At 40.0% G+C, this 51,452-nt stretch overlaps 2 protein-coding genes across 2 annotated transcripts; one reads left to right on the plus strand and one right to left on the minus strand.

Annotated features, from left to right (window-relative positions):
* The first annotated feature begins 2,486 nt into the window (after window positions 1-2,486).
* LOC110971664 (protein EFR3 homolog B-like) lies at window positions 2,487-24,440 on the plus strand. The gene is made up of 21 exons (XM_051941665.1): window positions 2,487-2,849; window positions 8,173-8,249; window positions 9,364-9,491; window positions 10,602-10,752; window positions 12,033-12,154; window positions 13,154-13,303; window positions 14,505-14,600; window positions 14,735-14,813; window positions 15,775-15,910; window positions 16,425-16,577; window positions 16,658-16,821; window positions 17,443-17,621; window positions 17,717-17,792; window positions 18,597-18,758; window positions 18,830-18,961; window positions 19,064-19,131; window positions 20,339-20,472; window positions 21,480-21,568; window positions 21,657-21,705; window positions 21,807-21,913; window positions 21,993-24,440. Exons 1-21 carry the CDS (start codon window positions 2,555-2,557, stop codon window positions 22,125-22,127), a joined length of 2,682 nt encoding a protein of 893 aa, XP_051797625.1. The 5' UTR covers window positions 2,487-2,554; the 3' UTR covers window positions 22,128-24,440.
* A 377-nt stretch (window positions 24,441-24,817) lies between these two features.
* On the minus strand, window positions 24,818-27,352 carry LOC110971662 (pro-opiomelanocortin-like). Its single transcript, XM_051941783.1, has 3 exons — window positions 27,197-27,352; window positions 25,972-26,092; window positions 24,818-25,560 (listed from the first exon to the last, which is right to left on the minus strand). Exons 2-3 carry the CDS (start codon window positions 26,086-26,088, stop codon window positions 25,075-25,077), a joined length of 603 nt encoding a protein of 200 aa, XP_051797743.1. The 5' UTR covers window positions 26,089-26,092; window positions 27,197-27,352; the 3' UTR covers window positions 24,818-25,074.
* Window positions 27,353-51,452: the final 24,100 nt, after the last annotated feature.

The following is a 51,452-nucleotide window of genomic DNA, read 5'->3' on the forward strand; positions in this document are numbered from 1 at the left end:
ACGGTTAGCTAATGTTAGCTAGCAACTTAGCTTAGAACAGACATAGGTGTTCTTATTGATTTTGGAGGGATTCAGCTGATCATGCGGTCTCCCACACTGCTTAATCCACACGCGGCACCTTTCTTCTTGTGTCTTTGGCTTGGGGAATGCAAAAGAATCAACATCACCCTCCAAGCTTTGCGGATAACAAGTGTAGGACTTGCAAGTACCGTACGCACACCGCTTCGCCATATTGTCTTCTGCTGAAAGCTTGACAGACCTCTCGTGCCTAGTTACAGTTGCTAAGGTAGGATTGGACAGTAGCCATTTGTGGGAGGGGCTTAGCGAAGGGTCAATTATTTGGCCACATGTAGCACTGTGAGTCGTGATCCTAGCTGGTTTGGTTTTCATGGGACACAGACCTGTAATCTCCATGTGCTTCTTTAGTCATTTGTTGCTGCAGTGTTTCCCAGATCTGTGTTGAAATCACCTCACAGAATGATTTGTTGACATCCCCAAACATTTCAATGATCCGATCTGTAAACAGGTCAATACCAGGCGCATGCCGTCTGTAAACACGACTAATATTAAGTCAAAAATAAACCTTAAAAAGCAGATTTACAGGTTTTATTAACATAAAACTGGTGCAAAAATTAAGATTTGTTCCTTTCAGCCTCAGATTTTACCCTCAAATGTCATTAAGTCATGTTCTAATTGTGTTTTAATGAAATATTATTACTGTAAATATACTGTAAAACACAAAATATGTAATATTCAATCAGTATTTATTATTTTTCTGGTTGTTTAGGTAAGAAAAATCCTAAAAATGAACATATAAAAGGTGATTTACAGATTTATTACAGGAAAAAACAGTAAATATGTCGTATTTCCCAGTCATTTTAATCATTTTCTGCTTGCTTTAGTGTTAAAAAAGTCAAAAAACTAAACAGAAAATGCAGATTTAAAGGTTTGTTTACAATAAACTGGTGCAAAAATGAAGATTTTGTTCATCCTGACATCAATTTTTACCCTTAAATATGATTAATTTACCTGTTAAATATTAAGACTGAATTGTACACAAACAGATTTACAGATCCGATCTCTGTGTTTTATGCTATTTTTATTATTGTTCTTATTTTACATAAAGGGAAGAACTGAAGGACAAGAAAAGTTAAGAAATTAGCTCTTTTTTTCTCATAAATTATCATAAAAATGCAGACAAACTGTATTTCTTTGAAGGATTTTTTTCTTAATTTATTGTATTTTCCACAGTGAAGCTTCAGTGACATCACCCAGCCACCAGGAGGCGCTAGATCCTCTGACTAAAGAGACATTGGATAACAGGAGTGACGTCAGAGCAGCCGATCGATGGTCAATAGAAGCGATTGATCGGCTGCCGTTACGTAATGAGCTGCTGGAGTCGGAGGGAAGTGGCGTCGAGGCAGCAGGTAGGAAACAAACTCCACTTTTAATCAGATTAACGACAGATTTACCCCAGAAAGACGCAGATTTAACCTCACAGCTGCAGTTCTACAGCTAAAAAACACAACTTTTACTGTTGATCTGCTGCTTGTGCTGCTGATTTTACTCTGAGTGTCACTTAATGTTTTTTTTTTTACAGTTCAAACCAAATAATTTGCATGATTTCAGTGTTTTATTCCTGGAATTCACACATAAATGTAAATATTAATGCATTAAATGTGGAGAATATCAGCTGCAGTGACCAAAAAACAATAAATTACTCCTGAAAGTGATTGTTTACATTTTTATGTTACAAAATGTTGATGATTTATGTAGAAAATAAAGTAATTGACATTTAAAAACAAGAATATGAACACAGAAAAATCTAGATCTTCATCAGAGGGAGTGAACAAAAGTTAGTTTAATGAAGTTTAGCTGATTTGTTGAAGAAAAAGAAAAACTACCTCAAAGAGATAGAAAATTAACACAAAGCAACCACAACGACATCCAAAATTAACACAAAAGAACCTCAAAGAGACACAAAATTAACACAAAACAACCACAGAGAGACACAAAACAACCACAGAGAGACACAAAACAACCTCAAAGAGACACAAAACAACCACAAAACAACCACAAAGAGACGCAAAACAACCACAGAGAGACGCAAAACAACCACAAAGAGACACAAAACAACCACAGAGAGACACAAAACAACCACAGAGAGACACAAAACAACCACAAAGACACACAAAATTGACACAGAGAGACACAAAACAACCTCAGAGACACAAAACAACCTCAAAGAGACACAAAACAACCACAAAGAGACACAAAATTGACACAAAACAACCACACAGAGACACAAAACAACCACAAAGAGACACAAAAGAACCACAAAGAGACACAAAACGACCACAAAGAGACACAAAACGACACAACCAGACTGTAACAGTTCTCTTTGTGGTTCTTTGAGGGTTAACCTTCAGGAATGTCTGGATTCAGGATCAGAGTTTTAACTTCCTTCTCTCCGTCTCACACTTTCACTTCTCCTCTCAGACTTGCTGCTCTTCCTCTTCCTCTTCCTCTTCCTCATCTTGTCGTTGCCACAGAGATGCCGGTGACTCTTCCCCGGTTTCCCAGCCTACCGCGGGGCGTCACCATGCCGACGCTGCTGGGCTCTCTGCCCCGAGGAATCAACCCTCCCAGTTTACCCCGAGGACTCACCATGCCTAGCCTGCCCAGCCTGCCCAGCCTGCCCAGTCTGCCCAGCCTGCCCCGGTTTCCCAGCATGCCGCGGGGCGTCACCGTGTCGTTGCCGAGGGCCATCGCCATGCCGACCGTCTCCCAGGCTCCTCGGCGGCTGCTGCAGGACTGCTGCTCAGTGTTTGACCACCAGACTGCTGGAGGTAAGAAACACCTAAAAACACCATGATGGCAGGGCAGACGGAAAGAAGACACACAAAGAGACGCAGAACTGACAAAAGATACACAAAACAATGAGAGAAATACACAAAACAATGAGAGAAATACACAAAACTATGAGAAAAATACACAAAACAATGAGAAAATACACAAAACAATGAGAAAATACACAAAACAACTAGAAAAATACACAAAAATAACAGAAAAATACACAAAATAATGAGAAAAATACACAAACCAACCAGAAAAATACAAAAACAACTCGAAAAATACACCAAAATACCAGAAAAATACACAAAACAATGAGAGAAATACACAAAACAGCCAGAAAAACCCAAAAAGCAACTAGAAAACTACACAAAACTACCACAATAAGACACAAAACAATCATGAAAAGACAAAAAAGTACAATAAAGAGAAAAAAGTTCCAGTGAAAGCCACAAAACCACCGACAAAAAACACAAACTGGTCACAAAAACACAAAAGAATACTACTAACAGACACAAAACAGCAGACAAATACACAAAAATACCACAAAGAGACGCCAAAGTACCAGAAAAATACACACAATGCTCACAAAAAGGCACAAAGTTACTACTAACACATGCAACACAACCTGAAAACAACCACACAAAACACAGACTGGGTAGGTTGTGTGTCTGTTGTGTAGATTGTGAGTCTGTTGTGTAGGTCGTGGGTCTGTTGTGTAGTTTGTGTGTCTGTTCTGTAGATTGTGGGACTGTTGTGTAGGTTGTGGGTCTGTTGTGTTGGTTGTGTGTCTGTTGTATAGGCTGTGTGTCTGTTGTGTAGGTTGTGTGTCTGTTGTGTTGCTGCAGGAAGTTTTCTGATGTATTTTTGTGGAACATAAATCCAGATTATAGAGCTGAGCTGCTGCACGTGGACCAGTAATACTACAAATACACACAAAATACACACTAGTACTACACTAACACTGATACTAGTACACACAATACACACTAATACAACACCAGCACTGATAGAAATACACAAAATACACACAAGTTCAAATATAACACTGTAATCAACACAGTAACACTACAGAAATACAACACCTTCACAGCTCTGTGGTAAATCTGGTTAATAAACTCTTCATCATGATGAGGATGATGGTGGTGGTGATGTCAGTGATGATGAATGAAAGGGGGTGGAGCCAGGCGCAGTGTGTGTGTGGAGGATTAAATCCAACATGTGTGTGATGGAGACGATCTGCAGCTGTCCTCATGTACGGTAAGAAATACTCACTTTAATAGATTCTGATCATAGTTTTAGTGTTTAAATGACGAAAATATATATAAAAATACAGATTTACAGGTTTTATTAATAAAAAAATCTGCTTTTAATCAACTTTGATCAGATTCTCCTCATTGTTTTATTGTGAAAATGACAAAAATGTGCATTAGAAACCACATTCACAGGTTTTTTTTGCCCAAAAATGGTGCAGAAAATAAGATTTTAACCTGATATTTCATTCATTTATGATTTAATTGCATTTTTATGGAGCTTTATTACTGGAAATGCACTGTAAAACATAGAATATGTGAGATTCAATCAAATTTTTATTTGTCTTGTTTCATTGAGAAAATAATCACAAAAGTTACATATAAAAACAGATTTATAGTTTTTATTTACATAAAACAGGTGTAGAGATATTTATTAATGCTTTTTAAATAAACTTGTGAATTAAATACACTGTAAAAAAAAGGAAACACATTGAATTAATCATTTTTATCTTTTAGTGGTTTTAGTGTCAAAAATCAACCTAAAAAAGCAGATTTACAGGTTTTATTTACCGTAAACTGTTGCAGAAATTAAGATTTGTTCCCTTTAACTTTAGATTTTATCCTCAGATTGCATTAATTTATGATTTCATTGGATTTGAATTGAATTTTATTCTTGGAAATGCACTGTAAATCATAAAATATTCTGACTTTTATATTCATTCCATTGAGAAAAATCACAATAGTTAACATGTAAAAAGATTTTATTTACGTAAAACAGGTGTAAAGATCTTCATTAATGCATTTTAAATGAACATGTGAATTAAAGGCACTGTAAAACAGGAATTTTTTTGAATTTGTCAACCATTTTAATATTTTTCTGGTAGTTTAAATGTTAAAAGAGTCAAATACAAAAATTAACATTTTTCGTCTTGGCATCAAATTTTCAAATGTCATTAACTTATCATTTAGTCACATTTAAATTCTCTTTTATTACTGGAAATGCACTGTAAAACATCAAATATGTGATATTCAATCCAACTTTGGTATTTTTTATTGTTGTTTCAATGAGAAAAATAACAAAAATAAAGAGAAAAACCAATTTATGCAGGTGTAGACAAATTTATTAAGATATATTCAATGACGTTGTGAAACAAATACACTGTAAAACAAGAAGTATGTTGTATTTCTCAGTCATTTTAGTCTTTTTCTAGTTGTTTTAGTGTTGAAAAAGTCAACAATAAACATGCAATTAAATTTCCAGGTTTTATTGAGATTAAACATGTTCAAAGATAAAAAATATGTTTAGGTATTTTTGTTTTACACTGTAAAACATCACTGTAAAAAAGTGTGGAATCAACAGGATTTTTCATTAATTTTATGTATATGACTGTTTTATAATTTCAAATAAATTTTAAATTTTTATATTTATATTTCAAACTTATTAAAAATACTGAAATAAATAAATAAATAAATAATAATAATGAAATAATAAAAAAATGCTGCTTCACCGGTTTATCAAAATTAAAGCATCTAAATAATCCAAGTTCACACGTGTTTTGGTTAAACAGTTTATATGTTAAATTTAAAAAGTACAGTCTAATAATTTAACTCCATATGTTTGTTATGTGAGAATTAAATTTAAAACTGACATGATTCAGATCTTGACTGTAGAAGTTTAAAATCTGAACTGATTTTATTTGATTTTGTATGATTTACAACCAAAAAAATGAACATTTTATTGTCACCAATCTAAATATGTTGTTTTTGTGTTTGCCAAGAACATTTTTAAAAGCTGAAGCTGATTTTCTTGAGAAGATTCCATAAATTGACCAATAATCATGGCAAAACGAGGCTTCATTATATTAATATAGAAAAAATAATTAAGTGTATGGTCAAAATGTGTCAGTTTTTATTCTTTATTAAACATTTCTCATTCATTTATGCATCAAATTTTTCATAGTAATGCTGCACTAGTGTGATTATAAGAACAATCAGCTTTTCCTATAAAGAATGTTAATCAACACATGTAAAGTGGCTGCAAATAAAACCTCAATTATCATAAAGTGACTAAAAACAGCAAATTAAACCACTGAAACCCATTAGAAGAAGCACAAACACTAAAAACATGAATACATTAAATAAAAAGCTTCCAGAGTTCCTGTTTCCTGCGACCTTGCAGTGGACTCTTTAAGCTCTCCTAACTAAAAACACAATATAAACACATTATGCAACAAACGCCGAAGGATTAGCGCTTAAGACGTAGCATTACTGCTGTTACATTGTTGTGTGTGTATGTTCCGGCTCACCTGTCTCTGTGGGGACCATCTGTATTAAGGAGACGTCTTCGCAAAGTGGCCATGCTCTGGTTCTGGTTCTGGCCCGGTTTTCACTTTGGGGACATTTTAGGGGTCACGTATAGTTTGAGAGTCCAGACTAGAGTGAGATTCAGGGTTGGAATTGAGGCTAAGATTAAGGACCTGGTAAATCATGAAGTCCACGAGGGTCCTCACAGCATGTGATAGACCAGCGTGTGTGTGTGTTTTGAGTTGGCCGTTGACCAGTTGTGAATCTCTCGTCCTCTTTAATCCCCCAAAACCCTATTACACCGAACATGGAGAGAGATGAAACATTAAAAAAAGATATTTAAAAAGTCCACAGACTCTCTGCTGCCCCCTGGTGGCTGCAGATTACCATATATGTGGACACATTATGCCAGTATTGAAAAATAATGTGATAAATTCAGTATTAAGTACATTTCTACACCACTATGTACTGCAATATCAGTTTTTCTATATCACTTTTTAAATTTCATTTAAAAAATTAAATACCTTATAGCTCAAGTCTGACTTTTTAATCACTTGTTTTTTGTTAGTAAGTCAAATGTCAAATCTGAAAATAATATTTAGTTTTTTTAAAAAGTTAAAACTGTAAATAAAAATCCAAATTGATTACATAAACAAAATTGAAGTCCAACATATGAGATTTTATCTTTCTAATTTTATAAGACAGTCCAAATCTGAAAATATTAGATAAATAAGCAAATTTAAAGTGAAAATTATGACAAGAGAAAAAGAATACAGACTTCAATTATTTATAGTTACAAGAATATTTTATTTTAAATCGAAGTGAAATCAACAACTTTATTTGTAAAAAAAAATCAGTTTAATAAAAAAAACATAGTTATGGTTTAACTTTTTTAAAAATATTTTTAAGTCACGTCTAAAAGCTGAAAATATCAAATAAATAGTCAATTTGTTTGTTAAAAGGTAAAACCTATGAGATCTAAAGGTAGTATTGTAATAATATTGACGGAAAGTAGAACTTCTCACTTTACATCTTGTAATTTTGTAATAATTTGTCTGTCCAGCGTTAAAAATGAATGTGTAAGATCAATTATGGGTTAAAAAGTTTACAGTTTTAATAATAAAAAATGAATAATGTCAACATAGTCATAAAATTAGTTCCATGTTCACCAGAATGTTTTAAATAAAGAGAATCAAAACAATAAATTAAAATTCTGAGATAAGTCAAACCTTTTAGTTTTAAAGCATTAAATTAAAAGTTATATTTCAGATTTTTTTATCCCAAAATTTTGTAAAATGCCAAATACATAAAAGGGTACATTTGGAATTTAAGGAAAAATGAAAGTTTGTGTCTCTGAAAAGTTTTGATTAAAATGTCAACCTTTAAATATTTAATCAAACAATGACATAAAAACAGCAGACTTTGAGGTGAAAGATAAATACAGGAAATTGAAAATCTTTGTCTCCAAACCTTGTATTTGTCAAATTTCAAAACTGAAAATATGAGAAAATAGCAAAAAGCTATGACATATGACTTACAAAATATGTAACAGAAAATGTAACTTTTTAATATCCATGTTAAATTACATTTTTTTTGGATTATTTTATATATAATGGTTGATTTTTGTTTTTGTGCTTCCACAGATTTGTCTCAGTAATAGAAACTTTTAACCATTTTGCATTTTCAGATTTTGTGAAACCTGGATTTGACGGACTTTAATTTGTAAATTTGAATGGACTTTATTAAGCTTCTGTTTCTTCAGGTCTTTGCGGCTGCTGCTGGGCATTGAGGCCTCGCTACAAGAGGCTGGTTGACAACATTTTCCCAGAAGACCCCGAGGTAAAAAGAAACACAAAATATTTTTAACTTTACTGCCTCACCTCTCCACCGGTAGACATTTTAGCCTTTACGTGTCTTGATTTTCTCATTTCGTGTGTCGATTTTCTCATTTTCTCATTTTGTGACTCCACATGCTCATTTTGAGTTTTGTTTGTTCTTGTTTTGTGTCTCATTTTCTCAATTTGTCTTGTTTTTTCTCATTTTGTATCTCGTTTTTTCCATTTTGTATTTAGATTTTTCTCATTTCTTATCTCGATTTCCTCATTTTGTGTCTTGTTTATTCTCATTTTGTGTCTTGATTTTCTCATTTTGTCATTTGTTTTCATTTCGTGTCTTGTTTGTTCTCATTTTGTGTCTTGATTTTCTCATTTTTGTGTCTTGATTTTCTCATTTTGTCATTTGTTCTCATTCTGTGTCTCAATTCTCTCATTTTGTCTTATTTTTTCTCATTTTTGTGTCTTGATTTTCTCATTTTGTCATTGTTCTCATTTTATGTCTCTATTCTCTCATTTTGTGTCTTATTTTTTCTCATTTTGTTTCTTGATTTTTCTCATTTTGTCTTATTTGTCTCATTCTCTATCAAATTTTTTCTTGATTTTTCTCTTTTTGTCTTGTCTTTTCTCATTTTGTGCGTTGCTTTTTTCTTGCTTTGTCTTTTTCTGATTTTGTGTCCTATTTTTTCAATTTACATCATTTTTTTCTTATTTTGTGTCTCCATTTATCTCCTTTCATGTCTTGATTTCTTCAGTTTGTCTTGTTTGTTCTCAATTTGTCTTGATTTTCTCATTTTGTGTCTCGATTTTCTGATTTTGTCATTTTTTCTCATTTTGTCTCAATTTTCTTACTTTGTCTTTTTTCTCATTTTGTGTTTTGCTTTTGTCTTGTTTTGTTTTTCTCATTTTGTGTCATGTTGTTTCTTATTTTGTTTCTCATTTTGTGTGTTGTTGTTTTTCATTTTGTGTCTTCTTTTGTCTCATTTTGTGTGTTGTTTTTCATTTTGTGTCTTGTTTTGTCTCATTTCGTGTTTTGATTTTTTTCGTTTTGTGTCTCGATTTTTCTTGTTTTGTGTCTCGATTTCAGTGGAAATAACAGAAGTATGTTGATGTGTGGTCAGGATGGGCTGGTGAAAGCCAACATGGAGAAGCTGACGTTCTTCGCTCTGTCGGCTCCGGAGAAACTCGACCGAATTGCTGCTTATCTGTCGGAGCGTCTGACCAGAGATTTGAACCGCCACCGCTATGGGTCAGTACACACAAATACTCTACACTGTACTACATACATATACCACATGTACTGAAACTTGTCTCAGATTAATTTAAACATTGCCTGCTAGGAAATAATATTTAACTTAATGTAAACAAACACTCATTGTGTCACATGGAAGTTCTGGTAACTTTTCTGAAAATATCCCAAAGTTTTAACTCCCTAAAATAATGTAAAAAGTGCCAAATGAAAATGTTGTGAAAAAGAAAATTAATTTAGGTTAGATTGCATGAAGTACACTGAATAATACAATATCCAGAATCTGAAGCATGGCCTCTTGGGAATGACTTTTAAAATTAATTAAAAACTCATATGTAACATCAGAAAGTTGATATTTTATTGTATATAAATAAATGTTACAATGGTTAGTTGATCAGCAGAAAATGAATCTTGAAATATGCCGTTTTTCTGCTTTTTATTACTCATACATGATACTGAAATTAGTAGTTTTTTAATATTTAACTAGAAAAGCACTCGGAGAGCGCATACCTCTGCCAGGCCATCTGTCTGTCTGTCTGTCTGTCTGTCTGTCTGTTAACAGCATAACTCAAAAAGTCATGGACGGATTTTCACCAAATTTTTGGTGAAATTTTGGTTACTTTTGATCTTCCGGACATTCTGTAAAAATTTGGTGAAAATCCGTCCATGACTTTTGAGTTATGCTGTTAACAGACAAACAGACAGACAAACAGACAAACTCCGGTGATTACATAACCTCCTGGCGGAGGTAATTACAGATTAATCAGAAAAGCAGATTAATCAAAAACAAATGTAATTTTTAGTTCCAGTCTTTGAATATATACAACCCCATTCAAATGAATGAGAAAGTGTCCTAAAACTTTTGACAGGGGGTGTATATTCATCATTTATCCATGTATTTGTAAATAGATCTTAGCATGAGTAATAGCTGTGGCTAAGTTAAAATATTTACAATCAGTGAATTTACTGTAAAATTAGAAGAGGCGAAATTTATGTTTCATCTTTCATTTACAAACACATAGAAAAAGTGGTGTAAAAAACTCTAAAATCCAGTTTAATTGTGTGTTAATACACAGCCCCGCATTGAGCAGCAGTGTGATTGTTTTTCAGGTATGTTTGCATTGCCATGGAGGCGTTGGAGCAGCTGCTGTTGGCTTGTCACTGCCAGAGTATAAACCTGCTGGTGGAGAGTTTCCTCGGTACACTGCGACTGCTGCTGGAGGCCGACAAACCACACCTCCACATCCTCGCAACCAACTCTGTATCCGACTTATTACATTACTTATTATCATGCTTTTGGAATCATTTTGTTGGCAAAAAAGAGAAAAAAAATGTGATTTTAATTTTGTTTCATTTCTAACTGTACCACAGGCGCTTCATTCGCCAGTTTACTGATGATAGTGTTTTGCCTCAGTAAAGTCATTACAGGAAGTTTTTTATTTGTTTAAACATATAACTATTAACATAAATATATTCAATACATCATCTGTGTATGTCTGTTGATCTAAGTGGAGTTTATGGTAGCGTTAATTGGTTTAAGTTAAAGGAAAACTGTAAATTTCACAGAATATACATTTTAATCGTGTGAGCTTTTGTTTAGGGAATTAGTCCAAAGTGAGGTCGGTAAAATGTCTTCCAACCTCTCTTTCATATATAACAAGTATAATGTTCAATCTGCATGTGAAACTACTTACCTTCTTTCACCATCAAAATGTCTTTTATCTTTGAGCAACGAGAGAAAATAGTTTTCCCCTCATTTTACTGACAGCATCCCTCAGAACCTGATTATACAGCTGAGAGCTAGTGGTTGCATTGAACAGTTATGTATGTAATCTTTAAGCTGCCATATTTCCATCTCCACATGTAAGATTTACGGTACATTTAACACATGGGGATTCTGGGTGTGGATCTCTGCTGGATGTGTTCATTCACAACCGTCTGCTCTTAGTCGTCTGTCAAGTTTCAAAGCTGAAGATATGAAATGAAGAGTTAAAAAAATCCCAAATTAAAGTCAAAATTACCTAGTAAAATTTATTCATTTGATTTACAAGCAAAGGGGTTCACATTAATGCATTAAAAAGTCAGATTTTGACTTCTTATCATAAAAACTAAAAGCCTTGAATAAAGTATGTGATAAAATGTCAGACTGTATATTTTATAATTTAGTGTTTGTCAAATCTGTAAAGTGACAATCTACATATAAATTGCAAAACATTACAGTTAAAAATTGATACTATGAGACAGGAAGTATAAAAAGTTAAGAATTTTAAGTGTGAAATGTAAAGTCCAAACTTTGAGTTAAAAAGGTAAAAGTCAGACCTGTGACCGTTTACATAAAGGTCAAAGAAATGAAATTACAAATCTGATGTGTTGTTATTACTGAAGATATGTTGAATATTCCATGTTATATGTGGTGTTAAGTTTTAAGTTAAGTTGTTGTCATTATTTAATGATGTTATAATTTGGTAGTTTATAAAGATGATGTTAACTTAAGCGTTTCTTGCTGTTTTATGATTTTACAATGTTTTCTGTCCTCTCTAGTTTGTGAAGTTTGCGAACATCGAGGAGGACACGCCGTCGTACCATCGCAGCTATGACTTCTTGGTGTCTCGCTTCAGTGAGATGTGTCACTCCGAACACGATGATCCTGACACCCAGAACAAGTCAGTTTCTATCGGTGTCTTTTCTTTTATAACAGCCGGTATGTTCTTGTACATTTGCAATAACTGTGCTTTCACACAGTTAACCAGCAGCTATTATAGTACTCCGTCATTTAACAGATATATACATATTCTCAATTATGAGGGTTTTATTTCTCTTTTATGATATTTTAAACCCACCACAGATCCCAAAGTTTCAGTGAAAAGATGCACTATAGCAGATGATTCTGTATTTTACCTCTGAAAAAGTTGATTTCTGGACTGCTTGTGAACTACGAAAGGGACAACAGCTAAACGTGTTAATGTTATGTACTGAAACTACACAGAACATTTAAACTTAGGATAGCAGATATCCATTGTTTATTGATTTGCAGGTGATACTGTGTTTTACCTCTCAGAAAGCTCATTTGAGATTATTTTATCACTACAAAAGAATTCAAAGCCTAGAATGAGTTACTGTGTTGTCAAATGAGAAAGTATAATTAGATTTATGATTGAAAGCAGTGTTGCAGATGTCGACTGTCACAGATTTGCACATGATTTTGTGTTTTTACCTCTGAGAAAGCTAATTTCTGAATGATTTAACTACAAAGGGACCAAAAGCGAAATATGAGTTAATGTTTTGTACTCAAGCTAAAAAGAAAACTCAAATATATAGTTAAAAAAAATTAGCAGATTCCCATGTTCACCAATTTGAAAATGATACACTGTTTCACCTCTGAGAAAGCCAGTGGGTTTTGTGTAAATTACATAAGATATGAGCAAAAAATTTGTAGAATCTATAAAAACAACCCCAGATCACAGTTAACCCTTCGATGCACAACATGGGTCAAAGGTACCCATTTTCCATTGAATATGGGCCACCTTTGACCCATTTGTGCATCAAAGGGTAAATGTAAATGATAAATACACAACATACTAAGCAACACTGTAATGCACAAACTTTTGGGATTTTTTGTTTTAGAAGAAAATACATACTTTAGATGAACTGTATACTTCCAGGATCCGTGTGTCAGGAATCCGTGGACTGCAGGGCGTTGTCAGGAAGACGGTGGATAACGAGCTGCAGGTTAATATCTGGGAACCTCGTCACATGGAGCAGATTGTCCCCGCCCTGCTGGTCAACCTGGAGCAGCACTCCCCAAACGACAGGTACGATGCACTCCTATAGTCATTACTTGGTCTAATGACATGAAAATTAGTTTTAATTCAACAAGTTGTGCAATCTTTTTGATATTTTATATTCTTTTAGACTGTTTCAAGAAAAAATATAACAGTCTGGTTTTATTATTCATGTTCCTGGATCCAAAATTAGTTCATGTTATTCAGTAAAACTAGGGATATAATGACGTTTATAAGCAGTACTGCAGATGCTCACCGATTTGCAGATGATTCTGTGTTTTACCTCTCAGAATGGTATTTCTGGACTTTCTGTAACTGCAACTAACTAAAAGCTAAATATAAGTTAATGGCATGTATTCAAACTAAACACATTATTTATATTTCAATCTATGGGCAGGAGAACACATGTCCAAATGTGTGCAAGTGTGCATAAAGTGTGCTGATTTGCTGATGATACTGTGTTTTACCTGTCAAAACACTATTTTTTATATCTACAGAAGACTCAAAAGCTAAATACAGGTCAATGTGTCCTCAAATGAAAAAGTATATTTAGATTTATAAGTGTAAATTGTATAGCAGATGCCTGCATTTGTAGAGCAGGTGATTCTGTGTTTTACCTCTGAGAAGATCATTTCTGAATTGTTTGATAAATACAAAAGTATCAATAGCGAAACATGAGTTAATGTTACTAAAAAATATATTCAAATATACACCCGCTGTCAAAAGGTTTAGGACGCTTTCTCATTCATTTGAATGACAGAGCGTCCTAAAACTTTTGACAGGGGGTGTATATTAGTTAGTTTAGCAAATGCCGATGTTCACAAATTTGCAGATGATACACTGTTTTACCTCTAAAAAAAACCCGCAAAACAACCAAAAGCTAAATATGAGTTGATGTTATGTACTAAAACTAAAAATATATTTAAATTTGTATTTATAAGCAGGATAGCATGTTCACAGATTTGCAGATGATACTGTGTTTTACCTGTCAGATAACTCTTCGTTTGCAAAGACATGTAAGCTGCACATGAGCTAAATGTGGTTTAAGCTTTTGTCTTCAAACTACAACATAAAATGGACATAAAGGATATCTGAATAGAATTTATAGTATTTATACTATACCTCATTGTAGCTCATTTTAGGTCATTTTTGACAAGCAAAATTTTGTGATTTTCTTAACTATCGATGTAATTGAACAGGGTTTTGGGTTTTGGTTCTTCCGTGTTTGCAGCGGGTCTCCAGCAGAGCAGACGGAGGTTTGTTTCAGGGAACTGCTGGGCCGAGCTGCTTATGGACACATTAACAACGCTATCAGACCGGTGCTCATGTAAGATACGCTCTGTTTGTAGTACTGTAGAAGTAGCAGGAAGCTGTAAATAATCCCCAAAGACTTCTGATTTAATATGGGAATGTAGCAGGAGATGTATCTGAGTACAAATCACCGTATTACTGTGATTCCAGGCACCTCGACAGTCACAATCTTTGGGAAGGAAGAGGATTCGCTGTCCGCTGTTTTCAGATCATCATGTACTCAATTCAGGTGAGTAAATACACTAACACTGACTAAACTATCAAACTACTTAAAACATTAGCGCCTTTTAAATGTTTAATACATCTACTGTGAACATTTAATGATATTTTAGGTAAATATAAAGCACAAATTGTCCTGGAGTGTGCTTAATTTTATATAACTTTTACACCTTCAACCAAAATGTACCTGCACTAAACTTAAATGTTAGTTTATTAAATTTAATTGTACTTTACAAAAAGTTAAGTTTAACTAAATTTCATTTAAGTATCAAAATGTACTTAAAAACAACATTTAAATATATTATATGGAAAATAGTTTGTCTCTAGTGTATTTTTGCAAAAACAAAACAACAGTGGCATCGTGTCAACAATTTCACTGACTCCGTTAGGCCCAGATATAACCTGTTAGCTCCTGTTAGCTTCTCTTAGCTCCTGTTTGCCCCTTTTAGCCTGCTTGTGTTTTCCCCTTTTAAGGCCTGTTAGCTTGTATTAGCTTGTATTAGCTTCTATTGTCATTTGCTAGCTCCAGCTAGGATCTGTCGCCTCCTGTTAGTTAGCCTCTGTAAATGATTCTTACTCCTGTTAGCCTCATTTAGCTTCTCTGAGCTTTTATTAGCTCCTATTTGCTTCTTATAACTTTTTAAAAACTCATATTAGCTTCTGTAAGCTCCTGTTAGCACTTGGTCTTTCCAGTCAGGATCTGTCGTCTACGGTTACTGCTTGTTGGTTCTTGTTAGCCTCTGTTAGTGACTGTTGCTCCTGGTAGCCTCAGTTTGCTTCTCTGTTAGCTTCTTGTCGCTTTTGTTCCCTCATATAAGTTTCTGTGCACTTTCGTTTGCTCCTTTTAGCTTCTGTTGACTCCTGTTAGCTTCTGTTAGCTCCTGCTAGCTTCTACCTAGCAGTACTCTGGTGGACTGCATGTACTTGTACTCCACTCTGCTGTTCTGTAACTGAGCTGTACTTGTTGTCAGTCGCAGCACTCTCACCTGGTCATTCAGCAGCTTCTGGGTCACCTGGATGCTAACAGCAGGAGTCCGGCTTCGGTCCGGGCCGGAATTGTGGAGGTTCTGTCGGAGGCCGCCGTTATAGAAGCTACCGGATCTGTAGGTGAGTCAGCCGCCACCACACCTGGATGTACCTGTATGTACCCTTTTTGTAAGTGGATGTACCCTTTATGTACCTGGATGTACCCTTTATGTACCTGTATATACTTGGTTGTACTGTTTACGTACCTGAATGTACCCTTTATGTACCTGGATGTGCCTGTATATACCTAGATGTACCCTTTTGTACCTGGATGTACCCTTTATGTACCTGGATGTACCCTTTGTTTACCTAGATGTACCCTTTATGTACCTGGATGTACCCTTTTTGCACCTAGATGTACCCTTTATGTACCTGGATGTACCCTCTATAAACCTGGATGTAACCTTTGTGTACCTGTATATACCTGGATGTACCCTCTATGTACCTGTATGTACCCTTTGTGTACCTGTATATACCTGGATGTACCCTTTATGTACCTTTATGTACCCTCTATGTACCTGAATGTACCCTTTATGTACCTGGATGTACCTGTATATGAGTCTGAAGCGTGACACTGTTTGTGGGCCCCCTGCAGGTCCCACAGTGCTGGAAGTTTTCAACACGCTGCTACGACAGCTGCGGCAGAGCGTCGACTACCAGCTGACCGGTTACTATGACAATGCCGGGAAGCACAAAACCACCTCTAGCGAAGAGGAAACACTGCAGGACGCCGTCATCAGAACCATTGGTGGGTTGACTCGTCACCGGTTCTGCTTTTGTGTCACCTTGTCTCATCTGGAAGCTGATTGGTTGTTTCTGTCGGCACAGGATCCTTCGCCAACACACTTCCTGTCTACCAGCGGTCCGAGGTCATGCTCTTCATCATGGGGAAGATCCCTGTCCCTGGTATCTACCCTGCCCTTGGGTCGCCCAACGCCGGCTTCGAGGGCAGCAGAATGATCCAGGTGATGCTGCTCAAGTCCCTCCTCCAGGTGAGTTCTCAGCTACTGGTGGCACCTGTTAGTTAATGTTTGCTCCTGTTAGCATCTATTAGCTACTGTTGCCTCCTATTAGCATACATTAGCTCCTCTTAGCTCCTGTTAGTTTCTGTTAGGTCCTGTTAGTCCCTGTTACCTCCTCTTAGCACCTTTTAGCCTCTGTTAGCATCTGTTAGCTCCGGTTAGCATCTATTAGCGTCTGTTATCATCTGTTAGCTCCTGTTAGCTCTCATTAGCATCTATTAGCTTGTGTTAGCTCCTATTAGCATTTATTAGTTTCTGTTAGCCCCTGTTAGCTCTCGTTATCCTCTGTTAGCATCTGTTAGACATTGTTAGCTCTGTTAGCGAATAGAAGCTTTTGCTCTTTTTACCTCCTGTTAGCATGTATTAGTCACTAATTAGTCCTGGTGAGCACCTATTAGCATCTATTAGCCCCTGTTATCATCTGTTAGCTGTCATTAGCATCTATTATCTCTTGTTAGCTTCTATTAGCATCTATTAGCTCCTGTTAGCCTATGTTAGCATCCATTAGCCCCTATTAGCTCCTGTTAGCATCCATTAGCTCCTGTTAGCCCATGTTAGCATCCAGTAGCTCCTGTTCCCTCACGTCCTCAGGTTTCGGAGCGCTATGAAAGCAGCAACCTGCTAACGGCGCTCCCCTCGTCCTTCCTGGAGCCTCTGCTGTCCTTCACGCTGATGGAGGATCCGGAGATCCGGCTGCTGGTTCTGTCCATCCTCACATCGCTCATCGACCGGCGCCACAATGTCGCCAGGCTCAGCGGCGCCACCGCCAGGTCAGAAAGAACCACTGAAATACAGCGACTCCCCTGGTGGCCAACAGGCGTCACTGCAGGTTAGGTTTAAATAAAGAAATGCTGTCTGTCCACAGTACTGCGTTGGATGTCTCGTCATTGGAGCTGAAGGAGGACAGAAGCTCTCGACAGGACATCCTGTTCATGAGAAAGGTCAGTTTATCTCAGTTTATTAACGGCAGAAACAGAAAGAATCATCAGAGGTAAACGCTGTGTTGTCTCATTTTTCTTATTTTGTGTCTTGATTTTTCGAATTTTAGCTTTTGTGTATAGGTTTTTCTCATTATGTGTCCTATTTTTCTGTTTTTTTGTCTTGTTCTCTTCATTTTGTGTTATTGTTGTCATTTTGTTTCTCAATTTCCATATTGCATATCATATTTTTCTCATTTTGTGGTTTATTTTTCCTTATTTTGTGTTTCAGTTTCCTAATTTTGTGTCTCATTTTGGTGCATTTGTTTTTAACTTTGTTTATAATTGTTCTAATTTTGTGTCTGGTTTCTTTCGTTTTGACTTGTTGTTTTTCAGTCTCGTGTCGTCTCCTCTCTGCTCCACAGGAACAAAAATTGGGCATTTTGGTGATTTTGTTTTGGTTGTTTTTCATCACGTTTTGGAAATATTTTGCCTTTCTTTGGTCATTTTGTGTAGCTCTTGGCTTCTCGTTTTGTTGGTTGGTTTGGGTTTTAGTTACATCTTCTCTCATTCTGGTTTTCTGTAATTTGTGGAAACTGCCTGAGTTTGGAGAATCACCTGGAACCAGGAGGGAAGAAGTCTCTGGTTTTTGATTCTGAGTTCCCTAAATGTCACTCTAAAGATGGTGCGTTCAGAGACCATCTGAAAGTTGATTATTGTGTCTGTTCTCACTGTTTCTGGCTGATAAATAGGTATTTTTTTTACAGTGAAACTTGATTTTCAGCAGGTTTTGTGGTTCGGATGTTAAACATGTCATGATGTTTTCAGCACGCTCAGCGCCTCTACAGACACGTGTTCTTGGCGTGTAAGGAGGACAGCAGCTCTCGTAGCCACTACCAGCAGCTCTTCATCCTATTGGCTGTGCTGAGCGTGGAGCTGGCCAATGAGGAGGTGATGGTGGACCTGATCCGGCTGGTTCTGGCTCTGCAGGTACAACGCCGCCTCTGAGATTAAAGCACCCGGTCGCTTTCTGAACGCTAAACGCTCCGTCTGCTGTTCAGGAACTGGCCTCGTCCAATCAGGAGCCTCTCACACCGTTGAACCGATGTGGTGTTCATGCCGTCTGCGCCGCCGCCCTCAGCGTGATGTCACAGCTCGGACCACCGCCGCCGCTGCAGCAGCACGTCGCTCAGGTGAAATACCGATTATCGGTCAAACGAGTTAAATTTCAACAACGAGAACCAACAACGCTGAATATCTGATCAGATAATCGATCGATTGTTGTGAATCTGCAGGTTATAGAGAGTCGACGCAAAGATGCTCCACACCTGCTGCCTGAAAACATCCTCTGTGACTCACAAAGGTAATAACACAAACCCAAAAATACAACAAAGAGACACAAATAACAACAAAGACACGCAAAACTACTGCAAAGAGGCATGAAACAGCCACAAAGAGACACAAAACAACCACAAAGAGACACAAAACAACCTGAAAGAGACACAAAACGACCACAAAGAGACAAAACAACCACAAAGAGACAAAAGACAACCACGAAGAGACAAAACAACCACAAAGAGACAAAACAACCACAAGAGACAAAAGACAACCACAAAGAGACACAAAACAACCTCAAAGACACACAAAGTAACCACAAAGAGACACAAAGCAACCACAAAGAGACACAAAATAACAACAAAGACACACAAAATAACAACAAAGACACACAAAACTACTGCAAAGAGGCATGAAACAGCCACAAAGAGACACAAAACAACCACAAAGAGACACAAAGCAATCACAAAGAGACACAAAACAATCACAAAGACACACAAAACAACCACAAAGAGACACAAAACAACCACAAAGAGACACAAAGCAACCACAAAGAGACACAAAACAATCACAAAGACACACAAAACAACCACAAAGACACACAAAACAACCACAAAGAGACACAAAACGACCACAAAGAGGCACAAAACGACCACAGACAAAACGACCACAAAGACACAAAAAACACCCACAAAGAGACACAAAACAACCTCAGACACACAAAGCAACCACAAAGAGACACAAAGCAACCACAAAGAGACACAAAACAACCACAGACACACAAAGCAACCACAAAGAGACACAAAACGACCAAAAATAGACACAAAACAACCACAAAGAGACACAAAACAACCACAGAGACACAAAATGACCTCAAAGACACACAAAACAACCACAAAGAGACACACAGCAACAACAAAGAGCCACAAAACGACCACAAAGAGCCACAAAACGACCACAAAGAGACACAAAACGACCACAAAGAGACACAAAGCAACCACAAAGAGACACAAAACGACCACAAAGAGACACAAAACGACCACAAAGAGACACAAAGTGAGCAGATGAATTTGTAACTGTACAGGAAACATCATTGACATTTTCATCCTCTGTTAACATGAAATAATCTGGACTAAAGGATAAAACTGACAACATAAATCTGCTGCAGACGTTAAATGCTGAGAATGAACTGTGTAGATGTGTTGGAGGGTTTAGATCCCGGCGTTCTGTTTCAGTCTGCCAGACGGCGAGCTGAAGGTGGACCAAGAGTTTCTGTTCGTCCAGTCAAAGATCTGCGAGGCTCTGACGGCGAGCAGCTACAGTTCTCACTGTGAACGCTTCAACACGCCATACACACCTCAGCTGACAGGTAACAGCACACCTGGAAACACCTGGATGTCGTCTGGAATATGAATCTCTTTTCCTCTCTCCCCTGCTCATCGTCTGTAGGAAGATGTTTCACCATGCTGGATGGATCTCCAACAACCTGCTCCTAAAATGTAAAATTTACTCTAAAACATGTGGGAATATTAAAATTCATTCTAAAAATATGTGAGAATATCAGAATTTATAGAAAAAATATGACAATATTAAAATGTATACTAAATAATAAATATGTGGGAATATTAAAATTTTACTAGAACGTGAGAATATTAACATGTATACTAAGAACACGTGAGAAGATTAAAATTCATCCTGAAAAATATCAAACTTGAAAACATGATAAAACGATAATTTACACTGAAAACCTCAGAATATTAAAATTCATACTAAAACATGAGAATATTAAAGTTTATAGTCAAAACAGTTGAGAATATTAAAATTTACACTAAAATATGTGAGAATATTAAAATTTATACTAAACGTGAGAATTTTAAATTTAATACTAAAACATGTGAGAATATTAAAATTTATACTAAACATGAGAGAATTTTAAATTTTATAATAAAACGTGAGAATATCAAGGTTTACAGTAAAAACAGTTGAGAATGTTAAAATTTACACTGAAAATGCAAGAATATTAAAATTTATACTGAAAACGAGAATATTCAAATTTAGCGTGAAAACATATGAGAATATTCAAATTTACTCTGAAAATGTGAGAATGTTGAAATTTATTCTTGAACCATCTGAACACTCTAAATGTTTCACTGCTGATGAACTGGGATCAGTTAGATTTTGACTGTTTTAGGGTTTTTTTTAACGAAACATGCAAAATAACGTGATTTTGGTCGGTATGATGTGTTCAAGGACCGTCAGAAAATTGAAAATCTGCCAGTTCTTTCTGTTTCTCATCCCAGATTTCTGGAATGATGTTGAATTCTTTCCAACTTTTGTGTTGATGGAGAAAATAAAAATATGTCTGAACCTTTTCAGATGAAGATCGTCTGGCGAAGAGGAAGAGTGTCGGAGATGTCGTCTCTCTGCAGATGGAGATGGACCCTCAGAGTCCTGAGACGCCTCAGGTACCAGTCAATCAATCAATCAATCAGTCAATCAATCAATCAATCAGTCCATACATCTTCCTATGTGATGGTTTGTCTGTGTCTATAGAAGCCTCAGACGGAGCAGATCACCTTTGAGACGCTGAAGAATGCCATCGGTGGGTTTGGATTCACACCAGAATACGTCTTTAAGGTCTAGTTCGATGTAATCTGACGTTTGAAATGTTTCCTCCTGAGCTGAACCTGAGTTTGTCTCCAGAGGACCGAGGCTTTGTGGAGGAGGAGGAGAGGAGGAAGAGGCTGGAGGTGGTGGAGATGTTTCAGACGGCGCCGTTCGAGGAGATCGCCGCTCACTGTGGATCCAGGGTGAGAAGATAAACCCACCACCAACACCCTCAGTTATGTGGTTCTTCTGCTCATAATGTGGACGGTTTTCTGTTTCCAGGCGTCGCTGCTTCAGTCCAAACTGGATCAGGTGTTCGATCTGATCATCCGTCCTCCTCCGTCTCCGTCCGGACAGTCACCGCCTCGATCGACGCCACTCTACGAGATGAAGTTTCCCGACCTCTGTGTCTACTAGACGTCAGGAGAGCAAAGCTGAAGACTAAAAGGACCCATAAATGATTTGGGTAGTGATGAAACTGTGAATAAATGGTGCAGTTAGCATTTGGAACTGTCAGCCAACACCATGGATAAACCGCTGAACTGTTAGCTAAAGGTGTGGATAAAAAGTTGGTAAGGGCCAGCTTAAAGTATAGCTGACAGTTTTAATTATTAGCTAATAGTAGGGCTAAGAGTTGGATGTGTTAATAATATGAGTAAATACATAGCTGCAGGTGGTAGCTGAAAATATGGATACACACTTGGAACAGTTGAGATGTTAGCCAATATTCTGGAACAACAGCTGAAAGTATAAACAATTGAAAATGGTTTGCTAAAAGAATGGAAAGAAACTTTTTGCCAAAAGGAAACAAATTTTCCCCTAAATTTTATCTTGCGCTTCAACAGTTAGCTAATGTTATGGCTAACACTTGTAATTGTTATCCAAAAGTACTTTTAACAGTTGAAACTATTTGCAAATAGCATACCTTGCAGTTTAAATTGCTAATTAGCAGTATGCCAAAAATAATAGTATCAAACGTTAGCTATAAGTTTAGCTTGCATTTCAACAGTTAGCTAATATTGTTGCTGACACTTGTCATCGTTAACTAAAGTTACTTTTAACAGTTAAAATTCTTTGCTAACAGCTAATTGTATGGATAAATAGCTGCCTGTGTTAGCTAAATGTGTGGATAAACATTTTGAACATGTTTGCTCAAAGTCCGGCTAACAGTGGAAAATGTTTGCTTAAAATAATATTATAATAATATATTGTTAGCTATGCCACAGGTTAACACTTGAAAATGTTAGCTAATTGGATGGCTAAACAATTGGAATGTTAACTGATATTATGCAACAACTGAAAGAGTGAGCTGAACGTGTGCGATGATTGGAAATGTTTTTCTAAAATAATGGAAAGAAGCTATTTGCCAAAAGTATGGTTAACAGTTTGAAACTGTCGTCACATTTCAACAGTTAGCTAATGTTCTGGCTAATGCTTGTTATTGTTAGCTAAAGGTACTTTTAACAGCTAAAATGATATGCTAATAGCACAGTTTAGAGTTGAAATTGTTATTGCTGTGAACAAGCTCTAACTGTGTGACTAAATAGCTGCAAACATTAGCTAAAAATGTGAATAAACATTTGGTATATGTTAGCTCAAAGTCTGGCTAACTGTTGAAATGTGACCTAAAAGCATAATGAACGACTTTGTGGTTAGCTGATAGCCTGGCTAACGGCGGAAAATATTTGCTAAACATATGGCTGGCTATGGAAATTATGAACTAATTGTATGGCTAAATAATTTAAATGTTAGTTAATATCATAGAACAACACTTGTAATTGTTAGCTAAAGGTACAGTTAAACTTATATGCTAAAAGCTAATTGCATGACTAAATAGCTGCAGATGTTAGCTAAAAGTGTGGACACATTTGGAACACGTTAGCTGACAGTGTGGCTAACAGTTGAAAATGTTTGCTAAAAGTATGGCTGGCTGTAGAAATTGTTAGCTAATACCAAATATGAACACTTGCAACTATTAGCTAAACGTACTGTTAACAGTGAAAATTATTCACTAATAGCATAGCTTACAGTTGACATTGTTAGCTATTAGAGTGGCTATCAATAGAGATTTTTAGTTAGTACCATATCGTGCGGTTGACATTGTTAGCTAGTAGCATGGCTATCAGTTAACATTGTTAGCTAATAGCATGGCTATCAGTTGGCATTATCCACTACTAGCATGGCTATCAGTTGACATTGTTAGCTAATAGCATAGCTTACTGTTGACATTGTTAGCTAGTAGCATAGCTTACCGTTGACATTATTAACTAGTAGCATAGCTTACAATTGACATTGTTTACTAGCAGCTTAGCTTACAGTTGACATTGTTAGCTAATAGCATAGCTTACAGGTGAAATGTTGGCTAATAGCTTAGCTTACAGGTGAAATGTTAGCTATCTGTAGCGTTCTCTGTTTGCAGGAGATTAGGACGTAAGAGAGGAAAGGCAGCAAAGAAGGAGACCAGCACTTTGTGGTCACATTTAGTAAAAATTTATGACATAAATCATGTTTTTTTCCCCTCGTTTTAAGTGAAAAAATGTTCTCCTATGGCTGTTTTGTTCTGATCAGACAGATTTTATTTTTTAGTTTAAATAAGACATTTATTGTTCCTGAGCTGCCCTGATGGGTAAAATGCTCCTTAAGTGAAGTCCTGAAATAAATCTGTACACAAGTGATATTCATTTTACATATACTGCACTTTTAAATTATTAAACTTCATCTTTAATCTCATTGTTTGTTTTTGTTTTGAGTCAGAAACCCCAAACTTAACCTTGTTTGAAAAGCCGAGTTGTTTTGTTTTCTATAGTCCCGCCTTCTTTTGGCCCCCACCTTCTTTAGGGGTCGTTTGTGTTTGTGGCTTTTGGGGCCTTTTTGCTTTGTTTATTCTACTGAAGTCCATGCTGTAGTTTTTTCTTTGGCAGCCATATTTTGGGACCGGACTTTAACTTTCTGGAGGTCTGACCTTCTTTTCACATTTGTTTTCTGATCTCTTCTACCCTGATTTACTCTTGTATTTACTCCTTTCTGTTCCAGTTTGGGGTTTAGTCTTTACAGATAAACTCAACAGAAGGTCGATTCATGGACACATTAAAGAAACACATCCGGTGTTTTGCTTGCGAACAACTCTTTATGTTTTCATATAATAAATACAGATATTTGCATGAATCAGTAATTATCAAAACATCTTTCTCACGCTCTCTTTTCCTTTCTGACACTCATTCAGGATCATTTAAAGGCAGCAGCAGCATCGGAGCTGCTGATTAGTCACTAAATTGTCTGCTAACGAGCTTCGTTGGTCAATGAGAACTTCTCTTTCTTCTCCTACATCTTCTCCTTCCTCTACTCCTTCTTCTCCTCCTTCTTCTCACTCCTGCTGCTGTCCATCTTTGTTGATGATGCTCCTGAACAGTGCTGGTCTTTTTCCACCCTCGTAGGTCTTCATGAAGCCATCGTAGCGTTTGCTAGCTGGCGGTCCACTCCAACGGAAGTGCTTCATCTTGTACGAACCATCCCTCTTATCCTCCTCCTGTTGCTCCTCCATCTCCTCCGTCGCCTTCTCCTCCTCCTCTTCCTCTGCCAGCAGCTCCCGCCTCCTCATCTCTCCAGGGAACACCTGGGCCGACTCCTCCACGCCGTTGGAGGTGAACACCTTGATGGGGCGGCGTTTCCGGCCGACGGGCTTCCCCCAACGGAAATGCTCCATGGAGTAGGAGCGCTTTGCCTGATTGGAGGAGGAGGAGGAGGCGGGGAGGATGAGGGAGGAAGAATCCGACAGAGGTTGGAGGTGGGCGTTGCCAGGGACGATGGGCGTCTCAGCGGTGAGGTCAGAGCGGCAGAGCTGGATGCAGTCCTGCAGGTAAAACCCAGGGTTTCACTGATTGTCTTTAACATATAGACTCACTTTATGATGCTGCCACCACCGTGCTTCACATCATGATGCTGCCACCACCGTGCTTCACATCATGATGCTACCACCACCATGCTTCATATCATGATGCTGCCACCACCGTGCTTCATCATGATGCTGCCACCACCATGCTTCACATCATGATGCTGCCACTACCATGCTTCACATCATGATGCTGCCACTACCATGCTTCACATCATGATGCTGCCACCACCATGCTTTTATCATGATGCTGCCACCACCATGCTTTAATCATGATCCTGCCACCACCGTGCTTCATTATGTCCACCAAAGCTTTTATCTTTAATAATTCCAGAGATATTAGTCTTCAAACAGCCGTATATTTCGTTTTACCATCATGCTGCTCTCAGAGTTCAGATCCTGGCAGCTTGGATGCTCCCAGCACTGACTGGCGACTCCTTTGGCTCCGCCCACAACCACCACAACTACCAATAGCCACACGGGACACATTCTCCTGTCGGTCAATCAGAGAGAAGCACAGATTCAATCTATGTAACATTTTTAGTTCACTGAATTTTTTTCATTTATTTAGGTTATAAAAAGCTCAAAATTTCCTCAACCTGTTCTATTAAATATTGTGTTAAATATTTGTACTTCTAATATTTATATTTTTATTTATGTTAGTTACAATGCGCTTTAAATTATTTTGATTTCATCTAATGTTCTCTTTATTGTTAGCTTTACTGAGTTTATCTTTCTTATGAATTTATGTTTCTTGTGTCATATCTTTGTCTTTTATTCCACAATCTAAATCGTTTTTAGTTTTAACATTTTAAGTCAATTAGAAAAAAGAAGTATTTTGTTAATACTAAAAGCACTGCTACTTAATATGCAGTCATATATTACAATAGAATATATGTACAATATATTTATCATATTTTTAAAACCTGCATTTGATGTATTCACTATATATATATCTGCACTGTCTATTATATTTAATAATAATTACAATATATCATTTAGTGGCAGCAATAAAGTATAAACAGCACATTATATTACACTAGAATTTATGTATAATTATGTCTCTCTCTCTCTCTCTCTCTCTATATATATATATATATATATTTACATTATTATATAAATAATGTTTTAAATAATTTTTCAAATCCATGTAGGTGTGAATTTATTGCAGACCTGCATCACAGTTATTATGACATGTTAGTGAAATAAATCCATGCATGCCTTTGAAGTGCTATCCTAGTACTATTTAGCAGTATGAAGCTGTAATATATTCTTTGTAAAATTAGTTTTTGATTGATTTTGAACAAAACATTTCTATTCAATCATCTTGTAAGGAAATTTCATTTGAATTTATTCATATTTACTCCAATATTTCTGTCATTTTATGTTGTTTTTGTTGTTTGTTTATCTTTACTCCAAAATTATTGTTTTATCTTATTAACCTAAATAGTTTTTCCTTATAAAGTTCAAGGTCAGGTAAGGTTTTGTTGATATTAAAATATTGAAACTGCTTCAGTCCGAATGGAAGAAGTTCTTGGAGGGTTTTTAGCTTTTAAAGGATATTAATGATCAATAATCAGTAATTTCAGAGTCTCACCGTCTTTTGCCTCTCTGCTGCTGTTTTCTGGTCGTCTGGTGAAGGTTCCTGTCGTCTGTTTCCTCGTTCTGTCACTTCGACCGACTTTTAAATCCCTTCAGCAGACAGCGTCATCGACTGGATGGAACAGGAAACCTCCAGAGCTCCTCTTCCCTCCACTTATCGGATGTTTGCTTGGATCCTCGGGTTGAATGGGAGCCAGACGGCGTGTCATTGTGCTGCTGTTGTGTTAAATGTCAGGCGGCAGGTTGTCCAGATTAACGCTGAGGCTTCATGTCGTCATGGCAGAGGTTCAGGTGTACATTTACAAACCGGCACAGCTGCTGTTTTTGTCCGAGCCTGAACGGGGTTTAAAGCATTTAACAGTCGGAAAAGGTGACGGCGGCTCATTATCCGGCTGGAAATCTGCAGGTACAAGGTCACTTAGAAGCTCTATGTCTTTGGAAGTTTCATACCAAAGTTCAGCCTCTTTCCAGAACCCGACCGGTCCTTTAAGGCCCTACGTCTGATGGAGGAACAGAGTCCAGCAGGATGTTTCCACTGAAGGAGCTTCTCAACATTTCTCTGAACAAGAACCACCTACAGGGTTCTTAAAGCTCTACGTCCACCAGGAGCTGCTACATGAAGCTCTACTGTTGTGGAAGCTTTGGTTTAAAGCTAAAGCCCTAAATACGAAGCTCTACTTCTCTTGAGAGTCTCGTTATGAAGCTCCACGTCCACTGCAAGCCTGAATATGAAGCTCTACCTTTATCTGGAGCATCTATATAAAGTGTTTAAAGCTCTACATCAACCACACGTCTTTATGTGAAGCCTTACCTTCAGTGGAAACCCTCTATAGAGCTCTGTGTCTACGTTAAGATTCTATATGAAGCTCTACCTTCATCTGGGGCATCTATATAAAGTGTTTAAAGCTCTACATCAACCACACGTCTTTATGTGAAGCCTTACCTTCAGTGGAAACCTCTCTATAGAGCTCTGTGTCTACGTTAAGATTCTATATGAAGCTCTACCTTCATCTGGAGCATCTATTCAGATCTCTGTTCCCAATATGAGCCCGTTGAGCCCTACATTCCTACAACAAGCTTCTAAATGAAGGTTTACTTCCAGTGGCAGCTTCTCTTTAAAGCTTTACGTTGACCAGAGATCTTTATGTAAAGCTCTGTTCCACTGGGAAGCTCTAAATAAAACTCTACATCCGCTGGGAATATCTATCCAGAGCTCTACTTCCCAGCACGAGTCTCTCTTTAAAGCTCTACATTCATGAAAAGCCTTTAAATGAAGGTTTACTTCCAGCAGCAGCTCCTCTTTAAAGCTCTACATTGACTTGAAACCTTGAAATAAACAAGATTCCATGTGAAGCTCTATGTCCATTAGAAGCTTCCATCTCAAGTTTTACTCCCAAAATGAAGCTCCCTTTAAAACTCTGCTTCTACTGGAAGCTTCTTTTTAGAGTTCCACATCCACAGAGAAGCTTTTTTAGAAGCTCTACATCCAGTGGAAATGTCTCTTTAAAGTTCTGCATCAACTGCAGGTGTTTCTATGAAGCCGTACTTTCATTGGAAACCTTCTTTAGAGAGCTCTACATCCACTACAAGCTTTTATAGGAAGCTCTTTATCCACTTGGAGAATTTATTCTCCCAATATGAACCTCTCCAGTGCTACATTTCTTCAGAAATCCTCGATAAAAAGCTTTTTCCAGCAGATGTTTCTATTTAAAGCTCTACATCAACTAAAAACCTTGATATCATAAAAAAAAATTAAGAAAATGTCAAATAAAATGTCGTATTTCATGTCACCTGATTAGTATTAATATTAAAGATAAACTTACTCTTTCAACCCCCTGAAACCAGCGTTTGTCCTGTTTTTGCTCCTCAGTGACCCTAGACAGCCGGTCATAATGTTTTTTGAGCAACACAACATACTATGACCTTTTTACAGTGAAGGTTCTACAATGGAACCAGTTTGACATGTTCAGGTGTTCTTTGTGTGAAAACTCAGAGATTTCAGGGATCAGAAGGTGGTTTTCAACTTTCTTTGTTAACTTTCTGCTTCAACTTTAAACTAAATTTCCTTCACTAAGCCAGCCCTCTGGACTTCCAGTAAGCTGTGTTCCTATTGGCTGTCCAGGTGGCTGCTTGGTGTTATCAGGAACACCCGAGCAGCTCATTGTCTTCCTGCTTTATGTCTGCAGTCAAACATTTCCTCTGCTTCTCTTCACTGAACCGGGTTTGGCTCCGTTGCTTTAGTTTGTTCTTTATGCGTTGGCTTGCAGCTTCCAGCAGTAAAATCCTCTTTAATGTGTTTCTTGGTGTGTTTTAGGTAGGGATGGCAAAAATGGAACGATCAAGCCATCGAATCATTTGGAACAATTGATTCCGAAAAAGAATCGTTCCTATGGAATGTTCGAAACATCTCCCCACAGCGACATCTGGTGGCCAATCTCAGAATAACATGCTCAAACAGTACAGCAGTGTTCACTCCAAATTGTAATTTAAGGTGTAGGAGAGAGAAATAACATAGTGGGAGAGAGAAAAAGTGAGTAAAAAACACCCTAAATATCTTCAGCAATACAAATTAACTGTCTCCTGTTGATTCTTGGTTTGTGTGATTTTAATTTTGCCTCTGAAATAGGCCGTCACTTCTCAAAATAACTTCATGGCTCAAATGCTTTGTCTCAATCCACATTGCATAAATCAATTTTCTCATCTCTTGTTACATGTTAGAATATCACATTTACTCAAAAGACTGATGTGGAGTGGAGTTACTAGCTCTACCTGCAACAGTCCTCCATTATCTGGAGATGAGAAAGTGACCCAACACAGATGCCAAGATGATTTGGAAAGTTGCCAGATTTTGCAGAGGGTCACCAAATTGGCAACACTGCAGTAGAGTGTTTTTGTGTATCTTGTTGTCACTTAACTTTTGTTTTGTTATGGTTTGTAGTATTATTTGTATGAAAGGATATATTGTTTCAATCTATCAGTATTTGTAGGGTGTGCTTGTGTACAATATAGACATTAGTCAGTATTTGTAGAGCATGCCTGTGTACATTCAAGCATTTTTATTCAGAAAGACGATCTGTTCAACAGTGCTTGGACTGAGACGGTTTCTTCTCTTGTGCTTTTGAGAAGATTCTCTCACATGGAACTGATGTGGCAGGAATGGAGAGATATGTCTAGGGCAGCTCAAAAAGATGAGGGAATACAGCTGCATGTCGGTTCCAGAAATCCAAAGGGTCATCTCTTCTGGGCAGGTATGGGGCTGAGAGAGTAAGATACTGTATCAGTTATATAACAATAAATATGAATGAAAAACAATTACAGCCTCATTCAATCACTGTTAGCATAGTGTGTGTCTGGGGGGGTGGGGGGTGGGGGGGGTGTCTACCTCAACAGTAGCATCAGCAGCGGCACTCTGTCTTTGAGAAGTCTCCCCCACCATGCTGTCAAATCCATCCCACAGGCTCTCCTCCTTGTGCTCACTGGGTTGTGGTCCTGTTGCTGATGTGGACGGCACACAAGCACTTGCTTGTTCATGAGAAGCTGCTGGAATGACAGCACAGCACTCCGCTGTCAAAGCCTTCACGGCCTGGTCTGCATTCTTTGGACATCCGAATGCAAGACCTTTGAACCGAGGATCTCAACAGTTGAGACAGCTCGGACCCTCACAACCTCCACTCCACATCGCTCTCTCAAGTTCTTAGGAAGGTTATTGCTCAACTGAAGAGCAGTTGGGCAACTTAATCTCCCACGTTGTTCAACAATTTTGCAATGTATTTGTCTCACTAAAGGAATGATTTTTGAGGCTGACACTCTCTTTTCAGAGGAGAGCTCCACAGTTGCTTCATTAAATACAGCAAGAAGCTGAAGGCACTCACTAATGTGTCATTGTCAGAACTGTTTAAGGGAGTCAAGCTTGTGTTCAAGCAGGCCAAGGCTGCTGCCACTGCTTCACGCTGCTCCAGCAGACGCTCAAACATTGCATAAGTGATGTTCCATCTTGTCTCTATTTCCTGTATTAGTTTCATCATTGGTTTTCCCATTCGCAGCTGGATGTCTGAAAGCTTCTGCTTAGCACTGGCAGTAGATCGAAGAGGCCTACTGTCTGCCTAGATTGAAGACGCAGAGCATGCAGTGCAGGAGTTTGCTCTATGGCTTGTTTCACCACCAAATTCAATGTATGAGCAAAACAAGGCACATGACGTACCTGCAAACGTTGTGCACAAGATATCAAATTGGCAGCATTATCAGTGACTAAGCATGTAATGTTCTTCTCGATTCCCCATGAACGTAAAAGAGTGCTTTTTGCCTCCTTCAGGTGTTCAGCTGTGTGAGTCTCAGGAAAATTAGTGACCCCAAGTACAGTGGTGGAAAGCTTTCCATTCCCATCAGTAAAGTGGCATGTAACTGCTGGGTAAGCATCCATGTTTATTGATGTCCACATATCTGAGGTCAAGCTGACAGTTCTGACCTTTTTCAACTGAGCCATCGCTTTCTCTTTGGTCTCAGTATATCTGAACTTCAGCATTGTTTTCAGTGTGTTCCTGGATGGAAGGATGTAGTTGGGGTCAAGTTTTTTAACAAAGGTCCTGAAACCCTCATCTTCCACAATTGAAAAAGGTTGTGAGTCCTGTCAACATTCCTGGTCATGAATATGGGATCCCTAGTCAGCCATAAAGATGGAATTATGAAGGAGCGGCGGCAGAATGAGAGAAGCACGGTATGATATATTAATCTGTGATTTAAAATGCAGTACGCTATAACCAAATGAATGTGTGTGAATTAATCAAATGCTTACATTTTTACATCTTTACATTTACAGTGTTGAAACAATGTAGAAATCATAAGAGTGCCTTATTCAGAAGAATGATGGTTTGATTATATTGGAAGGATGTCTTTTTATTTTCTCCTTTAATTTTTGAAACAGTGTAGAAATCAGAAGCGTGTCTCACTATAAGTAGTGATGGTTTGATTAATATAATGGAATGTCTTTTTTTTTATTATTTCTCTTTTTTAATTCTTTGAATATATACATATATCAGTGTTTTTATGTTGTTTGAAATTGAGTAAAATGTTACTGGTCTACTAGGGTGCAGCAAAGAGAATGGTAACTGTGTTCTAAGGGGTAACCACTTGAGGGCAGCACCTCACAGGGAGCTGTGAGTGCCTTTTTAGGACGGAAGGTTAAACAAGGTTTTGCTGCTATTAGATAAATGGAAATGCTTTCAGGGGGGGATCACTGGTTGATCCCTGGGTAGATAATGAATTACTGTACTAGAGGGTGATTCAAAAAGAGTTAAAATAGGTTAGTTTAGATCATGCCCTTAGAGGGTCATGGGACTTTTTGGCTCTGTAAATAAGGTAGGGGAGTGTTGTAAGTCTGTGTGCACCGTGCTGAAATGTGGGGTGCATATGTCAGCAACTTTTAAAAGCTGCTGACATTCACTTTTCTCAAGTTCCTGTAACCAGTAGAGAGAGGTGAAAAAAGGGACAAGAACATGTCTGGGGCAACTAAAGGTTACTGGGTGAGGAATGAGGAAGTGCACATTTGCGGAGGGGGGCGGACGTGGCTGTAATTTGTTTGCGTGGGTTAGAGTATGGTGTCAACACGTATGCAAAATTAAAGAGAGCTGTGATGTATAAATTGTACCTATTGGAAGAAGTTCGGGGGAGTTTGTTGCGGGTATCTGCCTGGGTGCAATCCAGACATCAGTCCGAGCACAGGGGATGATTACCACGTAACTCTGGATGAGTGGAATAACTTGGTCTGCTGAAGGAAGGACTGTTCTGATGGAATAATGGACTAAAGGAACTGCATCTTATTCGTTGTTAAGGATTACAAGATTGTGCTCGGGACTTGACAATGGACTGATGGAGTATCACTGGATTCTATTATTTCCAGAGGAATAACACCTGAATGGATTAACAAAGTTTTTTCCTGGCCCAAAACCCCAAAACTGGATTACATGCAGACCTGAAATTTGGACTAACGCTCTCTCCAGCTTCCCCCTGGGTTCCTTGGCGGGCTCAGGTGAACGGCCGGGTGGGGCCCCACCCGCTGTTCTACTCTCTCCAAATTACCGTTACATTAGGTAACACGCATTCCCCTTTTTTCTTAAGAAAGCATAAGACCAGTAGGGATATGGATTAAGGGTGGTTTGAATATTATCTAATGTTTGATTATTTGTCTGATGATTTATTGGCTATGCTTGTGCCCTGCTAAAATATATCAATAAAGCATTATTCTGCAATTAAAGACAACAAATTGCAAGTGCTATTTTCTTTTATTATTTTTTAATTTCTATTTCTATTTTGTATTATCCCTGAACAAATACTTATACATCTAGCTCTGGATGTAATAAGTTAACTTACAGCGTGCATGATAGTAGCAAGGTTCTGAAAGGTTACCTAGTCATAGGGGTCAGGTTGGCCCAGTATAAACATATCCTAGAGGTTGTCTATATGTCCATAACCTCTGAATTAAACCTAGCAACTTAACAAGTGCCAGATCTATGAGAGGAAAAGCTGCCGTTAACAGGTGTATCTGGTGGTTAAATTTAACTATACCGAAGTGGCTACTCGGTTAAATTAATTATCAGGGGAAGTAGGGATAGGCATCTGGATGAAGGCAGTGAGACAGCTAGGCGAATTTTCCTCGTCAACCAGCTTAACAGTTCTGCAGCATCCCTCTGAGTAAGATCTCAGGGGGCAGTAGGACCGGACCCGTAGGATGGAGAGCTGGTCCGGTGATTCCCTGACAGCTGAGTAAGTTAATTAGGGGGTCACTGGCCCTGAGGATCAACAATTGGCGCCCGAACAGGTTTTTTACCGACAGGTGAATCCCTGGTCCGTCAGGTGTGTGCCCTAAGACCCGAGGGGAAAGCTGAGGTGGGGACTGTAGATGTCCGCCTTGGCAGGAGAGAGCGGTGAAGACTGAGGTCTGATAGAACAGACTTCTCCCTGTCTGAGAGTGTGACTCAGACAGGTCAGAGAACGTTGCACTCAGAATCACTGGAAAAGTTTTTGTTTTCTGTTTCCTTCTCAGGATTATAACGGTGGATTGTAATCTGATGGAAGGATTGTATTTTTTCCAAGAAAGGAAAAGTATGGTGAGCGGCTGAGTAGAAGGATTTCAGTTTCACCAGATCTGCAGAAGAGGTGTAGGAAGCACCGCAGGAGTGTGGAGGTTACGTGAGTCGTGAGGGTCGGGGAGGACCGAGCCCGAGACGTCGTCACGGAGTAGCCGAACTTAGTCTGCCCTTCATCCTGACTCTAGGCGCTACGAGCGGCTTTGAAGGGGTGGACAACTCAACAAAGACGAACAAGTGGATACAAATGGATGAAGATTTGCATGTCTCGCCTGCGAGACGTACTTCCCCTTCGCCGCCTGCTGAGGCTGGAGATGCTGCGGAGCTGGAGGCGAAAGGAGGAAGTGAAAGGGCAGCTGTTTCCCAATCCCAGGAAATTCCTCCAGGAGTGGTGCCTGAGCGGCCAGTGCATATCCTGTTATACGGAGACGGGTGGAATTTCTGGGATTCAGGAGTTCAGCAAAGTTTGATGGTCGCATTGCCTCAGGAGGAGAGAGGTGGGCTGAAGCAGGCTCTGGCTGTCGCTTGTAAGCAACAAGCACAGTACGCTGTGTATAATCAAGTGCTGAGATTCTGGATTATAGTGGTAGTCAGCCCCACTGAGGTAAAGTCGAAGCGAAATGCTGCGACTTGGCTGAAGTGGTGGGGCAGCTTTTTGGAAGATTTCGCCAAGGACACTTCAAAGGGGAGGCTGGAAGTGATAGTCAGCCCCTCTGTGAAATATGATCCTGTGGTGAAAATGCTGGCCAGAGAGTCTGGACTGCGGCCTGGCTTGGTGTCGTCTGGAACAGTGAAAGCCATGTCAGTGTATAAGGACCATGGAAAGCTGCTATCACCATTATATACATTTCGGAATAAGAGGCTTGAAGAAGGAGATGAGACGGCCAGTGTACGTACAGACCAGGGACTGCTGTCAGATGTTGACAATGACGACAGTGAACATGCAGATGAGCAGGAGAACAGCTCGGATGCAGAAGAGGAAGTGGAAGAAGAAATGGCGCAATATACTCCAGTGACTGAAGCACGTATAAGGAGTATGGTAGCTGCTAATAAGACTATCATTGATGCACTGAAAGAATTCACCCGAACCTGCGAGGCGGGGGATAAGCAGCGTCTGCACCAGTTTGGTGGTAAAGCTGTGCAGAAAGAAGTGAAACGGAGGGCTATACCTGACTGGCCAGTCCTGAACCCCATCCCTCAGGGAGTTACAAAGGTCACAAATGAACTTGGTGCAGGATTGTATCATGTGACAGGTGAACCTTGGGAGATAAATGCTGATGGCCTTTTGGTGGTTACTTCTGCAACCTTTAAAGTCCGTAATCCTAAATTCCAGAGGGCCCTGCTGAGTGAGGCAGGGGAGGATTACAAGCGAGAAATTAAGGATTTAAGAGGAGACAAGAAGAAATGGCTGACAGCAGATGCACCGGTGGCTGTGACCTCAGGGGGATCCAGCTCGTTTTATTCAGTGGTTCACGTGCTGATAGAGGAGTACGCAGACAACATGGATAAAGGGAATTACAGAGATCTGTTGGTGCAAGCCCTGTGTGCAGGACTGGCTCGGGCGAATTTTTTGGGATACAGAAGGGTGCTGATTTCTAATAACGGATTGCGGTCTAATAACCTCCATTGGGAGATAGCTGAGCAGGCCGCAATACGTGCAGCAACTTTGCAGATCAACACCCATGTGCACTGCAATCGCATACAGGAGATAGTTATCCTGTCTTCACAGGTGCAGGAAGAGGAGCGTCGGAAACGATTGGAGGGGCCTCTTCGCCGCGCGGAGCAGGTGCGGGATGCTGAGGTGAGGAGGAGCGGTTCTGAACAGATGGAGGTTGAAAATGGCAGGCTGCGGATGAGGCATGCCTCTACTCCAAATGCAGGAGTGGCGGGGGGCAATGTTACCTGGGGGGGGCAAGATATTGGTCTCCCCAGGGCAGCACCCTCTGTCATCATAAGGTCCCCTCCACCCTCCAGCCCGGGGTTCTCTGAATGGGGTCCTCGGGCCCCGTCTGCTCCAGTGGTTCAGAGGTTGCATTGGCAGAGATCTGACAATTTGATGGATTTACAATCTGACAGTGGAAGTCTTCAGCTGCAGGGTGTCCGGCAAGGGCCTTCAGGTCCCACCAGTGGAGTGTCAGCTGTTGCTGCAGCGTCGCCCAGCACGGCAAAGCGGGGAACGTTTCTGAGGAGTCCCCGGGATGAGGAGCAGGGGGATGAGCAGACGTCGACAGAGGAGCCGGGGGACGACAATGCAGCTGAGCGGAGTGAAATCAGTGAGGAAGAGATCGCTGATTCGGCTGATTACCCTGCACCCAGCAGGGTGGTGCAGCTGAGGGTGGGCTCCAGGAAAGGGGCGAAGAAGGATATCCAAGTTTTTTCAGTGTTGGATGTTTCCAGGAAGACGGCTCGAGATCTCAGTGTGGGGCCTATTGTCACTAAGGATGGGCGTGGGGCCTATACACCTGAGGTGGGACAGACTGGATATGACATTCCTGCCCGTTGGCGTGATGACCCTGGTGAGTGGCAAGAACTGAGAGTTAATGCAAAGATGGCTGAGTGGGCTAACATATTAATGATGCCCACCTATGGCAGGCTGGCGGCTAGCAGACAACTCACAGCTAATTTTAGACTGGGTTACACAGCCATTGGCTATGATGTAATGCTTCGCAGGATGAAGAAAGCAGCATACACTTACTCTAAAAGTCTGGAACGTGCTGAGGATGAGAGACTGACAGAGAGTGGGGAGGAAGAAGAAGTACCTCAACCTGCTGAGCATCCGCCTGGCGGCCCTGACAGGCAAGTGGGCATGGTGGATATGACGGCACTTGCTCCGGGGTTGGATTTAACAGACTTTAAAAAGATAAGACTGATTGTTGCAGACAAGCCGGCGGAGCAGGAGATGGTGGATTATTTGCGTGACAGCTGGCCGTTGGTGTGCAGTGCTACAGATAATGAGGGAGCGAAAAAGCTGTGGCTGAGTCATGTGACCAGGAATCCTGTGTGCCACAATGAGAGGGCGCAGAACGTCTATGACAGGCTGGTTTTGGATGATGATCAGGATGAAGACACCTGGCTCCAGAGAGCGCGGCAAAGGCTCAGCAGAGGTCAGACTCTGACACAGGTCTGGCATGAGATTCAACAGAGAATTTCGCCCAGGGCCTACGTGCGTGCACTCCGGATGGTAACAGGGGGTGCACAAGGAGAGGTGGATTTTATCACCATGCCTGCGGATTCGACTGTTTTCCAGATAACAACGGTGGTAAAGAAGTGGGATCTAACGAGAAAGTACTATAAAGAGAAGAGGGCAAGGGAATCTACCCAGCAGTCAAGATATAAATCTACACGCCAGTCTCCTCAGCAGCAAAAGGAAGTGGTGGTTAGGCCGCCTGCCCAGTCAGCACAACCTAGACGAGAGGGGGGAGCTGTGAGTGAGTCACACAGCCCTCCTCTGCAGCAGCAGGCCGCAAGGGCGGACAACAGGATTCCTTTTCTGCCACTGGAGGAGTTTAAGAAGCTTACACCTGAAGAAAAACAGGCCCTTCGGGATGCCCGTAGAGTGGCATCTCGGGGGCCCAAGCCATGACACAAAAAGAGGCGCGGGTCACCCTGGAAAATGCCTACTGGGATGGGGATAACATCTATACTGATGTGGACGGTGTTCCCTATCTGGTAGACTCTGGGGCAGAGGTGTCTATGACCCGCAGACGCCTCACTGTGCGAGGACACCTGAAGGTCCAGCTGGCAGATGGGACTCTTACAAATTTTCCTTTTGCTGTTTGGAAAGGGATTGTATGGTTATTGGGACCGTATAATTTGATAACAACTGGAGACTTGATGGATTTATATAACCGAGACCGGGGGAAATCGTCGGTGATGCAACGTGTGGAGAGCCTGCGGGCTCGCTTAATTCGTCTGGACCCCCAGCAGGAGAGGTCATGGTATAGACCGGTGGATGTTGTAGCGGTCACGGAGCAGAAGGTGGAGAGTAGTGACCTTTCGGCTGCTGGAAAGGTGAGGCTGAGACGGATTCTACAAGGAGTAGAGGTGGCCCGTTTTAAGAACGACTGCGGCGACCTTGGTGAGAAATACACCCACACAATAGTAGGGGGTGTTCATCCGGCAGTGAGGCAATATCCTTTGAATCCCGGAGCCGTGGAGGAAATGGATATGATTGTGACAGAACTTAGTGCTCTGGGGATAATAAGGGAGGAAAAAAATCCTATGACTAACAGCCCCATACAGGCGGTGAAAAAGCCTGAGTCGGCAGGAGGGGGCTGGAGGCCTGTTATCAACTTTAAGGCTCTTAATCGCCGTACAGTGGCAAATAAAGCCAGTCTGATTCACCCACAAGGTACTCTTAAGACTCTGCAGGTGAAACGGTATAAATCCTGCATAGACTTGGCTAATGGGTTTTTTTCTCTCAGACTGGCCAGAGCTTCACAAGGAAGAACTGCTTTTACTCACAAAGGCAGAGCTTATGTATGGACTCGCTTGCCGCAAGGATTTAAGAACTCTCCTAATGTATTCCAGTCAGCAGTGATGGACGTTTTGGATGGGCTGGGAGCAACGGTGTATATCGACGATGTGTTCATATCTGATGCTACGGAAGATGAGCACTTGGACAGGCTGCAGAAAGTGCTGGAGAGGCTGACTGCAGCAGGGCTGAAACTGAATCTGAAGAAGTGTCAGTTTGGACAATTCCAGGTGGATTACCTTGGGTTTAATGTGTCTACAGATTTGGGGCTGTCTAAAGGCTACAGAGACAAAATACGCCACATAAGACCTCCTTCAGGTCTGAACGGATTACAAAAGATACTGGGATTGTGTAACTATGTGAGGGATCATGTTCCTGGTTATCAACGTTACGCCAAGCCGCTGTATGCAAAGCTGAAGGTGGATAAGTCGCAGCCCGCAGAAGGTCGGAGAGACAATTGGATATGGACGGCTACAGACCAGGAGAACCTGGAACGGCTTAAAAAAGCCGTGGAGGGGGCTTTGAGGCTGGAGCCGAGGAGTACCAGTTCGGGACTGTGTGCAGAGATCAGCTGTGAGGATGAGGATGCGGTGGTGAAGGTCAGTAATGAGGGCGGAGGACTTGTGGCTTTGTGGAGTTATATGCTTTCATCTGTGGAGAAAAAATTTCCACCTGAAGAGAAGGAATTAGCTGTTCTGGCTAGATATTGGAGTGCCCTGAAGGATTTATCGCAGGGTCTCGATATCAAGGTTGTTACGCAAAGCCAGGTGCACAGATTCCTGAGGAAAGCTACATTGGAGAGTACAAAGGCTACAAATACCAGGTGGGGGAGGTGGGAAGATATCCTACTCGACCCACAGCTGGAAATTGGGCCAGCAAAGCCTGCTGTTAAGGCAGCAGCAAAGCCGGACGGGACTAAAAATGAACCATTGGAATGGACTCTATACACGGATGGATCAAAGAGAACTGAAGAAGGTACTGGATTTTGGGGGTTTATTTTAAAACAGGGAGAGAAAGAGTGCTGCCGCAGGAAAGGTCAAAGTCAGGGCAGCGCGCAGTATGCGGAAGTAACAGCTCTGTTAGAAGGCCTCTTGGAGCTAGAAAAAAGGAAGTTGCACAGAGCAAAAATAGTGTCTGACAGCCACTATTGTGTTCAAGCTTTGACTGCAGATTTGTCCGTATGGGAGGACAACAACTATGAAACTGCAAAAGGCAAACCAGTGGCTCATAGAGCGCTGTGGGAAAAGATAGCAGAGCTGCGTCACAATATGGAACTGGATGTGATGCATCAAAGGGCTCATATTAAGAGCAACGGAGCCCATTGGGAGGGCAATCAACAAGTGGATCGCTATGTTCAAATGAGGAAAATCGTCTTTGTTGGGAGTGAAAAGTGGGACATTTCTCCCAGAGGAAGGGAGGTCCCGGCGGGGTACGTGGAGGAGGTTGTTAAGGCTGTCCATGAGAATACCGGACATGCTGGCATCGCTCCTACACGGAGGGAACTGGAGAAGCACCGTCTTTGGATTCCTGGGCGCAGTATACGCCGTGTCCTGCAGAACTGTGAGGTGTGTGGACGGTACAACGCAGGTCGCAGAGGACAACGGGTAGCTGGCCTTTCGATTAAAAGCACCGTTCCCTGGGGATCTGTCTGCATGGATGTAGCAGGACCGATGGGGATCACAGGGAGGAGAGGTGAGAAATATCTTTTGGTTATGGTTGACTCTATGTCAGGCTATGTGGTTATCAGACCGGTGAGGAAAGCTAATGGCAGTGCTGTGGTTTCAATGCTGGAGCAGGTGTGCAGCAATTTGGGATTACCTAAAGAACTTCGAACTGATAATGGATCACACTTCAAAAACGCCAGAGTGGATTTATGGTGTCAAGAACATGGAATATCAAGGATTTATTCCCCGCCATATACTCCACAGGCGAATGGAGTAGTTGAACGAACCATAGGACTGGTAAAAAGCTGGATTGCTAAAAATGCTAACACCCGCTTGTGGAGTACCACAGCAGTAGCAGTGGGGGTGGCTTTGAATGATCGTCATCGCGCTGGGAGGCCCTCTCCGGCAATGGAGCTGAATCAGCGTCCCTTTACATCAGAGAAGGCGGGGCGGGGGACTGACAGCAGAGGGGAGCTGCCAGAACAGAAAGTTCCCTTTAAAGTTGGCCAGCGTGTGTGGATTAAAGCCAGAGATGCTCCCACAAGTGATGCCATAAGAGCAAAATACGACAAGTCTGACATAGTAAAAGAAGTTTTGGACAGTAATACAGTGTTGTTGAAAAAAGGAGGAATCCAGGGCGTGGAGCAGCTGAAGCCAGTTCTGGATTAGGAGAACCAGGAACGGAGTAATGGCTATGAGCACGCTGAATTTTCCTCCTTTTGTCGCTATAGCAGCGGTGAAAGGAGTTGTTGTTTTAAGAAGAGCTACAAGTGGTCTGCGGGGTGGCTCAGCCCAGGAATATATTTCTCCCAAAGCTACAGGCGTGGGGAGATGGCCTGGGTACAGCAGAGTTGGCTCGGCTGATGAAGAAACTAGGACCGGTACGACAGGGGGGAGATGGCAGGAATATCACTGCGGATATTATCTCCTGGACTGGGCCTTTGAAAGCTGAAGCAACTGAAGATGACACCACCCTACAGACCTGGGATGTAATTATTTCTACTGAGAAGTTGGCGGGGAAGAGCCGATTTATTGAAAATTGGCTGATGACGACTAATGAGATAGGCATACAGTTGTCAGTTCGAAATACCACTGTGCAAAGATCTGCCCAGTGTAATTGGATTTTTCCTGAATCTGAGATTCCCAGGTGGTATTGTACGGCTGCTTGTGTTCCATGGCCGGGGGATGACCGCAGTGGTTTCTGGCAGGAAGATGTGATTTACACGGCACACCATAGGAATGAGACCTGTTTCACTATTCTTCCACGGAATGAGCGGTTTTGGGGATATTATGACCTCACCTGTGCTACAGAAACTCAGCCGTCTGAGACGCGGACTGACTCACCTGTTAAAAGCCCTTCCCTCCGCGTCGCTCGAGCTCTGATGTCAGATCCTATGCCTGCTACATCTCAGGTGAGCTTTACAACACAAAAAGCTACCATAGACCTGATAAATCCAGTTTTTAATGCTAGAGATCGCGCACATCACCGTGCCAGGAGCAGGGAATTAGCTAAGGATTGTGTGGAGAAGAAAATTCCTGCTCTGGATCCATGTTTTTGGAATATATTTTTCCTGTGTGAGACTCGGAATTACATGGTGATTACTCCAGCTACTCACCTGGTATATTATGCCAGTAAAGGAATATTTGGGGAACCAAGAGCTTTTCATGAAGACTGGCTGAATGACACTTTGCCCTGGCTGTGGATTATCGAGTTGGTGCATTTCCGAGGAGCTTTTCCTGAAGGATATGCCAGAACCAGCCAAGGTTTGGCTGGTCCTGTACGGACTGATATGTATGTGCAAAGACTGCCGACGCCGGATGACCTGCTCAGTGTTCCTAAAGGGGATTTCCAGAAAATAGATGAGTGCGTGGTGAGCAGGATTTTTGAGGCTCTTAATGGGACTGATTTTGTGAGTAATGGGGCTTCACCTAGATGTTCTTTACATCAACGTTGGGCTGGATATTATACAGTGTGGATGTATAACTGTGATGAGCTTCTTACCAACATGACAGTGAAAGGAATTTTGCAGGCTTGGAGGGAGAGTGGTACACGGCGTAACAGCTCCACTTGGTGGGGGCTGCAAAAAGAAGAAGTTGTGGACTGGGTCATCCCGTGCCTGGGTGAGACAGACAACTATTGGGTGAAGTATCAGTACTTGGCTACTGTTTATTCCAGGGATCGGGACATCTGGCCTGGAAAATTGAGCAGACCAGATCCTTATGTCAGCCCACGACCATGGAGTATGGTGTGTGATGGAGCTAATACTACCTGCACAATCAGTTTGGCACGCCAGAACTGTGGTGACGTGCCGGGCTGGCCTGAACACTGTCAGCGGCATTATGGGGAGGAATATGGACTGCATGCCCTGGAGGTGAGATGGCTGAAGGGTGGCAAGGACAGCAGGTGGAGGAGATCGATGCCACCGCGTGTTGGATGTACAAAAGCCATTTTGGGATACCAGATGATGGACAAAAAAATTTGAACAGAAGGATGCCCGCTGTGCTGACTGTGGGGACACTCTCCAGCAGGTGACCTGCTTATGGGAGGCTTACCAGGCGTTCTGGTGCACCAACTGCTACCTGAGCACGTTTCAGGTATGCTCAGCCCGGGGCGTATTTTGCATCAGAGGTCCCGCCGGGGTGCCGACAGTGCCCTTTGCTGACTGCCTCGCAATTGAGGGGGGGTCTGAGCTGGTTTGTACCACCGCCAGTGAAGCGCTACGCCTGTCGGTGGAATATCCTGATGGAATACTTTACCCTACCTACATGAGAATGTGGAGGAAGCCTGATGGTTCCCGGTTTTCCACCACGCATTTGGGTGACGGAAAGTTCCTGACGGTGGGACCTGTGATAAGGAATATGCGAAGGGCCGGCCAGCGCGCTACCACCAAGGGAACGCAGACCCCAGCCAAAGGAACGTGGCATTGGGACTACGATTGTTTCCTGAGGGAGCTGACGGGCCGCCCTGGTGAGCCGCCGAGGCTGACATTCTGTGGGGCGGAAGATATTACGCCGCCTGTCAGCACAGCGCCGGAAAACATCTCATCTGATGAAGAAGGAGGGGGAGATACGGAGATGGACAGGATGGCAGATTCGGTGGAGAGGAGAATGGAGGACGAGCCAGTTGCAGAAGGAGCTGTGGGGGCGAGTGCGACGCCTGCGGCTGCGGGGGCTGCTGGGCCGATGATGCCGTCGCTTGACTCGCCACAGAAAGTGGAGGTGAATAGCAGAGCGCCTACTGATGTGGCTTCTGGACCTGTGGAGGGTCTGCTGGTGGTGTCCTTATCTGATGACGACGACGGCCTCTTCGCCTGAAGATGGATATGCCTGACAAGGGACCCCATGGAGGGGGTGTCAACATTCCTGGTCATGGATATGGGATCCCTAGTCAGCCATAAAGATGGAATTATGAAGGAGCGGCGGCAGAATGAGAGAAGCACGGTATGATATATTAATCTGTGATTTAAAATGCAGTACGCTATAACCAAATGAATGTGTGTGAATTAATCAAATGCTTACATTTTTACATCTTTACATTTACAGTGTTGAAACAATGTAGAAATCATAAGAGTGCCTTATTCAGAAGAATGATGGTTTGATTATATTGGAAGGATGTCTTTTTATTTTCTCCTTTAATTTTTTTTGAAACAGTGTAGAAATCAGAAGCGTGTCTCACTATAAGTAGTGATGGTTTGATTAATATAATGGAATGTCTTTTTTTTATTATTTCTCTTTTTTAATTCTTTGAATATATACATATATCAGTGTTTTTATGTTGTTTGAAATTGAGTAAAATGTTACTGGTCTACTAGGGTGCAGCAAAGAGAATGGTAACTGTGTTCTAAGGGGTAACCACTTGAGGGCAGCACCTCACAGGGAGCTGTGAGTGCCTTTTTAGGACGGAAGGTTAAACAGGGTTTTGCTGCTATTAGATAAATGGAAATGCTTTCAGGGGGGGATCACTGGTTGATCCCTGGGTAGATAATGAATTACTGTACTAGAGGGTGATTCAAAAAGAGTTAAAATAGGTTAGTTTAGATCATGCCCTTAGAGGGTCATGGGACTTTTTGGCTCTGTAAATAGGGTAGGGGAGTGTTGTAAGTCTGTGTGCACCGTGCTGAAATGTGGGGTGCATATGTCAGCAACTTTTAAAAGCTGCTGACATTCACTTTTCTCAAGTTCCTGTAACCAGTAGAGAGAGGTGAAAAAAGGGACAAGAACATGTCTGGGGCAACTAAAGGTTACTGGGTGAGGAATGAGGAAGTGCACATTTGCGGAGGGGGGCGGACGTGGCTGTAATTTGTTTGCGTGGGTTAGAGTATGGTGTCAACACGTATGCAAAATTAAAGAGAGCTGTGATGTATAAATTGTACCTATTGGAAGAAGTTCGGGGGAGATTGTTGCGGGTATCTGCCTGGGTGCAATCCGGACATTAGTCTGAGCACAGGGGATGATTACCACGTAACTCTGGATGAGTGGAATAACTTGGTCTGCTGAAGGAAGGACTGTTCTGATGGAATAATGGACTAAAGGAACTGCATCTTATTCGTTGTTAAGGATTACAAGATTGTGCTCGGGGCTTGACAATGGACTGATGGAGTATCACTGAATTCTATTATTTCCAGAGGAATAACACCTGAATGGATTAACAAAGTTTTTTCCTGGCCCAAAACCCCAAAATTGGATTACATGCAGACCTGAAATTTGGACTAACGCTCTCTCCAGCTTCCCCCTGGGTTCCTTGGCGGGCTCAGGTGAACGGCCGGGTGGGGCCCCACCCGCTGTTCTACTCTCTCCAAATTACCGTTACATTAGGTAACACGCATTCCCCTTTTTTCTTAAGAAAGCATAAGACCAGTAGGGATATGGATTAAGGGTGGTTTGAATATTATCTAATGTTTGATTATTTGTCTGATGATTTATTGGCTATGCTTGTGCCCTGCTAAAATATATCAATAAAGCATTATTCTGCAATTAAAGACAACAAATTGCAAGTGCTATTTTCTTTTATTATTTTTTAATTTCTATTTCTATTTTGTATTATCCCTGAACAAATACTTATACATCTAGCTCTGGATGTAATAAGTTAACTTACAGCGTGCATGATAGTAGCAAGGTTCTGAAAGGTTACCTAGTCATAGGGGCCGGGTTGGCCCAGTATAAACATATCCTAGAGGTTGTCTATATGTCCATAATCTCTGAATTAAACCTAGCAACTTAACAAGTGCCAGATCTATGAGAGGAAAAGCTGCCGTTAACAGGTGTATCTGGTGGTTAAATTTAACTATACCGAAGTGGCTACTCGGTTAAATTAATTATCAGGGGAAGTAGGGATAGGCATCTGGATGAAGGCAGTGAGACAGCTAGGCGAATTTTCCTCGTCAACCAGCTTAACAGTTCTGCAGCATCCCTCTGAGTAAGATCTCAGGGGGCAGTAGGACCGGACCCGTAGGATGGAGAGCTGGTCCGGTGATTCCCTGACAGCTGAGTAAGTTAATTAGGGGGTCACTGGCCCTGAGGATCAACAGTCCTTCACAATAAGGTCAACTAGGGACTCATCTAATTCTTTTTGCCTCCCTGTCAAAGAACAAGAAAAGCCTGAGTTAGAAGGAATGCTGCCGTGCAACCTCATGTATTATATCGTACATCTATGTAACTATATGTAACTGTAGAACAATATGATCTCTTTTAGTGATTGTTTTTCTTGTAATGACAAATGTGAATAAATAATCTTTATGATTTTTTTCAAGTTTCATTTTTGACCATTGGTAAATTTTTACTATTGTATTGCTGTCCATTTTGTATTTCAACTTCTTTGCACTATGTGTTATTTGCGCTGTTCTTTCAGGTGTTTATGGAGATCTCTTTGTGTGGTCCTCTGTTTCTGGCACGTTTTCTGCACACTGGAGCTGTCATGACAGTGTAATTCCCCACTGTAGCATCAATACAGCTTCTCACTCCACTCTCTACCAATAAATGTATAGGTGTATAAAAATGACATGAATACATCACCACAAACACCATGCTGGCCTCGGTTTGATTCAGCACTTGGTTGTGTAGCGCTAGACGTGCAGACGTCCGGATGTTTTGTTCGCAGGTGTCTCCACATAGTGTGAAAGGTGCTAAACAAATAAAGTTGAGTTGATAAACTGAATAAGTGACAAATTCATGATTGTGACAACAGAAGTATTTTATTGTGATTTAAGGGTTTGTTTCATTTTTAAGGTTGAGGTTAAAATCTGGACAGAAAAAAAGATTAAAGAAAAAAACTACATTAAAAAAGCAATTAAATCAAAGGAAAAAACAATAAATACAATAAAACTCCTAAAAACAAACATTAAATACAATAAATTTTAGATTAAACAGACAAAATATTTAGATAATTAAACAAAAGATACAAAACGTAATTATGAAATAAAACATTTTTAACAAAATATTAAACATTAAAGATGAAATATTTTAGATAAACATTTAAAAAATACAATTAATCAAGAAGAATATTAGACATTTTTAAAAAATACAAAACATTGAATTAGATTTTTAAACCTTTTAAAAATAAAACATTTAATTAAAAAGTTAAATGTTTAATGAGAAAATTAAATCTTAAAGACAATAAAACTTTAAACAGGAATTAAACAGAGGTTAGCTCGAAAATGACAAAAAATAGGTGATAAATGCGCAAAAAAAGAAGGACTGAAATCTGAATGAGTAGCTCAGGGGGTAAGAACAGAGACTACCAAATGGAAGGCAGCAGGTTCAAGACCCACTGCTGGCATTTTTCTTTCTTTGTCTAAGTTTTTCAGAAAATTTAAGAATGGTCTGGTCTTGAACCAGCAACCTGCAGCTCCATTGGTAAACCCTTAACTCACTGAGCTACAAATCAGGTAAACAGAAACAAACTCGTAGTCCCTTTGACATCGTAGTTTGATGCTTGCTTAAGCACATTTTAGAGATGGAGGGAACGGCAGTGCTGGAGGGTGAAGTGGTGAATTGAAACCAGATTGATCTCAAACCTTTATTGTTATTACATAACAATGGATCAGACCAAAGTACCGTCCAATCATGATGCCAGCTGCCTCTCCAAAGGCTCCTTCATCTGGCGGCACTTCTTCTGAGGGGAAGCTGAGCTTCAGCAGAACTTTGGAGATGTGTTCCAGTGGTTGGTGGATGTGTGGTGAGATAGAGAAGGACCTTTGAATTGTTCAGAAAAGAAAACAGGAACCCATTGGTAGTTTTAGTTTAGGGTGCTACTGTGGTGTGTTTTTGGGTTTTAAGAGGCGAACAGGAAGAGTTTTTTTTCATATTGATGATGTTTTACTTTGTTCCTGGTTGGAATGCCCATCAATGTCAATGTGAAGTTCACTTTTAGTTCTGTTATTTTATTTTTATTTTACTAACATCCATTACCTTTTAAGCCCCTCACATGTTGTGTTGTTGTAAACTTATTCTTTCAAATAAATCCTCGTTTAACCCTCTGGAAACCAGCGTTTGGACTGTTTTTGTGTTGCTCCTAACCTACTTCAGACAGCCGGGAAAGAACAATGTTTGATGGACCAAAGGACAAAGTATGATGTTTTTAGAGTGACATGCTATACTATGATGCTTTATGGACGACACGCTAAACTATGACTTTTTAGTGACAATTTGCACAACATACTAAACTATGATGTTTTAGTGACATTTTGGACGACACGCTAAACTATGACGTTTTAGTGACATTTTGGACGACACGCTAAACTATGACGTTTTTAGTGACATTTTGGATGACATGCTAAACTATTACGTTTTTTAGTGACATTTTGGGCGACATACTAAACTATGACATTTTAGTGACATTTTGGACGACATGCTAAACTATGACGTTTTTTAGTGACATTTTGGATGACATACTAAACTATGACGTTTTAGTGACATTTTGGACGACATACTAAACTATGACATTTTAGTGACATTTTGGACGACATGCTAAACTATGACATTTTAGTGATATTTTGGACGACATGCTAAACTATGACGTTTTTTAGTGACATTTTGGACGACATGCTAAACTATGACATTTTAGTGATATTTTGGACGACATACTAAACTATGACGTTTTTTAGTGACATTTTGGACGACATGCTAAACTATGACATTTTAGTGATATTTTGGACGACATGCTAAACTATGACATTTTAGTGACATTTTGGACGACATGCTAAACTATGACGTTTTAGTGATATTTTGGACGACACGCTAAACTATGATGTTTAGTGACATTTTGGACGACATACTAAACTATGACGTTTTTTAGTGACATTTTGGACGACATGCTAAACTATGACGTTTTAGTGATATTTTGGACGACACGCTAAACTATGACGTTTTAGTGACATTTTGGACGACATGCTAAACTATGACGTTTTAGTGACATTTTGGACGACATGCTAAACTATGACGTTTTAGTGATATTTTGGACGACACGCTAAACTATGATGTTTTAGTGACATTTTGGACGACATACTAAACTATGACATTTTAGTGACATTTTGGACGACATACTAAACTATTACGTTTTTTAGTGACATTTTGGGCAACATACTAAACTATGACATTTTAGTGACATTTTGGACGACATACTAAACTATGACGTTTTAGTGACATTTTGGACGACATGCTAAACTATGACGTTTTAGTGACATTTTGGACGACATGCTAAACTATGACGTTTTAGTGACATTTTGGACGACATGCTAAACTATGACGTTTTAGTGACATTTTGGACGACATGCTAAACTATGACATTTTAGTGACATTTTGGACGACATGCTAAACTATGACATTTTAGTGATATTTTGGACGACATGCTAAACTATGACGTTTTTTAGTGACAGTTTGGACGACATGCTAAACTATGACATTTTAATGATATTTGGACGACATACTAAACTATGACATTTTAGTGACATTTTGGACGACATGCTAAACTATGACATTTTAGTGACATTTTGGACGACATACTAAACTATTACGTTTTTTAGTGACATTTTGGGCAACATACTAAACTATGACATTTTAGTGACATTTTGGACGACATGCTAAACTATGACCTTTTAGCGACATTTTGGACGACATACTAAACTATGACCTTTTAGTAGCATTTTGGACGACATGCTAAACTATAACGTTTTTTAGTGACATTTTGGACGACATGCTAAACTATGACGTTTTTTAGTGACATTTTGGACGACATACTAAACTATGACGTTTTAGTGACATTTTGGACGACATACTAAACTATGACGTTTTTTAGTGACATTTTGGACGACATGCTAAACTATTACGTTTTTTAGTGACATTTTGGACGACATGCTAAACTATTACGTTTTTTAGTGACATTTTGGACGACATACTAAACTATGACCTTTTAGCGACATTTTGGACGACATACTAAACTATGACCTTTTAGTGACATTTTGGACGACATGCTAAACTATGACGTTTTTTAGTGACATTTTGGACGACATGCTAAACTATGACGTTTTTTAGTGACATTTTGGACGACATGCTAAACTATGACATTTTAGTGACATTTTGGACGACATGCTAAACTATGACATTTTAGTGACATTTTGGACGACATGCTAAACTATGACATTTTAGTGATATTTTGGACGACATACTAAACTATGACATTTTAGTGACATTTTGGACGACATGCTAAACTATGACATTTTAGTGACATTTTGGACGACATGCTAAACTATGACGTTTTTTAGTGACATTTTGGACGACATGCTAAACTATGACATTTTAGTGATATTTTGGACGACATACTAAACTATGACGTTTTTTAGTGACATTTTGGACGACATGCTAAACTATGACATTTTAGTGATATTTTGGACGACATGCTAAACTATGACATTTTAGTGACATTTTGGACGACATGCTAAACTATGACGTTTTTTAGTGACATTTTGGACGACATGCTAAACTATGACATTTTAGTGACATTTTGGACGACATACTAAACTATGACGTTTTTTAGTGACATTTTGGACAACATGCTAAACTATGACGTTTTTTAGTGACATTTTGGACGACATACTAAACTATGACATTTTAGTGATATTTTGGACGACATGCTAAACTATGACATTTTAGTGACATTTTGGACGACATGCTAAACTATGACGTTTTTTAGTGACAGTTTGGACGACATGCTAAACTATGACATTTTAATGATATTTTGGACGACATACTAAACTATGACATTTTAGTGACATTTTGGACGACATGCTAAACTATGACATTTTAGTGATATTTTGGACGACATGCTAAACTATGACGTTTTTTAGTGACATTTTGGACGACATGCTAAACTATGACATTTTAGTGATATTTTGGACGACATACTAAACTATGACGTTTTTTAGTGACATTTTGGACGACATGCTAAACTATGACATTTTAGTGATATTTTGGACGACATGCCTAAACTATGACATTTTAGTGACATTTTGGACGACATGCTAAACTATGACGTTTTTTAGTGACATTTTGGACGACATGCTAAACTATGACTTTATGGACCATTGGACGACATACTAAACTATGACGTTTTTTAGTGACATTTTGGACGACATGCTAAACTATGACGTTTTTTGTGACATTTGGACGACATGCTAAAACATGACGTTTTAGTGACATTTTGGACGACAGCAAACTATGACATTTTAGTGACATTTTGGACGACATACTAAACTATGACTTTTTTAGTGACATTTTGCGACATGCTAACTATGACCTTTTAGTGATATTTTGGACGACATGCTAAACTATGACATTTTTAGTGACATTTTGGGACGACATAATAAACTATGAATTTTAGTGATGTTTTGGCGACGACGCTAAAAACTATGACAATTTTAGTGATATTTTGGACGACATACTAAACTATGCCTTTTAGCGACATTTTGGACGACATGCTAAACTATGAATTTTAGTGAATTGGACGACATGCTGAAACTGACATTTTAGTGACATTTT

The sequence above is a fragment of the Acanthochromis polyacanthus genome, chromosome 22 (genome assembly GCF_021347895.1).
Source record: "Acanthochromis polyacanthus isolate Apoly-LR-REF ecotype Palm Island chromosome 22, KAUST_Apoly_ChrSc, whole genome shotgun sequence".
Taxonomy (NCBI): domain Eukaryota; kingdom Metazoa; phylum Chordata; class Actinopteri; family Pomacentridae; genus Acanthochromis; species Acanthochromis polyacanthus.

Bases quoted from the DNA above. Each gene is read 5' to 3' on its own strand.
- LOC110971664 (XM_051941665.1), top strand. From the start codon at position 2,555: ATGCCGGTGACTCTTCCCCGGTTTCCCAGCCTACCGCGGGGCGTCACC. The intron at 14,601-14,734 runs GTAAGATACGCT...CTGTGATTCCAG, and splicing joins GCTATCAGACCGGTGCTCAT to GCACCTCGACAGTCACAATC. The intron at 14,814-15,774 runs GTGAGTAAATAC...ACTTGTTGTCAG, and splicing joins TCATCATGTACTCAATTCAG to TCGCAGCACTCTCACCTGGT.
- LOC110971662 (XM_051941783.1), bottom strand. From the start codon at position 26,088: ATGTGTCCCGTGTGGCTATTGGTAGTTGTGGTGGTTGTGGGCGGAGCC. The intron at 25,561-25,971 runs GTAAAACGAAAT...TTTTACCTGCAG, and splicing joins ACTCTGAGAGCAGCATGATG to GACTGCATCCAGCTCTGCCG.